The sequence below is a fragment of the Microcebus murinus genome, chromosome 12 (assembly GCF_040939455.1).
Source record: "Microcebus murinus isolate Inina chromosome 12, M.murinus_Inina_mat1.0, whole genome shotgun sequence".
In the NCBI taxonomy this organism is placed as follows: domain Eukaryota; kingdom Metazoa; phylum Chordata; class Mammalia; order Primates; family Cheirogaleidae; genus Microcebus; species Microcebus murinus.
In genome coordinates, this window is record NC_134115.1 from 40,204,974 (window position 1) to 40,277,062 (window position 72,089).

At 35.0% G+C, this 72,089-nt stretch overlaps 1 protein-coding gene across 1 annotated transcript; it reads left to right on the forward strand.

Annotated features, from left to right (window-relative positions):
- Positions 1-12,328: 12,328 nt before the first annotated feature.
- On the forward strand, positions 12,329-50,610 carry LURAP1L (leucine rich adaptor protein 1 like). The gene is made up of 2 exons (XM_012769615.3): positions 12,329-13,324; positions 49,873-50,610. The coding sequence occupies exons 1-2, from the start codon at positions 13,019-13,021 to the stop codon at positions 50,245-50,247; spliced, it is 681 nt and encodes a 226-aa protein (XP_012625069.1). The 5' UTR covers positions 12,329-13,018; the 3' UTR covers positions 50,248-50,610.
- Positions 50,611-72,089: the final 21,479 nt, after the last annotated feature.

A 72,089-nucleotide genomic window follows, 5' to 3' on the forward strand; every position in this document is an offset into this window, starting at 1 on the left:
AAGCCAGGTCTGGGGTGGCATGAGAAAAAGATCTCATATTAGAGATCAAATCCCCAAAGCCGCTAGTTCCATGCAGAGCATGGAGAAGGTACTTAAGATGTCGAATTATTACTTTCATTAAGTCAGTTGACATCTCTAAGTATTTATGCTTCTTAAAATATTAAAAGGGCACATTAATTCCTGCTATAATTGCCACATTATGAGAAGAAAATGAAATGATGATTATTAGAATTCTTGGAAATTGTCAAATCTTATATAAGTTATGCATTAGAAATCTAAAGGGGAGGTATATATTTTTTCCTGATCTGTAGAAGGTGGTTTGTCTGTTCTTTCTAGGATCTTACAGAGGAATGCTACTCTCCCATATCTACCTTTAAAGAGATGGGAGATAGCAAAACTGTAGAGAACACAGGATTTATTTTCTGAAAAAGAAATCCTAGGAATGGATTGAGCTTTCTTCTGCCAACCATGTACCTTTATTTCTCTAACTATAAAGTAAGAACTAGACATCCCCTACACATTTAAATTATTTGTTCTGCAAGTTCCAGCAAACATAAGAGCAGGAACCCTGAGTAGGTAGAAGAGGGAGGCAGTGGCGCTGGGTGACAAAGCTATAGGGCTCTCTGAGTGATAGCAGATCTACAAAGAGCTAAAACCAGGTAGAGAAAAGGACCTGATTACTGGAGATTTTGATTAAGGAAGGAGAGGAAGCATTTAATAATGATTAAGCCTATAGACTCTAGATACAGGCAAAGGGGTGTTTATCTTCAGATAAAACACACAGCTCCTAGCTGTGTAGCAATGGGAGGTTAGCTGAAGTTCTCTAAGCCACTAATTGTATCATGTGCACAATAAGAGAACTTACCTCCTAAGGTTGTTGTGAAGATCTGATGAGGTACAGAGTGAATGCTCAATATCCACTAGCTGACAATATTGTGAGGAAAGGGTTTTAAATATACTTTAACCAGCATGAGCATGCCACACTTTTCTAGTTGAAGTTATAAATATAAAGACAAAGAAAGAGAAAGGGGGAGGGGGAATAAAGAGAAAGAGAGAGAAAAGATTGCAGGAAAGGAAGAAAGAAGGAAAGAGAGACAGAGATAGAGAAAGTGAACAAGCTTGGATAAATGAAGGAGAAATGAGATAAAAATGAGAGAGAAAATGAGGAAGAAAATGACAGAAAAAAGTTGAAAAGTGCAATGGTAAAAGGAAACGGGAAGAATTCTTAAAATTAGTACTTAGAGTTTGGAATTTCTATTTATTTTTCCTTAGCCATCATAGCAGAAGTACAGCAAAATAAAATGAAATTTTGAATGAAAGTAAATAGAAAATTTTAATAGAATACTTACTGAAAGCTGAAGAAAAAGGGAGGAAAGAGCATTGGTATTGGACATATGGGAATAGATCGAAAATGTGAAATATGACTTCATCTAATTCTTTTCTATCACTGTATAAAAAGCTTATTTAAATGATATGCAATTCGAGCCTTCTTAGTTCAAATAGGGCTTGGCCTTTATACACTATTTTAAACAAAGTACACTTATATAATTAGAAATGGTGCTATAATACAAAACAAAGGTATTATATTACACCAGGAAACGTCAGTTCTACAAAACAGAGCCTACATTCCAACAAACTAGCAAAACTTTTTTCTAAATCCCTATTCATTCACAATTCAGGATGATGTAATGCCTGGTTATATATCAACTTGACCATTCTTTAATGAATCTCTGACCAAATGCCTATGGAATATGTCTGGAGTTGATAGCATGCTGAAGAAATGAATAAACTCTGTGCTTTGACTATCTATTGTAGATTACCACAGTTCTCACAAAAGAACTAAAAATAATTCACTTTAAGGTGCTCACTTTATGCTTAGAAAATGAATATTAATAAATGATTCAATCTCATTGAGTTAGGACTAATGCAATTTTCTTGTGAGTTGAGATATCCTTTATACAGACTGAGATTTACTAATTTAAGGACCAAGAAACTTTTGCAAACTTTTAATGGTTAAGATGTGTACATTCAGAGTTGGCCACAGTCAAAATTGTGTAGTGCCTACTGTTGTATTTGATGACCCATTACCTCGCAACTACCCCTCCTACCCACACATCCAGACACACATGCACACAGACTCTTCTATCTTCCCCTACACAGGGCACCCAATCAAGTTCCTACACTCTAGTTGTGGTTTTGACCCTTTCCATGACACTACCTTGTATTTCAATTCCCCCTGCCCGGTTATTTGCTACCCAAAATGGCATAACACAAACCAGGCAAAGGATTCCTGAACATGCATGGATTGAATTCTTTTCTAGTTAACGTATTTGCAATTGAAGAGGAAAGTTAAGAACAAACAAGGTGCAATGGAGCAGATAATAATGTTGGATCACTTATTAAAAACACAGAGCATGGATTATATGATAAAAGTCACATGTACTCTACTTTTCACTATTTTATTTCATACAGTTATGTTGTGCATTCCACAATAGCTTTGTACAATTTCTAGAGTTATCCTTGGCTCCCTACTTAAAACAGTTATTCCAGAATCAAATAACTTGCCAGAATAGGCAGCCCAATTAACTATGGGAGAGATATAAAAGCAAATTGGCCACAAAGTAGTCAGACAATGATATTATTGACACTTTATAGATTTAGGATTTTATATTTAGTATTAACAAAGGCTATTTAAAAATTGTCATAATTAAGATATAGAGTTATGGGTAATGATATTTTTACTCATTAAAACATTAGAGATTCCCCTTTTAAAGTATTCCACTTAGTTTTTTTCTCCAGGGTTAAAAAAAGCAAAACCAACATTTGTTATAAAAGTTACACATAAATATTAAAAATTAAATAAAAAATAGGTTTTTTTTCAGTTAACAGTATGTTGGCAATATTTCCCAAGTCATTAAGTATTCTTCTACCACCTCCCTTTTATTGGTTGCAAGGTTGTTCAAACTATGTCTATACATAATTTATTCAAGTATTTTCCTTTTGCCAAAACTTTATGGAGCAGTTTTTGCTTGGTTGTTTTTTTTCTCCCTTGGATTTTGTATTGAACATATTCATAAATAAATCTAAGTTCTGCAGATGGATAGTGGTAATGGTTGCACAATGTTGTGAAGGAACTTAATGGCACTGAACTGTATACTCAAAAATGGTTAAAAGGGTAAATTTATGTTATGCATATTTTACCACAATAAAAAAAGGCACATGTGAAAAAAAATCTTCTCACTGTTGCTGATTACCTTTTTAAAAATAAATTTCTAGAGGGTGAATTGCTGAGTCTAATGGTATGTCTGATTTTAAAACTTGATCCAAAACATTGACCAATTTACATATACTAACAGTATGTTTACTGTATATAGTATATATACTAACAGAATATTTAATTCACCCAAGATACAATCATAACTCATGTGTTTTGAAAGTTGAAGTAAGTTAGTGAATTAATTAATTAACTAAACTTTGCTTTACTTTTGCAAAGGAGTTATAACAACCTACTTACAAATAATAAAAATTTTTCTTTTCAAAATTCTATCATTTGCCTAAATCATCTCTAGCACCAAACCAAAACGGAGAGAGAAACAGGTGTATTTCTGCTCCGAATTTCTACACAGCTGTTAAATGAGATTAGTTACTATCGTGGCAGAGTGACCATTCTTGTCTGCATGAAAGTGAAATGTTTTCCTCTGTCAGGTCTCTCTCCTTCTCTCTCTCTCTCTCTCTCTCTCTCTCTCTCTCAGTCTATCTCTCCTCTCCCCACTTTTTTCTTCCCTCTTTTCCTACCTTCCTCTTTGTTTTTGAGACCATATCTTCTGCTATGGCACTTTAGATATTTATGATCATATCTTCTCAATTGACCCATTAAGAACCAGCATTGACTCAGAAACTCAAATCAAATATGAAATGCTTTCCAGTAGAGAGTGCATAATGAAATATAAATAGAACTTAGCATGTTCTTAAAACAAACTTTGAAGTGTTTGAACTACCAAAGCCAAAGGTTATCATGAAATTGAGGGTCAGCCACTGTAAAATCAGCTAAAGCACACAGGTTGAGCATAGGAAGATCACCAAAGGACAGAAGAGGATGAGCTATTGCACTTTCAGCTGCCTTTTATCTTCTGGAATGGCAGTGGGCCTTGGCCTCTTTCTCCCCACTGTGAATTTGCCATGCCCTTGGCATTTATCACATCAGACTGGCAAGGAACAGTCTCTCTAGTCAAAGGTCGTAAACCCTTCTGCCCAGCTCTGATTATTGCACAGACTTTCATACAACACCTTTTCCCTACCTCCGCAGTTTTAGAACCATCACTTTGTAAACCAAAGAATTAATGCCCGTATCTTTTCAGATCCAGTCTCCACCAAATGGCAGATTCAGTCTCAAATATTGGCTCCATGCTAGAGAAAGGTGTGAGAGTTCATATGAAATCAAAGGTAGAGAATGAGAACAGCCTTCTAGAATATTCTAAGGTCCCTTAATGATTCATTATAAATGAATCTTCCATGAATACATTTACCTCCCTTTTTTAACTTACCACCTTTTTTCTTTTTGCTTTTCTTCATGTATGTTTGAGCTCTACCTCACTTGAAATATGAATTTTCCAAAATCACCAGTAATAGTAACACATTTTGGCTTCTTAACAATACAGTTATGTACTGCACCACATATACGATGGTGATGCCATAAAATTATAATGGAGCTAAAAAATTCCTATCACCTAATAGCTTAGCTGTCCTAAAGTCCTAGCACAATGCATTACCTTTTTGATGTTTAGATATGCTTAAATACTCAAATATTTACCATTGTGTTACATTTGCCTACAATATTCAGTATAGTAATATACTATACAGGTTTGTAGCCCAGGAGAAATAGACTTTACTGTATAGCTTAGGTGTTTAATAGGCTATACCATCTAGGTTTGTGTAAGTACATTCAAAGTGTTCTCACAAGGACAAAATTGCCTAACACCACAATTCTCAGAATGTAGTCCCATCATTAAGAATGGCATGACTATACATTTTTAGCAGTAGAACTTCTTAATAGAACCAACCTCGTAATAGTTTCTTTGTTTGTTTATTTGTTTTAGTTTCAGAATATTACAGAGGTACAAACATTTTGGTTACATGAATTCCTTTTGTGCAGTTTGAGTCAAAGTTATGTCTGTTCATTACCCAGATAGTGTGCACTGTACCCATTAGATATGAATGTACCCATCCCCTCCTCCACCCTCCCACCTGCTTGATTTCTGTTGAGTTTTACTATCGTATGTGAAATGAGTGTTGATCAATTAGTTCCAATTTAATAGTAAGTACATGTGGTGTTTGTTTTTCCAATCTTGCAATACTTCACTTAGAAGAATGGTCTCCAGTTCCATTCAGGTTGTCAAAAAAGAAATTAGTTCACCATTTTTTATGGCTGAGTAGTGCTCCATGGTATACATATGACATTTTATTAATCCACTCATGTATTCATGGGCACTTGGGTTGATCCCACACCTTTCTGATTGTGAATTGTGCTGCTATAAACATTGGAGTATAAGTGTCTTTTTGATAAAATGATTTTTTTTCCCTTTGGGTAAATACCCAATAATGGGATTGCTTTGAAAAAAAGGCTAATGACTATTTGTAGGTAATAGAAAAAACATGGGTTTGGGAGTAAATAATGTAGGACAAATCTCAGCTTCCTCACTTGATGCCAGTGGAACACGGAGTGAGTGATTTCACCTCTTGGAATTCAAATAGATCATATCAAAAGAGGGTAAATAACTTTTGTTTCTCTAGCTCGTTATGAAGATTAAATGATACAAAACACATAAGAATCTGTCATAAAATAGTGCTCAATATATAGCAGTTTCCATTGTAGCCAACATTTTCAGTTTCTTCCACATTATCATCATAATTTGTGGTACTCTGATTTAAAAGTATTTTTCCACTTTAAAAAGGCTCTTGCTGATTCATCAAATGGATATAATGACCAGTAACTATTTGCCTCAGTATTTTGAGGAAATAATAACAGTATTTATCTTTTAAATAAAGTGTATATACTCAATATGTCTCATTATGGTCACAAAAATATTCTCATAACACCTACTTTTTTTAAAAAAATCACATTTACATACACACACGACACACAGCAAGTCTAGTTAATAGCTTAAGAAGGCTAAATTTCAACTATAGAATAATGCTCTTAAGTTGTAAGACTGGGATATGCAATTCTAACATGGAGAGTTCCTGAGTTTTAACTCTCAGATAATGCCACCTAACTCATGTTTGTCTTTGCACAGAATCTCTGTGTTCTTTTTAAAATAGAAAAATGCATAAAAATCTTTTATTCTTCACTGTCTTCCTCCTAGGATAGGGAAAAGCTAGAAGCCTAAAATATGGACAGGAATTGATATATTCATAAGATATTTCCAGAAATGGGCATTGATCATGAAGTCATAACATTCAAGTAGGAAATCTATGGCATGTGCCACATCTGCAGGTCAAAACCATAGCAGAATATCATAGTTCTTGCTAAACCTCTTGGATACCATCCTTTTGTGAGTGTGAACCATTGCATTTCTGTACCCTCAGTGGGGTTTTAGTTTCAATTGTTTAGCTTCTGTGTTACATTTATAAAATGTAACTTCAATTAAAAATTTCAATTAAAATCTGTCAAGTCTCTCTTTTTTTTTTTGAGACAAAGTCTCGCTTTGTTACCCAGGCTAGAGTGCTGTGGCGTCAGCCTAGCTCACAGCAACCTCAAACTCCTGGGCTCAAGCAATCCTGCTGCCTCAGCCTCCCAAGTAGCTGAGACTACAGGCATGTGTCACCATGCCCGGCTAATTTTTTCTATATATATTAGTTGGCTAATTAATTTCTTTCTATTTATAGTAGAGACGGGGTCTTACTCTTGCTCAGGCTGGTTTTGAACTCCTGACCTTGAGCAATCGGCCCGCCTCGGCCTCCCAGAGTGCTAAAATCTGTCAAATCTTTTGTAAATCAAATTGATACGATTATCTCCAAGTTAGGACACAGAAATAGGATGTTTCTTTAGGTTTTTAAATATTTATTTTAATGGTTATGCTATATACTATGAAAACCCACCTCAAATCCAATTTTATACATCTTCTATGTATTTGATAAAAGATATCAAAGGCAGATAATATTAATTTTGTCCATGAGTATGCCACTGGATTTCAAGATAAGGATGTCTCTGTGATCAGTTATCTAGCCTATAAAAGTACACTCAAAAAAAAAAGTAAAAAAAGAAGCTAATGGCTATTATTACCTAACTCATAAGTAATTATAAGTAATAGGTAAAGTAGCCTGTCATTTTTAATACATTTGTTGTAACTAGGAACAAGTTTGTTATCTAGCCAGGCATGGTGCCTCATGCCTGCAATTCGAGCACCCTGGGAAGCTGAGACAGAAGTTCAAGATCATCCTGGAAAACATAGGGAGATCTCATCTCTACAAAAACTTTAAAAATCAGCTGGGCTTGGTGGCATGCACCTGTAGTCCCAGCAACTAAGGAGGCTTAGGCAGAAGGATCACTAGAGCCCAGGAGTTTGAGGTTGCAGTGAGATATGATGATGCCACTGCACTCTAGCCTGGGCAACAGAACAAGACTCTGTTTCAAAAAAAGAAGTTTGTTATCTATTCTTCCCCATGGCTTTAAGCCTTTGGGGCTGCCTTTATACTGCTGCCAAATAAGAAAAGTATGAAACAAAAAGAAGATTCCAGTTTTTTCATATTATTCATAGCCTCATGTCTAAAGTATACTGCCAAGACCCAACACTATAGTGTTACAAGATGAATTGTGTCCTCCCCCTAAAGATATATTGAAGTCATAATCCTTTGGTACCTCAGAATGTAACCTTATTTGGGGAATGGAGCCATTGCAATTGTAACTTGCTAAATTAAGATATACTGGAGTAGTGTGGACCCTTAATCCAATGGGACTGGTGTCCTTATAAGAAGAGAGAAAGTTAAACACAGAGGGAAGACAGCCATTTAAAGGCAGAGGCAGGGATTGGAGATCTACTGCCCCAAGCCAAGGAATGCCTGGGCTTACCAGAAGCTGGAAGAGGGAAGGATCCTTCGCTAGAGGATTTGGAGGCAGCACGACCCTGCCCATACCTTGATTTTGGCCTTCTAGCATACAGACCTGTCAGATAATAAATTGATGTTATTTTAAGCAACTCAGTTTGTGATATTTTGTTATGGCAACCCTTGGACAGAAGCAGACACACAGTGTCACAAGTTCTCTAATCTTCCTGCCTTCTGACCTTGGGATACATTTCCCCAATTACGTCTTTGTCCAACCAACCCTTAGACTTAAAACTGCACTAATTTTTCTGGCTTTCGTTTTTTATTTTGTTTCATAACCATAATTAATGATATTCTTCCAATGAATTTATAGAACAGAGGTGTCCTAGCATCAGCCCATACAAGTTTGCAGGAGACAACTGTTAAATTTTCAAGAATTTTGCAAGCCAATTGCTAGACACAGCCATTATTTTAAAAATTGTATTGTATAAGGTTTAAATTAGGTAAACCAAAACAAAGGTAATAAATAACCCAAACTCACCACTTTCTAATTATTTGCATGCATTTTACTACTAACTGTGCTATTAAGGGTACTTACATTTGTTTTATCTGTATGGTGGAAACACTATGTAATGCTGCAGCCCATCTTTTCCTGACTCACACTGGTAGTTTGATGTGAGCCGTTGTGGGATTATTTACACCATGAAAATTGTCAAAAGATAGAAATAAGTTATCTTTATATTTTCAGAGAGCTAGTTGTAAACATTTACCAGCACAGCATCAAAAAAACCTATAAAGCCAATTTTATAAGCGAAACTGGGATGGCTACAGAGGAGCAGACCAAGGTTAGCTGAAGAGATCTCTTTTCTGGGCCCCACATTGCACCTTTCAGTAGGAATTCCGAGATCAGGAAAGTAAGAAAAAGCAAATAAAGGACTCTATTACAAATAATAAAGGCAGAGAGATTTGACAGGGATTGTGAAGAGGGGATAAGGAAGACTTAGATGCTGGTGACCTACTTTTAGTATTGTCTACTAAATCTCCCAGGGAAGTGTTTAGCTCTGATTATAAATATTACTTAGATTTAAATCATAGTACTATTTAAAGGGTCTGTGCTCCTTAGGGAGAGACAATTCAGATAGGTAAATAGATTGATAGATTGATATGGTGATATAGCAATACATATGGCATACACACGTACAAGTTGCTTAAGTTGGTAATAATTAGATGATTTCACATAGTAAAACAGACCCAAGCCAGTTACAAAATTACAGGTGAATTAACGACTCTGTAAACAGGCAAGATAAAGCCTTAGATGCTTTAGCAGATATATAATTCCACTATATATGGATAGGGTAAACATTCTTTAGCTTTGCTATGACATCGTCCTTGATATGCATATAAACTGAACAAAAATATTTATAGAAACAGCAGCTCTACACATTTAAAACAAAGATTCAAAGAATCTGATAGCCATTAAATGGTTACTTCCTAAAATTCTTAAGGGTAATTTGAGGCTGTTGGCTGCTTGATATTATTCTGCACCGTGGGGAGTGGAGTCTCAGGTTAGAGACTCTGCCCTAGTCCTTGAACTCTGTGCCAGCAAGAGCTGGGAATGCTGCAAACTCTCAATCAGTGCCAGAAAGAAGGTGGAAGGCCTTTTTTCTTTTAACCACAATGCCAGCAGCAGATTAAGGAGTGGCGTTACCCACACTACACGAAGTCTTGCTGAATCTACTTCGTGAGTCCTGTGTCTCATACCAGGAAGCATTCTAAGTGTGGAATGTGTGAAGTGTGCATCATATCAGACTGTTGTGACTGAGGCATTCTTTCAGAACTTGTCGTCTGAGTCCAACAATGCTCCTATTTAATTAGCCACCAGTTTTTTTTTTTTGTTTTTTTGTTTTGTTTTAATGATAAATAAGAGGCTCCCTTTCATTCTCTGTGAACACAATCCAACTGGGGAAGAAACTCAGTCTTTTCAAATTCTCTGTAGTTTAACACCCATTCTTAGCTTCCTTATGCATTTTAAATAGAAAGAGAAGGCAAATCTAGCTCATACATAAGGCACAAAAGGAAGCATATAATAAAGTATAAAAAATTATATCACAAACACAAACCATATAATAATTATTTTTACAATTTTACTTTTTAGTATATTAGGCATGGGAAAACCCCCGAGTTTCTGTTATTGTTGATAAATGCTTATTAATCAAAGAAACAGATGTGGTGGAGATGGACCAGAAAGGTAGGAACAGGGAGGGAGTGATGCTAAGGATGAGGGCTCAAGAGTTTTTCCTTCGATCCTCAGCTCTCCCTATGTTCTCTCTTCTACTTGTGGACCTCACCCCATCTTTCATCCTGGACCCATCACTGTAAAGCCTTGTCAACTAATCCCTCCCATCAATATATGTAATTCACATATCTGACTAATGGCAGTTTGTAAAACCTCTCACACCTTTTCTTTAAATCATAGATCAATCTTGAAAGCGAACAAATAAAAAATATGTTCAAGACCCAAAGGTAAAAAAAATACCTTTATTTTCAAATATTTTCAGTAAGAAATGTCCTCAGATCAGACCACATAAAGCATTAATGGTAGGGTAACACAGTCTATTGGATAATAAAAAGTTCTGTGATTCCAGTATGTTCTCAAGATTAGTGAAACTGGCATTCAAAGCATGTCTATTTTAAACTAAAATGTCAAAAGACATTAAACTGAAAAAATTTTTAAAAGCTTAACATACTAAGCTTTTCTTTAGTTTACATTTGTTTATATTTCACTGGAACAAAGTGTTACCTTACATATACACCACATTTTTACTATCAGAGAAGTCTTTTCTGCTAACTTCTTTAAAAAATAAAAAAGAAAATGTTTTTGAGTTACCTTCAGCCTCAAATACTAACTTTACTGTCTGTGACTCAGAGCAAAGGTGTTCCATTTTTCCATAGTTACACTATGATAATTTGACAATAAACTTTTTTACTGACCAAGTTCAAGCTAGATAACTGCATCTGTGCGCTGCTGTTCTTAGCTAGCCCTACTGAACTTTGTAAGTTTTATTATAAAAAACTGTTCTTGACTGAAACACAAGCCTTCCAAAATTACATGTCACAGTGCAATTCTTATGCAATGAGCTTGTGGTTTTCCAAATTTAGGACAAAGCATGTAGTTTTAACAGTGAGTTGAGATTTAGTCTTGTTCTCCTTTGATTCCATAAATGATGGTTCTAACTTTGAAATGGGCCACCTAACTTACAACTATTTTCTTCATTTCTTTTTAACAGGGAGAAATAACATACAAATTTCTGGCATGTTGACAAGAGAATTCAGCAACTTTCTCTCTCACATGAAATATTTCATTCAGAAGGCCTATGTTTCCTCTCTTTAGAAAACGCTAGATTAGGCTATGATAAAAAAAAACAAAAAAACTCTGGGATGTGTCTGCCTATATTCTTACAATTGTAAAATCTGAGTAAAGTCTCTGGGAATGGAGCCTGAGAGGGACCAAGAACAGAAATACCTATTTGTCACAGAAATAGAGGGGGCCATACTTTGAAATATTCCAACGGAAACCAAAAATTGTAGTTTACTGGATTGAAATTAGTAACCTCTACATGAAGATTATTGACACAAACTCAATGCTGATTCAAATCTGTAATCCATGTAGCCCATAGTAACTTACTTGGTAGAAGTATCTCAGATTAATAAATTACACAATTTATGTTTCTTCTAATAGTTGAAAAATTATAGATAAGTTATTAAAGACAATATTTTCACTATTAATGCTGAATATATTTTCCCATGGTTAAAATATCTCAGCAACTGCCCACTTATAAAATTCCACCTCTATCCCAGTAGTTCTATAAATTATTCTGGCTATTTAAATTCTTCACTTGGCTTGCAGTGACATACTATAACATTTGGTAAGATAATTAATTTGAGTTGTACGTATTCATTGAACTTTTGGAAAAATCATTTGATTCTTTCTGTTAGTATAAAATTATTAGGAAAGGCTCCTAAGCCTACGATTTTTCCTTTTACTAAGGTAGGGGGATGGGAAATGACACCAAAATTAAAGTCATTGTTCTGCCTCTAATTTTTCACAACCGTTTTAAAGGCGATTTTGTTGGGGAAACTGAAAATCTAATACCCTAACACTGGTACTCTTAACTAAGGCAGGGCATTGGAACTGTACTACTACCAGCAGGGTTGGGTAAATTCTGTTGCTCTTCATGTCTGTGATATACGGTACAGGGTTGGCCCTGGTTTGGTCCACCTGCCAGCGGAGTTTAAAGTTTCTGAGGCTCCAGGCTTCCAGGAACACAATGACTTGGATCAAACAGCCTAAATGCGAAGAAGGGCATTTCTGCTGCATCAAGGAAGCCGCTAAACTCCAGCTAAGCTAACTCTTTTTTTATGCGTCCCTGCACACGACCGAATTCCTCTTTCACTGACCAGAGATTATTTCTGACAATTCAGGATATCTCGAAAGCTGGAGACATATGGCTGGAAAATGAAACGACCCAGGACATCGTTTCTGACCACACCGTTGTTTTGTGTCGCGTACTACCAGATGGGCAGTCAGTGAACGGCGCAGGGATGGGAGCGGACAGTTTTATAATGTGAATTTTCCCCCCTCGACAAAGCTCAAACAGATTTCATTTCTCTTGTCTTTCGGTCTATAGTACTTGCTTCCCCCCCTTCTCTGCAATATCAATTAACTCAACTTTGCAGGGAGGTGGCCAGAAAGAAGGAGAATGGGGCGATCCTGATCATCTTAGGACGTGTCGGAGGAGTCGCAGCGCGGATTTCGGGGCTGACGCCGCGCGGGCGGGCATGGAGCGGACGGTCCCCCGGATCCTCCGAGGACAGAGGCCGGGAGGGGTCTGCTGATCTCGCGGCAGCCTCCTAGGCCGTGCCCGCCTCTCATCCGCTGCGTGTTATTACCATCGCCACCGTTCTCCAAAAAGTCATGGAAGACAACCCGCTGCCAGACCTCAGGGACATTGAGCTGAAGCTGGGACGCAAAGTGCCCGAGAGCCTAGTGCGCTCGCTGCGTGGGGAGGAGCCGGTTCCCCGGGAGAAGGACGGGGACCCCGGCGGGGGGAGCGGCGGCTGCGGCGGTGGCGGCTGCAGTAGCAGCAGCAGCAGCTGCAGTTTCCCTCCCTCCCTGTCGTCCTCCTCGTCGTCCTCCCCAACCTCTGGCTCTCCACGACGTAGCCACTCCAGCGCCCTGGAGAGGCTGGAAACCAAGCTTCACCTCCTCAAGCAAGAGATGGTGAGTGTGGGGCGCCAGCCGCCGGGGTGGGAGCCTGGGCCGGGGCCCAACGATGGGGCGACCGGAGAATGGGGCCGCAGAGAGGGCGGCAGGGACTGCAGAGTGTCGGGCGCGTGGGAAACGCGGACTGGAGGGACGCGCGTCCAGAGGCAGCTGCTGCGAGGCTTGTTTACCCGGGACTTTGCTCCGTCACGGTTTGCTACGACAGCGGAGTCTGCTGTGTTCTGTGTACTTTCGGGTGGCGGCGACTCACCGAGCCCCGCTGTGACTTTTTAGCTGCCAGCCTGCAGCCTGCCCAGCGCCCGCCCCCTGAGGGTTTGCTGTTACTGCACCCATCTGGGGCCTGCTGAGCGCCCGTTTACACTTTGGATAGGTTGGAAAGGTGGCTCAGTCCAATGAGCTTGCTGCAAAAATACTTCCTGGTTTGCCTGGAGGTGGCGCGGAGGGGTCCTTGCAGCCCTCCTGGCTGGCTCGCTCTTTCACCAGCGCCGCTCCACCCTCCCTGCGTCCCTCCCCACTTGGTGCAGCAGCTGCAGCTGTTCCAAGGCCAATGTTGAGCAGATTCTCCACAGCTGGTTCTGAAAACAATGGCCCACTCGTCCTTGATGTGCTTATGAATAGCCGGTTTCCCAGTTTTGATCCCAGCCAGCAGGTGATCCCCAGTTTAGGGATTTGCTAATGATCATCAACCCATCTCCTTCAGTCCTCAATTTGCAATTGTTTTCCCTGCTGTTTGCAAACGTTTCGGCCTAAGCTTGGAACAATAATACTTGTTATTCCGGATGTGCTTAGACTAAGACACTGATTTACTTGCCATGAGCTCTTGGGCAGGTCATTTCACTTCTGTAGATCTCAGTATATTTGTACAATGATGATCTGTTTGGGGAAGATGATTTCCTTCCTAAATCCTTTGAAGTAAATAACCACAAAGCAACAGCATTTTCTACCAGCTTGGAGATGAGGAAAGTTACAACAGCAGGCCTCAAAAGGGTAATGCCATTAAATTAACTTCACAGTTGCTTTGGACATGCTTCAAAGTAGGCTAGGAGGTTTCTATTACTCAGACAGAAATGATAGAAATCTTTTCTATCATTCTATTATTTAGTTATCATGAAGTTCTATCATTAAATTATTATTTGTTTTTAGGTTGGATAAAAATTTAAGGAAAACCCTTAGGCAGGTAATTGAGAAGCTGGAAAGTGGAAGGCATCTTCCTTGATGAGTTTATAAAATAGATGAAAAGATAAAGTGGGAATATAATTTGGTCAGGGAAAGATTACAAACCAACAACTCAGCAGGTGCCTGGTGCCATGTAACAGATCTCACGTAAGTGTTGAGACAAACAGATAAAGCTGGATCTATTTCTCACAGAAAATGTGCCTTGTCCAAAGAATAAAAAAAGAAAAATGCTGCTAACTGCAAATTCAGGGTGTACTATTAGGGAAAAAGACATCAAGGAGATGAGGCAATTTGATTCCTAACCATGACTTCTGTCATTTTACCCAGGGAATGTTAATATACTTACTTGCTCTAATAAATAAATGTTGTCAAAACACATTTCCTTCCTCAGTGGCTTCCAGATTGGCAGCAGAGCAAACAAAGTCAGTAATGTCACTTTGCTAGAACCTCATAGACACAATTTAGAGGATTTATAAATAGCTTGAAAACAGTGACATTTCAAAAACTGATGAGTCCCACTCTCCCCTAGGAATATACATTGGAATGATTGGTACACGAATGGAGAACATTTTTTGACAAAAAGAATTACCTTCTATTTAAGTTGTACAGCCACATTGTCCTGATCAAGAGAAACTACAAATTGTATGAGAATTTTTATACTGATGATCTTCATTCTCATTATAACATGACAATATACATTTTACCTTCCATTGGAGGGATGAGTCACAATTAAGACTTTTTCATATATTAAGACTTTAGTTTTTTGAGACCCTACTTCTGCAACTGGATTCATGGTGAGAGTCTCTAGGGTCTCTGAGAATTTGTTACTTTTGTTTTTCTGAAGAATATTTCTTTACCACTCAAATGTTGCCCCTCTGATTTGGTGGAAACTTCTGGCTGGGGAGCCAGATTCACTGCGGTTCAGGCAAGTCTAGATCCAAATCAACAGGGTCCTGCAGGCTGTCAGAGCTGCCAGCCTAGGGAAACTTTTAACCCATCTTTCCAGGTAGAAAGGCCTGTCCAGCTCTCAGGCCAGTCTTGGTTCTTTTACTCACTGTTTTGTGGCATTCAGCAAGTTATGTAACTACTCCGGGACTCAGCTTTCTTCTAAAGGTAAAGATAAAAGCATCTCTATTAAGGCATTGTAAGGATTCAATGAAATAACATAAGAAAGTCAGTTGTTCCATAGGCATTCAAAACAATAAGAATGGTGGCAGCAATGGGCTTTATGTCAATGACAGGGCTATTCTGTTCATTTTACACAGGCAGCCCTAGAAGGGCAATGCGGCTTTGGGACTAATGAAAGCCTAGGCACCTTCTCTACCAGATTGACTCTATCATGGTGCTTCCTCTGTCATCAAGTCTTTCGTAGAAACCATGTTTCTATGCAAAAGCAAAAAATGAAATATGCGTGACCTTACCCAGCTTCACTGCAGCTAGAAATCTTGATTTTTGTTTTAGACTTAGCTTTTATTAAACACATACTGTGTGCTAAGGATGCTGCTGATTGAAGTAGCATATATTAAGAAACTCTAGAACCTACTGTCAGGTATCCAGGAAGTCTGAGGAACTGAGGCTAGTACAGTAGTCCCCGCTTATCTGTGGGGGATACGTTCCAAGACCCCCAGTGGATGCCTGAAACTACAGATAGTATTGAAATCTATATATATGGTACTATGTATTTTCTTATACATAAACACCTATGATACGGTTTAATTTATTAATTAGGCACACTAAGGGATTAATAACAACAATAATAAAATAGAACAATTATAACAATATACTGTAATAAAAGTTATATGAATGTGGTCTCTCATTCTTTCTCAAAATACTGTAATATTTTTGGACTGCGGTTGACCACGGGTAACTGAAACTGCAGGTGAGGGTGGACTACTGTATTTGGTTACTTATAGGGAGACCTTTTTATACATAAGGCACTGTGCTAGTTAAACATTTTACTTGTATTATCCTATTGAAACCTTATACTCTTTTAAATAAGTGTAATTTTTACAACAATTTTATAAATAAAACATTGAGGTTTATTGAGGTCAATGCTCAAGATAGTGAGAGGATGACCCAGGTTGAGGTCAGAATCTGAGTTTTTTTACCACACTGTGCTATCACATCTCATGCTTTAGAATTCCTTGATGCTCGTATGGACACTCAGGATTAAATGTATATATCTGCTCTTCCAGAGTTTCAAAACATTAAACATGTCAAACTGTATTCTTATTTACCATAAGCCTTCCCAGAAGGAACAAGCACAAAAGACAGTCTCTGTCTTAGCAATGCTCAGGGTTTGAATGAACATATCCAGAAGCCCTCTGGTTCCCAGCAATGGCATCCTATCCTTCTTGCCACTGTCACCGAGATCTCCATTAGTACTTCCTCTTGCTCCACAAGAGCTACTAGCAAGGGGTCCTCTGTGCAGATCTCCATAGTGAAGCTCAGTAGTATTCATAAGTTAGGGGTTTCAAGAGCTTACCATGGGTAACATTTTAGTTTCCCAAGAGATTCTGTTCAGGGTAAAACTTGGACCTTAGATAACTCACTAGAAAAAAATAGAAATTGGAAATCCTGACACCATCTTGTTTGCATTCAAGCAGTACTTTCAAATTGCTGTGTTTCTAATAAGGAGCTCTATTATTCTGTTTTTGTTTTTTTTCTCGAATGATATCAGTTGTACAGCACTGTGTGTGACTTCCTAGATGTATGGTTGAAAACACGTCGATCCAAATTGTGCTCAATATAAACTGCATTTACAGAATTCACATGGAAAAACAAGGTTATATTTTCAAGTATACATTTTGAAAGTCTCAGTCTTGGACTTCAAAATAAAACCTGAATGAATAATTCATTTTTTTAAAAAAGAGGCTAAGCATTGTGCTAGATGTTTGTGTATAGATATGACAGTATTATGTTCATTCTACAGATAAGAAAATTATGGCTTACTAAGGTTAGGTAACTTGTCAAAGTCATTATAATTAGAGAACCTATGATTCCCAGCCATTCATTCGAGCAAGAACTATGGTACATCTGGCTATAAACTGGATCCAAGTTAATCCCAAACCATACTATATCCGTGCACAGTGAAATGTGCCCATTTATTGTGAACAATCATTTTTATAGTAGTTTCATCACACCTCTACCAATAGGTCTTTTGGTATTCCTTTAAAAATATTGTTTCCTTTTTAAAAATTAAATTCTCTGTAATTGAAAACTTCCAAAAATACACAACTATATTGTAAAAAGAAGAACAAGAGTCTACCTCACCCACCTAGTACTACAACTCTGCATTTTACTCTATACCCTAAAGGAAGTGCTGCTTATAATTTGATGTTCATCCTTTCAGGTCTTTTTCTATGTCTTTGCCTGTGTATATATATGCACATGTACACTGACACAATGTTGGTGTGTTTGTATTTCATTTTCCTTATTTTACATAATAATGTTTTATGATATTACCTGGCATTTATTGGATGATTATGATATCACAGTTAGCATTCTAAACAATTTTCATGTATTATGTCATTTTATTCTTACTCCTCACCCACTTACGAGGTAAGCGCTATGGGGTTTTAGGTAAATATAAACAGATTCCTGATAGAGCTCAGGAATTTTCTAGTCAAACTTTATCTTATTCTGTCATTTCCTCTGTACAACCCCCAAATAGTTACTAATTATAAAGAAAAGGTAATTGCATCACTTCTATAATAAGTGATTAACTGAATATTTAGCAGTTCTTCTCGAAAGTAGATTCTGTTCACAGAGATCTGACTTAATCAGAATACTTCATTCTTCAATAGAAAAATAATTAAAAGTCTTCAAACTGGACTGAACATCTCTTCAATCACATACTATTTTAATGTAATTTTGTTTAGTGTTTGGTTTTTTGGTAATAAAACTTCTAAAAATTGGACCAAAAGGCTAACGTGGCGCCAAATGATACATGTCACACGGAGAAGACAGAATGACCACCCAGGAATTTATTGTGACTTTAGTCTTCACGGTCAAAATCATCGTAAATTTGCTCAGACTTGGGATGCTCATGGTAACAAAACAGATTCTGATCTTAGAGATCAGACATCGTCAGAACATTTTATTCTTGAATTGAAGGAATAACTAATATCCCTCAAATTGACTGTTTTCAGAGAATAATGTATAAAACTAGAACTGACTAATAGGCTTCTTTCTGAAGGACCATGTCATGGAGGGCTAGGAGATTGGGGAAGAGTAGAATCAGGACAAGAGTGAGACAGGAATGTGCTTGTGTCCTGACACTATTGGACCCAAGGTTTCATTTGGCAGGTTCAGGGCAGCTCTTGCCCCTCTCTTGGTTGGGCCTGCTAGCATGTACATTGCGGTCATCCTGTATTCTAACTGACACATTGTTTTTCTTTAAAATGTAATCTTGTCCATCAGGAGTTGGTTATATTGAACTGTAGTTAAGGGATGAGTTCATTTTAATCTCTGACACTTTGTGATTGATTGTGATTGTGACTGATTGATTGTGTTTAGATCGTCAGAGGCTACTCATTTCCCTCATTTCTAAGTTCTGGGATACACATCATACTCACCTATATCCCTTTACTATCAGCTGCACATTGCTTTTTTAGAATAATTTTTAATTTAAAATCCCACTTCCTAGATAATATGGCTTGTTTTTATGTAAACTAAAATTGATCAGAATCATCTCTTTGTAATTCAAATTGTGGGTTTTTTTCCTGTATATTCTAAATTGGGACACCAAAAGGGAACTTGAATTAAGGCTTCTGGTTTTCTGTATTTTGGTGATTGGAATAAAATTATTGTTATGTTAATACTCATCTCAGTAAAGTCATAAAAATGTTTTGACACCAGCATCCCCAACAGTGAGCTATACCTGTTACACCTCAGTATTTGCAAGTACAGGCTATTATTCTAACAGTTTTCCCAATATCCTTGCAAAGGACATTTAACTGAACATTGATTTGTTGTTTTAGTACCAACCAAGCAAAGCTTAAGACTGAGAGGAAGATTCCATACTCAAGGTGATAGAGTTCAACTTTCAAGATTGCTCACTTCAGAGAACTGAGTTCCTTTGCTGAGAATTTAGTCATAAATAGCTACTATTGGCTTCTAACAGATAGGAAGTTAATTGTGTTTCTAGATTTTCTCTTAATTTCATAAAGTTTTCAAATTATTATTATTAAAATGATACTATTACTAAAACATGCAAAGGATCTAAAGTGAAAAATAAAAGTTCTCCACGTTCCTATTCCCAATTTTCATTCTCTAGAGATGACTGTTATAAATAATATTTTATGTGTCTTTCTAGAAATTTTCTAAACATATGCAAGCATACCTAGTTTCTTCTATACCTTTAGTTACAATTGTAGCCATATATTTGTGTGTATAGAGAGAGAGTTTTAAAATTGAAACTCTTAGCTCATGATACAGACATTTTTTATAGGTTCAGCAAATATTCTGCTATTGATTTTATTTTTAATATATATATGCACTTTGCTTCAAAGCACAACTTATATTGCTGTGACTTTGAATAGCTTACGCAAAGGATGGCATTCAGGGAGAGTCACTCTATTTGTCTAAAAAAAAATCACAATTTATGAGGCAAAGAGATAGAGTCAGTAATTTCCAGAAATAGAAGAAACAATCATGGAACCATAGCGTGCAAAGAAACTTTAGAGGTCATCTAGGCCTATTCTCTGCTGGCATCCTAACTGGTTGATCATCAACATTTGCTTGAACTTATTCGGTGATGGAGACTTCACTGGCGCCTAAGGCAGATCATTCCATTTTCAGACACTTCTGTGCAGTGTATTTGTTAATTGGCATTCCAGTTGTTCATCAAAAGATAAATTCCATAATCATTCACTATGGGACAAAAAAATGCTTCAACGTGTGTGCCTGCAAGCCATAGATTCATAATTTAAGATGGAAGCTTTGTCAAATATGAAATCCAAAGAAAGCTCAGTATGTTTCTCATAGTTTTATATGTATATGACTAAAATAAAAGACTTTCATGCCCTTGTTGCAAAATGAGAAGAGAATGGCAGTGCTTTGCAGTGGTGAGGCTGCAGGGAAATGGGCACTCGCCTGCACTGCTGCTGGAAGTGAAACCTGAAAAGCACCTTTCCAGACAGACTTGGCACTGTATTTTTTTAAAGATATATACTGATTGACCTGGCAATTCTGGTGCCAGTATTACTGTAGAACTCTATTCTAAGGGAATAAATAATAAATTGGTACAAAAATGTAATCTGTGTGCACATTTGGTATTTTATGTATGATCAAGAAAATTGGAATAATCTAAATGACCAATAATGATAGATAGGTTCCTTATGTGCACATGATAGAAACTGATGTAGCTATTAAAGTTATGTTCTTATAATTATTCATGGACCAGAGAGAATGGTTATGGATATATACATGTATAGAACAAAAAGCTAGAATGAGATGCTCTATAATGTTAACAGAGGTATCATTGGATGGTGGAACTCTGGGTGACTTTCTTTTCTTCAGCTCTTTTATTTTGCTTGGTTTCTCTACACTAAGTATATATTACATTTGGATAAGAAAAATTATTGATAGATAAATAGAATTTTAAAAAATTAAAATAAATGCATATAGGATATGGAATACAGTAGAATTGAATTCAAGGAACCACAGCCCTAGCTACATGCCTTTAAGCACATAATTTAAATAATGAGATGAATATATGTAAAGTTGCTAAGATTCTGCCTGCTAAATAGTAAGCACTCATTAAGCATAAGTGTTTTTCCTTTTCTCTTTGATTAGTGGTTTAGCACTCTGACTTGTATAGGAAAAGATGAGACTAGAATTTTTCCTATCCTTTACCTATCATTTTCTTTTTACTTTATTTCATGGAAGCGGGTATGGAAATAGAAAGAAAATAGCTTGTTTTCCTGCACATACTACATCTGAGTCACTGAGTTTGGTATCTAGCACCCTGCACAGGAGCAGCACCTGCAGGGAGTAGTGCCCAAGTAAGAATTGGCCATTGCAACTCTGTAGAGTAAAGTGAGTTAATACCCAACTGACCCCTCAGGAGTTTAGTCACAGTGGCCAATCCTAATCATGGATAGGTCTATCATAAGGAGGTAATGGAGTTGACAACTACTTTCAGAAATATTTACAAAGCATTCTACATTCTCTTCATAGGAGCAAATGGAAGCCTTATGCTTCTTGCCAGAAATAAGTGAATAGAAAATATTAAGACTAAGATAGATGTTCATATAGGTTTTTAAAGAAAAAAAAAATTAGCCATTGCCCAGAGAGCAGAAAAAATTAGAAATAATTAAGACTACAGATAAAGCCCTTTTAAGGATTACATAGAAACCATGGGCAAGGATCTGAAAGCATACCCTAGTCATCTATCATTTTAAAATATCATGATAAAATTGTTTTGAAAAGAAATAATGCACAGGGAGTCACTAAGTGTAATTTAATTTTATCACTTAGATCAGTGATTTTAGTCACACTGTAAAACTTAATGACTTATTGATAAACATTATGCATTGACAAAAATCTTTCTGCAAATAAAGTACATTATTGCTTTAAAAATATTTATAAGTCTCTGGGGCTAAAGCTTTCCACACAGTGAAAGTCTGTGGATGAAATTCTATATACATGACTTCATTTGTCACTTTCCTATTGTGCCAGATTTTAGGCTCTGTTCTCTCACTTGGTTAATAAGATTGCTCACTATCTTCCTCTCCTGTACTCCAATCACCCTGAGGATAGAGGTGCGACATGGCATTTCCTTAATGCTTGGCCAATTATGTAGGGCCAAGCATTTATTTAATGTGTGAATTAAAGTATACCTGAATCCTGCTTCTAATTCTTGTGTTTGGAGTGCACTAGCAACATTTCCTTTTTTGGAGTGGATCATAGAAATCCCAGTGCCTCTTTTGTCTTCCCCCAGCCAAGCCCAGTCCTTGCAACTTAAGTTCTTGGTTAAAGAAAAACTAAAACATATTTCTACTGTGTGTTACTATAATAGATGACTTGGGGGTGGGGGGGAACAAGTTAAAGAAAACTTTCCTGCGTGCTTTGAAATGGTGCAGCAGAATTTCTTCTTGATTGCAGGACCTGCTGTATCCTCAGATACTGTCTATCTCAGCAGCCATTGTTCTCAGGGTGTTGGCCGAGCATAGAAATGAAAGGTGGTAGTTTTTCTTCATTCATAAGTACACAAAAATATGCACACATTAGTTTTTGCTGGCCTGTTTTCCTACTGTGAATGAGGTTTTGAGGTTTCAGGATACGAAAAAATAATTTGTAAGAAAAAAATAATGTTATTTATAGTATTATATATGATACATATTGGTATATGGTATAGTCTTTGTGGTTTTAGCTGAAAATAAATAGTCATTTAATTTGGCAGCCTAATTAATGACCTGAGTTGCATTCATCATTAGGGCATTAATTCTCTGACTATCCAGGGCACAGCCCTCAGTGTAGACTTGGGAATTTATGAGTAGGATGTGACTTGGCAACATTGTATCTGAGGTGTTTGAAGCAGTTGGCAAATTTGTAGAGTCTCCATGCAGGTAATCTGGATGAATAGACAGAATGAGGAAGTCTAGGTTTCTTGAATGTTCATTTTAAGATTCTAGAATTGGAATGAGTTTCAAAAAACCAACCCATTTTTCTGCTTGTCATTTGTAAATAGAATTGAAAGATGAAAAATGGCTGTTGAATATTTTAGTGTTGCAACTAGACCATCAGCCATGAGGATTTCCTTCTGGATTTTTTTTTTTTTTTTTTTTGTCTCTGAACTTTTTAAATACTCACTTTCCCAAAGACATCACCACCTTCCTAGAAGCTATGCTACATGGGATTTTGCTGCTTTTACTCTCAAATTCTACTTTCACAAAGTCATTTTCAGCCAGAGCTTCTGATCCATGTGAAAATATATAATTACTATTTCTATTAATTGATAGGTTTTGGACCACGTGTGTAGGTAGTAAATATATTTTGAATATTGGATGAAGTAATGACAATATTGCTTTGGAATATTTAAGCTATATGGGAGCAAGATTTCTGAGATGCAGTTTTGTTAGGTGAGGAAAACGAAAAAGAAGGACCCAGGAACAAGAAATAATTTGTTAGTACTTTTGTCTAAAAGAAATATTTCTCCTATGAGACATTAGTTTTCATTGTAGATATTTTGTATACTTTACAAGGCACTTTTATGTGCGTGATCTTCTTTCCTCAGTTCTGAAATTATGGGGCTTCAATGATTAGATGATGAATATAACATTTGCAGTATATATTTCAATATAATATTTGCAGCATATATTTTCTAGACTAAAGTATTTGCTCAATAAATGTGGCTATCAATAACTTTCTTCCTGATATTATAGTTGCTTGTCCAAGAAAGTAATGAATTTAGCTATACTATCACTATAACCATGAACTAAATTAAGTTTAGTTTTTAAAACTCAGACAAATTGCTTTAAGGGATTATATTTAATAGTAAAGTTCATATATTAAATTACCTCTTGAAAAATAGCCACTTGCTTTTCTCTTAATCTGGCAATGATTAGTTTTTAAGGAACTGTGATCCTGACAACTCTGAGAAGTGAAACAGAATTTTGACTTTTATATTTATGCCTGTTAACTTTGAGTTTATTACTTTAATTTTTATTTTCTTTTGTGTTTGCTTTGTAATTTTGTACAAGTTTCAATTATTCCTTATTTGGAAGTTTCTACAAATTAGTTTGGAAATACCAGAATAAATATGTGAGAAGCAAGTCAGGATAGCTACGAGATTTATGGTCTTTTCTGTATGTGTTTTTTTGGTCAGTGGAGAAAAACGAACTAGAATATGACAAGGACTATTTTGGTAGACACTGGACTCATGACAGTTAACCCAGATTACAAATTGTCTTAATAGGGATCCAATTTAAATGAGGATTTAGAAGGGGATCTGGAAATTTCCCCTTCTCTGGCTTGTCTCCCTCCCTCCAATTATCATCTTGTATTAGCCTAGGAAATAATAAAATACAATCATTCCTATGTCTTCCAAACAATATTCTGTTTTAGGGTAAACTCATATCATAGGGAAATGAAATCTAAATTCTCCACACCAGTGTGCTTATTATAAAACAGAACTATTTTCTTAGATGTCTGTATTGATACGATTTGGCTTATCACTTAATCAAGTTGATTCTGATCAGTATATGTTGTCCATGACCTTGACCTTGTAGCATTAGACTGAGGCACATCCACTATTTCCTGCTAAGCATTGTCGGGACTGGTTTGATTACTCAATGGCAGTGCTTTTTTATTGCCCTCCTTTCCAACAACATTAAAATTTACAAGTGGGAATTTCATAGACAAATGTCATAGAAGGTGGGAAATTTACTCAATGAAACAATTGACTATTTCCACTCTGTTGCAGTTGAAATCTTATATGGATTCATACATGATAAGTTAAGGAATTTTGAGATCTTAATGACAATTTTGCATTATGTTAAAGACACAGGGAAAAGCTGCTTCAAACAGTATTCCTGCGAGTCATGGTGTAAAGAAATCTCTTTAGTGAATGATAGCTTGACTTAATACCAGCAGTGGAAAACCAACATGCTTTGGAGGGTGGTACCAGAACAAAATGGAACTGCCCAAACATTTTGATTTAATTAACAAATAAAATGAGTTCATAATATGGTCATTGGCAGCGAATAAATAAATAACAAGGCTGAACTCACAAATGGATGCTACTTTCTGTGTTGGAGGCATTTAAATAATCATAGTATAACTATCTTACCTTATTGGCATTAATAAACAAGTGGGTTGAAATAATTGTTAGAGGCTGTAACAGTTTTATTCAAAACCATTAACCATTAATTAAGTCTCCCAAGAGTAATGTCAAATGCTCACATTAGTGAGTTGGAAATGGAGATGCGATGACTGAGTAATTCGCGGTAGATAAAGACTTAGGCCAGCTTTTCCACTTTGCAAACTGTTCTGAGTGCTGTGGAGCAGCCAATATAAATAGAGGAAATGCATTTCCACTTTTACTTTAATTCCAAAAGTCCAAGCATCATTACTAGGAATGCTCAGTAATTTCATCACATTAAGTGTTGGGTCATTTTTGTTTGCTTTCAGTCTTAAGACAAATTGATTCTATTTGGATTTCACCCATTTCTTTAAGGAAAAATGTACTGTTATTTTTTTTAAACAAATTGAGTTGATTGTGTGTCAATAAGATCAAATAACTCAAAAAAACTTATCCTTTATGTGAAAATTCCCCAACGCCCTTTTGTAAACAGAATTTGGAGCTACTCAAGTGTGCTAACTCTTCTGAGAACAAACAAAATGAGTTAAATATATGCTTAGAATGTTGGATTGTTTCATACACTTGGAATTGAGTGTAACAAGAATCTCTTTGCTATCTCTATGAACTTACACATGAAATTAATTTTGCCCCAGCCAAAAATCTTGTTTGCTCCAATTAAACACTGGTGATGAAAATCTATAGTAAATATAAATATTTCCAAATCCCCACTCCTCGTTGGGCCATAGAGACAGATGGAAACTCTCAGCTACACACCATTTAACTATGTAAATATCCACCCTGAGCATTGTTCCCCATCTCTGCTTCTAGAAATGTTTCTGTGTTAGAGATCATGTGACTACAACATATATTTTTAAGCATCAACTATATTCCACTCCTATGATAAGCCCCAGAAGGATACAGATGAAGTTGAAGACATGGATTTCAGGTTACTTACAAATCAATCAGGTTAAGTTAAAGCATGAGGTTACTACAGTTTCCATGGTATAAAAACTTCTGGTCTAATCTCACAGGTCCCAGATTTGTAATAAAATATAATCTTGATAAGAAGGAAATTACATCACAGTCATTTAATGCTGTAACAAGAAACTGGTCATTTGCTTCTCAATTTACAACCTAAGCCCCACCTCAGTTTCTCAGACTTGCCCTGTGGACTCTTGCCCCTTAAGATCTGTGAGTGCTGTTCCTTTCATTGTGGGGCTTTCTTCCTCTTCCACCCCTACCTCCCACACTTCATGTAGTGAACTTGAACTTGTTATCCTTCAGATCATACCACTGATTAAATTTGACTTTTTTTATATCTATTCCTTAGTAGACTATTAGTTCTCTCATAGCTAGAACCATGTCCAATTTATTTCAATTTAGCAGATTGTTAAGGGCTCAATATTGGAGGAACAAATTAATTATGAATAAATAATAAATTATCTAGAAAATGCTCTTCCAGAAAATGATTAGAGAACAGCGTAGCAATAGGTGGTAATAGTAACTTGAGTAAATTTGAGGGTAGAGATAAGCAGGGATTGCCTGGGAAACTGTAATGAAAATGATAAAGAAACTTAGGATGATTATGTTGGCATTAATTAAAACAAGACTGAAAAGGTGAAATAATCCTGATGAATAGAGAATACTGAATGCCAAGCTCAGAAGTTTGAATATGGTTTCATACGGGATAGGACCAATAGTTGTTACTTTAGGCATTTATATAGTGAAAGTTGTGTTGTGTTTTTGCATACTTCTGTTTTTTTCTTGAGAACCAGTTTCCATGTGTTTTATATTATGGGGTCTTTAAAAGATGTTGCACTTTTGGAATAGTCATAAACAAGAAAGCACATTGTTGATTACTGAGGAATGAAAATATGCAGTAAAATAAAAGATGGCAAAAATATTTTTGGAACAAGAATAGAAAGAAAGTGAGAAGATTGTATTTGTAAAAGATATAAATATTTCAAAAAAAGTTTGTTTTCTTCCTATCAAATATAATTCCACAATGACACAGAAATTATGATTTCACAATGTACTCTCAATGAATTACTTATGACTGTCCATTGCCTTTATTACTGTGTTGAAGTTTACTAAACAAAAATATTAAATGTTTTAATCATTCAAATTATATTTATACATCACTTCATATATATAATCCCCTATTTATGATTGTTTTATTTTGTGATTAAAAATGTTTTCTGATTAAAATGTAACATACACTGCTGATAAATATTTTAGAAAGCACATAAAATATTAGGAATAAGGAAGACAAAAAATATGATATTATCCAGATGTCATTCTTGTTACCATCTGATTCTATTTTATGCAAGTTTTTGTCTTCTGTAATTTTTTTGCGTTGTTGAAATTCTAATTTACAACCTATATCTTACTTTTTGTAGAGACTACTCCTTTGCTTGTCATTGCATTATAAACTTTCTCCCATGTGATTTTCCTAAACCTCATTTGTATTGCCTGAAAAATATTCTGTTTTATGTACATTTCCCTAATTTTGGGTATTTAACTTTTTTTATATTTTTATTGGGATGTACTTTTCCACATTTCAGGTTATTTCCTTAATAATTCCTAGGCTTGAGAAATAAATATTATTCTTTTTATGACATGATTTTCCAATTTTTGATTTATTTTTGTTTTGTCAGACTGAATATTTCTAGTATAATTACTATTTTTTTCAAAAAGAATGCATTAATGCTGTGTTTTTTGAGCTCTTAATGAAGAACAAGGAAGCAAGTTAAGCATGTAGGCCTCACAGGCAGACAGAGCTAGGTCTGAATCCTGGCCCTCTCACTTTCTAATTGTGTGACTTTGGCAAGTTACTGATCCTCACTGAATTGCAATTTGAAGACAGTAATTTTTGGTTTTTAAAGTTTTTATTATAAGATTAGGTTAAAAAAAAGTATTTAAAGTTTTGTCATTGTGCCTGGCACTAATGCTTTATCAAAGGTTAGCAATTATTGTTTATGCTATTATGATGCTATTATGCTATTATATGATGATAATCATCAGAAATTTTTGTTGTCACAATGAAAGTCAACATGGTTAAAACTTTTTGTGTGGGATTACAGAACAAAAACAACAAGAAAAATATCAAAACAGCATACACATTATCAACAACCAAGACATCCACTACCTCTGAAATGTGTTGGTAACAGGATACTCTTCCTATTTCTGCTATCAGGCAGAGGGCTTTACTTAAAGGAACTATACTTAATTCCCAAAATTAAACATATCACCACCGGTTGCTCCTTCCTTACCCTACTTTCTGAGCAGTGAACTCTGATGATTGCAAATCCAGCCTAGTAAGATGCTACTGCTATCACTGAAGAGTAGCAATGGGAATCACATTGTGATTACTTTATAAAAACACCACAAACCAAATATTAGGAGGAGCCAATGCCAAGTTTCAGTTGGTTACAAAAATTATATTTCTGAATCAGGGGATAGACACTGGAGAAGGAAAAACAGACTATTTTATAACTTTCAGAGGTAGCTAGGTACAATATGCCTATACAGGTTATATTTTTCAAGTTTTATCCATCAGACTTTTAATTAGTAGAGAATCATCTCAAATTCTAGTGATAGCTTGACTGAAAGTTTAGGCTTTTATTGTTGTAACTTTGTCTTTTTTTCTCTCTCTATTATAACTGAGGACAAGGTTTTGGGTTTTGTTTTAACTTTAGAAAATTCTCTAAGGATTTTATTTAAGAATTATATATTTGCTTTAATAAAGAGATATCCAGCCAACCCAAAAGAGCCTTGTTTAAATAATTCACACCCAAGGGAAAGCATATAATTTAGCATCAATTTTGCTAATTATATGGCAAACAGTTATGCCCAATAAAATCCAGCTATTATATAGTTCTACATGTGTGAACATGTTCTTTTTGTTTTTTTTTATCTTCTGAGTTTATGAATTATATTTGTAGAGCTAACTCCAAATGGATAATGGAATATTTCTTAAAAATGAATAGTAATTTAGATGCTAGTTCATTGAACAAACATCCCATCCTAAGTTATAGCTGCAGTTTTTTAGGGGTGTTGAGTCAAAATTTTTAACATAAACATCATTCTTATTTCCAATTTATAATAAAAGCCATGTGTAATAATAATATAAAATTGTAAGTGCTTCATAGGTGAAATTTTCAGTGTAATGCTAAGATAGGGCATCATCTGAGCAAGGATAGTAAAACTTGGTATTATGAAGCCCAGTGTCTGGACATGTCCTGATGAGTCTATCACGTGTCATATGCTCCAATAATTCTTGCCACGAGCAGCCACATTTTGCTAGTGGGTATTTGTAGAATCTTACCTATACTTTGACACTTTCCTTTCTGGATTTTTCTACCTGGCTATGGGCAACACAATAATATGAAACATACTAGCAAACTCCAAGTTCTATATTTTAATAGGACATTTAAAAACTGTAGGAAAATTAGGATCCAATTAGGTCTGCATTGCCTAGATTGTTTCCATCTACATCCTTTTCACCTTTTGTGATAAGAATCGAGAAAAGTGAACCATGCTATTCCCAGTAGCTCTTCTTAAATATGGTGACCCATCTGCTGCCATATGCTAGGCATCTGTTTTTATCACCCTCATTTGTGGTCCTTCAAAGCTAGAAGTGATAACTTAACGTTGAATTTATGCTAATTTGTATTTCAAGAGAACAGATACTTGCAAACTATTTAATCTGGCAGCAGTAATTTTCAGATGGAAGGAATATAAAAGGATAAGAATAGATATTAGAAATTTATTTCTGAATCAGTGTATGACTTTTAGGTAATTATAACATCTCCAAGGTTGTATTTCTTTATCAGAAAAATGTGAGGAATGACCCTTGCTTGTAAAATAGTTGTTGAATATACATCAAAGTGAATATGATGTCAAATATGATAGTTTAGAATCACTCATGAATGCTTGTGAAAGCCTTTGCCTGTTTAACTTAAGTTATAGAATTGTTTATTTCTTGAGAAAGATGATTGATTATTTTTTATCCAATCCTAAACAGTCATCAGAAAGCATTGAAGGAATATTTAGGGCTAATACCACACTGATCAGACCATAATAAAAATATTTTTCTCAATTTTTTTAGTATTGTGGGAATATCAGTGAATTAGATTCAGAAGAACAAGCTGTTAGTCCCCTTTCTAGTACTAAGTGGTGATAGAGTTTTGGGCAAGTCATCAGTCTTGTGTCTTCTTAAGACTCATCGAATGTGGTAGTCTGAATCTGTCATTTACTATGGTTTCATTTAGTGCTAAGAATCTGCAATTTTCTGTCTTTTGGGTATATTTTCATTGTTGCATGGAAATAATCATTTCTGTATTTATCAACCCAGTTTTTCAATGCATACATGTAATTCTTCAGAGCAACAGATATGATATCAATGACATCAGATATTTAGATTGGTATAGCATTGTCTTTTAAAATGAAAAGTAAAATTACTTGAATAATGTGTATTAGGCAGTTTTTCTATGCTGAAACTAATATAAATACTATTTTGAGCAAGAGAACAACCAGATTTTTATTGGAAACAAATTCAGTAAGCTTAATTGACCTGCTTAATTGCATTAAATTTCACCATCCTCAAATATGATAAGCATTTAAAAAATGTATGCCATTTATACTTTTATTGCATGTATTTAAAGGGAACATCATGCTATTTTGATATACATGATATATGGTATATCATGCTGAAATGGTTACTGCAGTCAAACAAATTAACATATCCATTATCTCATATAGTTACCATTTTAAATTTATTTATGATAAGAGACCCTAAAATCTACTCTTTTAGCAAAAAATAATTCCAATATATAATGCAATATTATTAACTACAGGCCTCATGTTGTACATTAGATCTCTAGACTTATCCTACAGAACTGCAACTTTGTGCCCTTTGACCGATCTACATTATGCTATTTTAAAGCAAAGGGGATAACTAAATTTTATTGAGCACTGCTGGGCCAGGCTGTATGCCACATGCTTACATTATCTTATGCAGTTCTCCCAACCACATTGTCAAGGATGTAATATATACCACCTCATAAATTAGAAAATTGGTATAGAGAAAGTGTTAAGTAACATGTTTAACTAGCAAAACATCCCAGAGCTAATCAGTGGGAAAATGGCATTTTAAACCCTGTCATTTGAGATCCAAACTATGTTTTTTTCAAAGGGTACCAAACTGCCTGGAATACCATTTTACTACACTGTCTACATTTGACACTTCATAAAGGTTTAGCAAAAGAAAAAAAAAAAATGCCCAAACACACTGAATTAAAAAGAATATAAAATCTGTTACTCCTTAGTTGAATTTAGATTTAGAGAAACTCTTTAGGTAAATTCTTTCTATAAAGTGGTATAATCAATGTCTGCACCAGAATTGTCAAGATCATCTTAATATTTGGTATTTTAGTAATTGCTACAATGGAAAAGAAATAATGTCTATATACTAGTCTCTCTTGACAAGCTCAAACAGAAACTAAGACCTATTATTGTAATTTTGACTCTCCATAAAGTTAATTGTGATATCTAAAGGTGTAAAAGCAACTGAAAATATTTAGGGCTTTTACATACTGATAAAGATCAAAATTCTTATCTTTGGTACAAAAATATTGTCTCAGTGAGTTGCATAAGCAGAGAATATGGTCCCTTAATTATAATAATTATACTGCAATTTCACATGGCAACCTTCATCTAAGAACATCTAACCACTCCACAAACTCTTAATTAATCAAGTCTAGCTGCATCTCTCTGAGGTACCCTACCATCAGGATATTGTTTTAAATGTGGCTAAGTATATTAAAGATGGCTAAAGCTATAAAGAAACTTGTTCATGATGAAGTTGTGAATTAGGAGTTACTGAAAGTATATTTTAGGATTTTCCTTATAATGGAGCACCAGGCCACACATACGTGTGTATATAAATATATATTTTTTTTCTCTCTTTAAAGAGAAACGTGATTCTCAAATAACCTATTACTTGAATAAGTTTTTATAAGATCAGTTTCATTAAACTGCTATAAGGCTTCAATTTAAAAGAAGTTATGTGCTTTAGGAACATTTTTAAATGGATAAATGGATTAATTTAAAACAGTCTGTTTAGGAATTACAATTGGGAACAATGAGTTTGATTGCATTGAAAAGTCATGTGACAAATTCCTTTTGAGTACATTTTTTTTTAAAGGCATAAACACAGACTTCAGAAAAACTTAAGAATGTCCCAAAAAGGGAGAACTAGTCAAAACCCAAGAGGAGGGCTGGGTGCAGTGGTGGCTCATGCCTGTAATCCTAACACTCTGGGAGGCAGAGGCAGGAGGATTGCTTGAGGACAGGAGTTTGAGACCAGCCTGAGCAAGAGCAAGACCCTGTCTCTACAAAAGAGGCAGGAAGATTGCTTAAGCCCAGGAGTTTGAGGTTGCAGTGAGCTATGATGACACCATTGCACACTTGGTGAGAAGACAGAACTGAGACCCTGTCTCAAACAACAACAACAAAAAAAATCAAAAAGAAGAACATATTTATCATGAGAATTTTAGGAACAGTCAGACTGGGTTTATAGGGAGGAAATGGGAGATCAGAATAAGAATTTGGAGTCAAGCCCTCTGGGCCTTTGTGTGTCCTATACTTGAAAAGCATTTCATTGCCTCTGATTGAAAAATGGAAAACAACAATAATTCGCATACACAAATTAACTCTTTTTGAATTCCCAGACCAGTTCCTCCTAAGAGTGAAGCTGCCTGGATTCAGGAGAATGAAATAGTGGTTTATTTACAGCTTAGCAAATGAGCACTGGAAGAGTTAGCATCCATTTCAGAAAGAGATTTACATGATAAAATTGGCCTGGTGTCAATCTAAGCTATAGTCGTTGCCTAACTTCTCTACCCAGCTGTACTACTTTTACTTTAACATCCTTTGTTGTCCTTATTCATACATTTTTGCCCACACTAAAGAATGGGTCCTAAGATTTTTGGAGGGCAGCTCAAAGTCAGTAACCCACAGCATGGCAGTGAGGTAAAGCTCTGATGAAGTGCTTCTGTTTGAGATAACATGGCGAGCTTTTCTATGGCATGAACTGTCACAGCATTTCTCAGGCTCATCCTTGTTCAACTACTCCAGACCCTCCAACTTACCTTTTTTCTTTCGCTTTCCACCACATTCTCAATCCCCATCCCCTCTGCTTGGTTTGCCATTTTATGAGCACAAAATGACCTTTTCTATCTCGGGGCCTTTGCTAATCTCCCTCACTCCAGACTCAAATTATAATGTCCTTCTTACATGGACTACCCATACCCATCTCATTGACATATTTCTTTTTTTTTCCAAACAAAAATGAATCTGTACTTACTCTCTGCTGAATTACCACATATTATATGTACCTGTTCTGACTCTCTTATCTAGGTGTGTATTTAGCATGAGTTTATTGTTCTTCCATATACCATGTTAGAAACTAGGATCGTTGGGTAGGATAGAACCACTGCACTGGAGGAGTTCACGCTTTGCACCTCTTTGTCACTTATCTTTGTATTTGATTGTCACCAATGTGTTTGTGTTTCCTGCATCTTGAAAAATTTCCTATCTTGAAAAATTCTTGTTCTTGGATAAATCCTTTATACCAATGCAGCTATCTTCCCAAATCAGACTCTGAGATCATTCCAACAGTGTCCTTTTGGGCACATGTACTTCTAACATGTTATATCAGAGAACCAAGGCATTTTAGAGGTGGGAGGAAACTTAAAGGTGATCTCCAATATTCTCATCTCACATATAGGAAAATGGAGATGTGGGAAGATTAGATGACTTGTTATGTCACAGGTTAAGTTACTAATGGAACAAAACCTAAAACCAAAGTTTTAGGTTTCCTCGTTATTCCCATTAAACCGTACCATCCATGGGTAGGTGGATCACAGGGAATCATAGGTGTAAATAAATAACAAAGCACATATTACCTCTGTTTTAAATTTCTATGTATGTTATTTCTGCTGGACATAGATTAGTGTAGAATATAAACTTGACAAATTGCATCACATTTAAAGGAGAGCAAATTCTTATATGTCCAGGTAAAATTGTCTACATTAATTAGAGTGAAATTCTAGGAAAATACTAAATTGGAAAAAAATATGATATTTTAGGCAATATTATTTCAATAAATGTAACTTCATTTAAAACAAATCAAGCACAATAATTTTTCAAAACAGTAGTATGCAAAAGAACAGTTTAAACACTTTAATATCTAAAAGACAAGTGATAGAAGCATATAAATTTAGTCATTGATATCCTTTCATGCCAGAGATATCACTAAACTATTTGTGGAAAATAAAATGTAAAGAGCTAACTAAGATTATTAATACTGAAGCATCATGATACTCAATACTTGGTATATGCTGAATCATAGACAATCAGAAACATCCATTAGAAACAAAGAAAAAATATCATCCTTTCTCATAGAATTCATTGTGATTCACACTGAAAAGAGGTTATTTACTCATATTTTAAATTATATATTTTAAGTATTAAATTCAATGTATAAACACCTTATGAAATAAGGATGACATTTTTCTGATAAATGAAAGAAAATATTTAGGTAAATAGTGGCTAAAGAGGAGTTGAAGGCCTAGGAAAAGATATTTAAACATTTTAGTATGGTGCTCACTGGCAGGGAAACCTTGCCCACAGCCGGCACTCATAGTCCGCACAATAGTCTGTGCTGTGCATTGGACGAAATCCGTTTTGCTCTTGTGTGATGAGGAAAGCTTTAAAGCACTGAAAGCTTGTTTTACTTTACAGGCAGCTTTACTTGTAATGTAAATCAGAATAGATAACATATACATATATGTTTTTATTATGTTATTTTTAAATGTTCACAGTTTTATTTTGATAAATGAAAAATTAGAAAAGTCAAGTTTTGTTATTAATGCTAAAGTCGATGCTCGGCTGTGCGCCTTCATATCACAGCTGTCGGCTAAAGTCGCTGTGTGCATTCATCTGTGGCTATCGACTACAGTTGACACTGGTCCAGAAGTGGTTAATGGTACCTTTTTGTCACAACAGAGTCATATTTCTAAGTTCCTTTGTATTATCTGCATTGTCTATACTGTACTGGGCCCATTTGCATTTGTGTCAGTTCCAATAAGATTTAAATCTGTGGCTCTGTTAATAGATCATAAAAAAGCATATCTTTCTAAATAAGTAAAAAACATGACTCATAAAAGTTTAAAACAAGCATATGCTAAAGATTTATTTAACTTAATGAGGGAAACCGTCAGAATGGAAAAGGTGGTTAAATAAATTGAGGAACAGAGGTCAAATAGTCTAGTAGGTAAGGTATACTGAATTAAATTCACCAGGAAGTGTCTTTTTATTTTATTACATGTGGGTCTGGGATCCCGGAAATTCACTACCTAAATCCAGCCCACTTGTTTTTGTAAATAATTTTTTTAATTATTATTTCAGAGTGTTATGGGGTACAAAGCCTTTGGTTACATAAATTCCCTTTGTACCACCCTACTCAGAGTCAGAGCTATAAGCATACCCATCCCCTAGACAGCATACCACATACGTTAGGTGTGTATTTACCCATTCCCTCCTCATAAGCATTCTTATGATAAGAACACTTAACAAAATAGGTATAAACGGGACTAACCTCAAAATCATAAAAGCCATATACAACAAACCCATAGCCAACATCATACTGAATGGGGAAAAACTGAAAGCATTCCTGCTTAGAACTGGAACCAGACAAGGTTGCCCTTTATCACCACTTCTGTTGAACATACTGCTGGAAGTCTTAGCCAGATCATTCAGACAAGAGGAGGAAATCAAGGACATCCAAATGGGAGCAGAGAGGCCAAACTATTGCTCTTTGCTGACAATGAGTTTATATCTAGAAAACCGCAGTGATTCTGCCAAGAAACTTCTATAATTGATAAATAAATTCAACAAAGTCTCAGTTTACAAAATCAATGTACACAAATCAGTAGCATTCATATACACCAACAACAGTAAACTGAGAACTAAATCAAAGACTCAATACCTTTTACCATAGCAACAAAGAAAATAAAATACCTAGGAGTATATGTTTTTGTAAATGCTTGTGTTCTAATACACAAGTGTGCCCTTTCATTTACTGTGATCACCTATATAAGCCATAATTTTTAATCAAACTTACTTATCTTTTGGAGAGAAACTGGAACATATACAAGCATTTTAGCAGACCAGCAAATCTTACACAACTATAAGATCTCTACAGTCCAAAATATCCCTTTCACATCTTTGTAGATGATAAAATAAACATGTTCATTAAAATGACCTCAAAAAAGCAAAGCCACTTCATTATCTCTTAAAATAAAAGGCAAAAGTATTTATAACTATTGGTAACCAGTGTTTCAATATTCTTAGAAATTATATAAATATTCATAGATTTTTATTTATTAATTTGTTTTAATATTAGTCCAGGACCTAAAATGAAAAAATATTTTACAAATTCTGTTTTAACTGACATAGTATAGAAGGTAAGTACAGTTGAATTATTATTACTATCATTATCATCACTTAGAGTGGAATCATGTTCTGTTGCCCAGGTTGGAGTGCAATGTTGTGATCATAGCTCATGAATTAAAAAGACCCAGATTAATAATTCAGTAGAGTTGAGTACCTAATTATATATTTTATCAATCTTAAATGTTAGATGAAAGAGACATTAGCTTATCTTATCAGTAACCAATAAAGAATTTTTTAGGCCGGGCGCGGTGGCTCACGCCTGTAATCCTAGCTCTCTGGGAGGCCGAGGCGGGCGGATTGCTCAAGGTCAGGAGTTCAAAACCAGCCTGAGCAAGAGTGAGACCCCGTCTCTACTATAAATAGAAAGAAATTAATTGGCCAACTGATATATATATATAAAAAATTAGCCGGGCATGGTGGCGCATGCCTGTAGTCCCAGCTACTCGGGAGGCTGAGGCAGTAGGATTGCTTGAGCCCAGGAGTTTGAGGTTGCTGTGAGCTAGGCTGACGCCACGGCACTCACTCTAGCCTGGACAACAAAGCGAGACTCTGTCTCAAAAAAAAAAAAAAAAAAAAAAAAGAATTTTTTAGAAGTTAAGATTAATTGGTCTCTTCATTAGAAAATAAATCTAAATTATAAAAATTAAGTTTAAGTATATGTTTATTTTTCCTACTGACAAAAGCAAGGAAAAGACATTCAGCTATTTATAAGCTAAAATTACCAAACCAATACATGTCTAAAGATTCCACTTTGATTCTTATGTAATAATCCTTTTGAGCTAGCATTTTTGGTGAGAATTTTTTCTTTAAAAAGCCAGAATATTTAGTGTATTAGAGTTCAATTTTTTTAGTTTCTCAGAATGTAGGGAATATTAAATTTTTATAAGTGTTTAATAACCTCTAAAATTAGAAAAAGTCTACTTTTACTTAAAAGACATAATTTAATTTATTGGTACACTGCAGAAGTAATAAAATTTTTTCTGTTTTTGTCAATGAGAGGTAAAAGGTTTTTCTCAATTAAATACACATCCACCTGCAGGATTGGAAATTCAGTTCTACAACCTCAGGCACAGGGAACTAGAAAGCATAGATGCATAATCTCAAAGGGTAATTTTTCTATTCAGTGGAAATTGATTATTTTTTTTCATGGATTTAAGCAGGCAAGTAGACACACAAACAAACAATACAGATCAACTAACTATATTTTCTGTCACCACTCAACAAATAGTAAATTTCCATCTTTCTAATAGAGGTCACCAAGTGATCAATCACATGGTGAAACCAGATTGCTAATTATTTTTACCCAAAGGGGGAATAATTTATAGATTATGTGACCTTCACTGGCCTAGTTGTACAGTACCAGTTAGCCCCCTGGAATTGGCTGTTTTACACACATGGTTTACACCTGGGGTTCTCTTAACCACATAATTGAGACTATGATCCATTATCTAGTTATGAAAATGGACATGACAAGCAGTTAATCCAAACATGGAATTTCCTGGCCCAGATATGAAACAACAAAACAAACAAACCAGAAACACACACACAGAATCAGAAGAGCAAAGTTCTATTGCTGTTTGTGATTCATTCCAGGATCTTCTTAGGCAACTCTATTTAACTAGAACTAGCAAGTGAGCACACTGTGCATCTTTAGGGCAAGCTACATATCTGCCAAAGTATACTTTTTTAACAGTTGAAAATGTGACTCTTATACTGACATATAGGAGTTGTGTCAAAGATTGATTTAGCTCATTTAATGAAAGCATCATCAAGATGTACAACTGGTTCTAAAGAGAATCAGAGAAACAAGTTATATGTTTCCTCAAGAAAAGTCATATGAAGTGAGTTTTCTAATTTAGAAACAAAATAATTAGATATCCAGTAGGACAATAAAACTGTAGCCTTTGAAATCATTATTATTATTATTTAACTGGAAAGAAATCATTTTCATTTCTTTAAGACATAAATCTACAAGTCAATTTATAACTTCATAAGTCTGGCCCAATTCAGTAGTAAACAGCAGGTCAGAGAAAAGTATATCTCCATAGATAATGAAATAATGCATTCTTGGGCCTTTTAGGCTATGCTCCAGTATATCATTGAAGAGATATTCAAACTTTGCTTTATTTCAAAACATTGGATAAATTTTTCAAACAATTTTATGTTATTTTTTTAGAAGTCTATAGATATTCTCAAGGAAATTTGGAAATTTTTGATTAAAGTAGATTGTAATAATTTACTTTGTTTTTCTGGTTGATCTGGAGGAAAAACAAATAAGATGTTGAGATTTCCATTTCTAGATTATAAAATTCTTCAGTTAGGGTGACAGTGAATGCCATCTTTATGTTCCAGTAGGGTCTAGCAGAATGTCATATATATACAGTCTGTCAATAAATGTTAAATAGACCTTTTTGCCCCTCTATAAGTCCTTTTGCATGATACTCAACCATATCATGCTACTCTTCTGAACAACTACAGTCTTTTGAAAATGAGATAGTAAGGGACAATTGGCAATTAGTAAGCTGACATATTACCAGTAAGTTCTGGAAAAGATTGGCTGTTTCTCACAGAATGAGAATATAATAGCACTTTCTAGGCTGTGCAGTTTGAGAGGAAGACAAGAAACTAAACCTCAGTGGGATTCTGCCTCTGCCACTCAAAATCTGCAAGAACTTGGACAGGATGCCTTGCTTCTCTGAGTATCATTTTCCTTTACCTGTATAATAAAATTAATCTATCCATGTCTTTATATTTAAAGTGGGTTTATTGTAGACAACCTATAGCTGAGTCTTGTTTGTTTATCCACTCTGTCTGTCATTTAATTGATGTATTTGGACTATTCATATTTAAAGTGATTATTGATACAGTTGGATTTATATCTATCATATTTTTGCTGTTTTCTATTTATTACCTATGTTCATTCATTGATTCTTACTTTTTTCTTTTGCCCTTTCTTTTCTTTCCTTTTTTTTTTTTGTCTTTATTTTTCTGCTTATGATTGGGCATTTTATATGATTTCATTTTCTTTTCTCTTGGCATATTAATTGTACTTCCTTTTAAAACAACTTTTTGGTGGTTACCTTGGAGTTTTTAGAATACATTTACAACTCATCTAAGTCCACTTTTAAATAATATTATGCTGCATCACAGTAGTGCAAGTACTATATAATAAAGTATTCCCAATTCTTTCCTCTTGTCCCTTATAAAGTAGCTTAATTCATTTCACTGATACATAAGCTATAATCAGTGAATACATTGTTATTATTTTGAACAAAATGTTACTCTTTAGATCAATTAAAAATAAGAAAAATGAAATATTTTGCTTTACCTCTATATATCCCTTCCCTAATGTTCTTCCATTCTTTAGGTAGATCTGAGTTTCTGGCTTATATTATTTCCTTCTTTCTGAAGAACTTCTTTAACATTTCTTATAAGGCAAGTCTACTGGCAACAAATTGCTCCAATTTTTATTTGAGAAAATCTTTAGTCTTTGTCCTTCACTTTTTAAATTTGTGGAGATATATATATATATATATATATATATATATATATAGTAAAATTTACTATTTTAACCACTTTTAAGTGTATAGTTCAGTGACATTAAGTATATTCACATTTTTTGCGCAATAGTTTTCACCATCAACTATTTCCAGAAATTTTTCTTATCATCCCTAACTTCTCCTTCACTTTTGAAGGATAATTTTGTTGCTCACAGGATTCTAAGTTGGTAGCCTTTTTCTTTCAAGATTTTAAATATTTTACTCCATACTCTTCTTGCTTACATGGTTGCTGAAGAGAAGGCCAGTATAATTTTTAATCCTTGTTCTTCTGTAGGTAAGGTGTTTTTCTCCTCTGGCTTCTTTAAAGATCTTCTCATTGCCTTTGATTTTCTGCAATTGGAATATAATAGGCCTAGATGTGGGGTTTTGGGTATTTGTCCTGCTAGGTATTCTCTCAACTTTGTGGATCTGTGCCTGTCATTAATTTGGAAGCATTATCAGTCATCATTGCTTCAAATGTTGCTTCTGTTCCTTTCTCTCTTCTTCTCATATTCTCATTACACTTATGTTATACTTTTTGTAATTGTCCCACAATTCTAAGATATTCTACACTGTCTTTTTCATTCTTTTTTCTTTTTGCATTTCGATTTTGGAAGTTTCTGTTGCCATATCTGCAAGCTCGCTGATTCCTTCCTTGGCTATGTCCCATCTACTTATGGATCCATCTAAAGGAATCTTCATTTATGTTACAGTATTTGGATTTCTTGCATTTCCTTTTGATTCTTTCCTTGAGTTCTTACCTTTCTGTTTATATTACTCACCTCCTCTTACCTGTGTCCACTCTTTCCATTAGAACACTTAGCATATTAATCATAGTTATTTTAAATTTCCAGTCATATAGTCCTAAAATTTGTGCCATATTTGGTTCTGATACTTCCTTTTTCTCTTTGGGCTTTGTTTTTGCTTTTTAGAATGACCTGTAATTCTTTGTTGAAGACTGGATATGATGTAAAAGGAACCGAGATAGATAAGCCGTTAGCATGAAGTTTTATGTTTATGTGACTAGGAATTAGATTCTGTGTACAGTTTGCTGTCGCTATAAGTGGCAGAGACTAAAATTTTCTCTAGTCTCCTGTTTTTGTCTACTCTATTGTCATTGGGTTTTCTTAGACACACTCTTTAAATAGGGTCAGAGGCTTAAAGTTCTTTTAGCTATAATTCCCTATTATTACACAGTAGCCTTATTGATATGGTGGTAAGATGTGGGGTAAGGGGAAGTGGTCTACAGTCCATAACTATGTTTCAGTCTTTTAGTGAGTCTGAGTTAGGTACTTTTTTTGCTCAGGTTGGTTAGGCTTTGGTAAAACCCCAGTCTGTTAGGCTCTGGTAAAACAAAAATGGCAGGCCTTGTTAAGGAGAACAAGGAGATCTGGGTGCATTTCAGAGCTTCCCTCCCCCTGCCATGAATACAGGGGATATTGAAGAACTAGTAGGGCTCTTAGAGATAAAACTCATGAAAGTGCAGTGGCGGCCCTGAGACTGGGCCCCTTTGGATTTTTAAACTTCATAAGCTAATCCTCACTGAACCTCCAGCAATTCATCAGTTACAGTTAAAGTGTTCCTACAGAAAGCTGAGGCCTTCTGCTTCTGGGCAGGCATGCTTTTGATTCTATGTATTCACCTGTTTGTCTCCTAGGACTACAATTTTCTGAGTGACCTCAATTTTCTGATGAACCTAAGAATGGTTGTTGATTCCCAGTTTGTTCAGCTTTTTTCTTGTGAGGATGTGAGTAATGACTTGCTAAGGTCTTTATACATCAGAATGGAACTATACTGAGAATAATAATCAACTTTGTCACAGATTTGTTGTGACAGTGGCATTACATTTATTAGCTAAATTAATATTGAAGGCATCGAGATAAGTACAGGGCATATAAGAAGCATTTGATAAATGGCAGATAATTTTATTAGTATATATAAATCCATTTTAAAAATCTGAAACTGAATAAATCACTAGACAAGAAAGTTAATGTAGTATGAGTGAATGTTGGAATATATCAGATTTTTCTTATTGGCTGCTCTTCATATCACTGCTCCCAGCTATTGAGATTTGCCCATATAGAGGGTCCCACCAAAATTTTCCCAAATATTTAGTCTGTGTTTAGGCATCATATGAAAAACAAAACAAAACTGATCTTCAGCATCATAAAGTAAAGCATCTCAAATATTACCAAATTATCAACATTAGGTAAAAAATTAATAATTATCATAAAATGCCAGTGCCCCAATTATATTTCCTATGCAAAAGCACCTTTCTACAGAGGGCCCTTTCTAATAGAAATAATTTAACATCTGAAAAAAAAAAATCTGACTCATAGGAGGCAACTCAATAAACATAACTCCTATCCCTACCCTAATTTCCTCCCCTTTTCCCACTACTGAGGCCAAGTTAAAGTACATTTTCAAATTAATTGAGAAATATTGAAAGGCAAAATTGCAATTTGATAACATTGTCAATATTGAAAATTCAGTAATATCTATATAGTTAATCTTAGTATGTTCTAAACTCTTCAAATTATATCTGAATGTTATTATCTAAGTTAACTTTTTCTCATCAATGTATATTTTACTTTTATGACCTTCAAATTATAGTGTATATGACTTATAAGTGAAATCTATTGGAAGCATTGTCTGTGTCATTAATTAAGAAACATATCACCTGTCATTTCTCCTTTAGAGTAAGAAACCACCTTTCCTTAGGGGGGAGAAAAATTGTCCTGTGTGAGATGCTGATGCCCCTTCAATGATGACCTTGATCTGCCTTGAACACTTCTTGTTTTTATTAAGAACTATTTAAGTAGTTATTACTTTTTTTCAAACTATAAAGCAATGTATCAATAGAGTAGCATTCCATAGATACAATGATCCAGCATCCCTCACCCCCAATTTTTTCTATTTCAGCATATTACAGGGTACAAATGTGTAGGTTACATATATTGCCTTTGCCCTGCCCGAGTCAGAGTTTCAAGCATGTCCATCCCCTAGATGGTGTGCACCGCAACCATTAGGTGTGAATATACCCATCCCCTTCTCCCCCCCTCCCACTTGCCCAAAATCCAATAATGTTACAACTATATGTGCACATAAGTGTTGATCAATTAATACCAATGTGATGGTGAGTACATGTGGTGCTTGTTTTTCCATTCTTGTGATACTTCACTTAGTAGATTGGGCTCCAGCTCTATCCAGGATAATACAAGAGGTGCTAGATCACCATTGTTTTTTGTGGCTGAGTAGTACTCCATGGTGTATATATATATATATATATATCTATATATATATATATACACCATATCTTATAAATCCACTCATGTACTGGTGGGCCCTTGGGTTGTTTTCACATCTTTGCAATTGTGAATTGTGCTGCTATAAACATTCTAGTACAGATGTCTTTTTTATAGAATGGCCACTATAGATCGCAGAGGAGCACATTACCATGCCCTGGTCTTCCATTGTGAAAATATAATGTTAAGTTCTAAATTCAAAAATCGTATATGCAGAACATTTATTATAAATTAGAGGAAACACTTCTCTGGTATGTGTTCTATGTGTATGTATAAGCTTCTCTGCTATGAATGTTGAGAGTTCATATTTTTGCTAAACCATTCGAAGTGAATCTTGACTTGGGTGATTTACAGTCTGTTGCATTAGCCAAAATTATACTTTGCATATGCATATTGAAAACACTCAGGGAAACAATTTCATTGGATTAGAATATGGAAAAGGAATTGATATCATAGGCATCTAAGTATCAGTTTGACCTAGACCCTGATGGACTCATACTGAACAGCTGCATGTCTTACTTTGGTAATCAGAAAACTCAGCAGCAGAAACTTATACAGGTCTCACGAGCAAGCCTCGTGGCACGAATTTGTGTTTAAGATTCAGGGGAGTCACATGAGCCTCCTGTTTCAAATAAACCAGATGCAGCTTTCGACTTTATCAAAACAACATCAATCAGTCAGCTGTGCTGAGGACAGTGTTTTTATGAATGTAATTTAGTCTTTGGGGAAATTATTCTTCTATAACTTTCTGGGAAAAGAGTGAACTTTTAGTTATTGTTCAATTCCACATATAAACAACACAAATGGAGGAAGACAAAGATGACTGATATAAAAATGGAATCCTCTGCTGCCCGATTAGAAACAAATTTTGTTGTAAATTTTGAGCTGACTGAGAAAGCAAAGTAAAGCTTTGGTGGAAGGGACAGCACTGATTTGTATTAGGCTACAGGCTTTTCTCCAGAAGCATCCCAAACCAAAAGCCGTGAGTAGAGATGCTGTACAATGTCTTCTCAGACTGCAAAGAGACAATAAAATTCTTATGGACCCTCTGAGAAAACAGTTATAACAGAGGACAGCTTTATTAATATAGATAGTAATAAAGGAATTTAAAGGATGGGTAGGCAGAAAATCTGTGATCATCAAATTGAGGATGTGATGAATCTGGAAAGGGAGCACATATATGGACATGAGGAGGTTATGTAAAGGGAACATGTAAAAACTGGAATAAACTGCTGGGAAAAACAAAATTCTAAGCAGCTTCACAACAGTTTTTCAGTTGATATAGATACTTTAAAATTATATATATGTATATATAAACACACATATATAAAATGTGTGTGTATGTGTGTGTGTGTGTATTTGGAAATTAATATGGCCAGAAAAGAGGCCTTGCCAAAATTAATCCTTCTTCCACCAACTATGAATCTGAGAAAAATGCTGATTGGTTTCTCCTAATTAGAAACTAGGGTTAGATCATCACATTCAAAGGCAAGTCTAATGTTTTTTCTTTCTTCAGGTCTGTGATTATGGACTTGCAAAGAAGTCTTTCTGCCTTCTAATTCATATTACAGCTTGCAGAAAACTTGGGATTTCTATCATGAATAGTGTGGATTTTACAGCAGGAATGCATAACTACAACATGGCCTGCTTTTTTCTGTTTAGTCAATGCTCATAAATAAAAGGACAAAAATAGTAGGGAGGCCTTTTTGAGAGATATGAGTACACTGTGCCATCCAAGCCTCCAGTATGATGAGAAAGAGTGAAAAATATCCCTATTTGGAAGATACATTCAGCAGTTCACATGCACATTTCAGTTAATATATAGATGTATGAAAGATGATATGCATGTTTGTCTTGGAGCAGAGCACAAGTATAATTTTTAAACCCATTGGCAAGAGCCAAAATGATTACTACCACACGGTTTCTGAAAAATTAATTAAAATTCACATGGAGCTCAATCTTCTGACCTTAGCCACGAGTCTTTCCTGGTGACATCTTTTGCTGGAGCTATTGAGCAGCAAAATTGATTGTTCTATCTCCTCTGTAGCCTGCATGATTGTCTCATGAAGAAACAATTTGGTAATCCAATGGCCACAGCAATGACAAAGAATCATAGAATATATCATAATAGAGGGAAATCCTGAGAGTATCTGATTTGTAGAATCTCCTTATCAAATAAATAACATCTACAATGAAACCTCAAAATGAAAAGCAGAAAGAGGTGTTAGGTGGGTTCCTCAATTGTATTTAATCTTCACAGTTGGGCAAAATTGATCTTTATTCATAGGACTTTATTCATAGAACATCCCCATCTCTTTGGATCAATCAGTCCCAACCTCATTTTTTTTTCCTTTTGTGTTTTGGTGCATGTCCTGTTTGTTTCCTTTGTTCAATTTATTTCAGCGAGTGTTTACAGAACACCTGCACTGTGCTAGTACCAGTTATCACCTCTGAGCAAACAGAATGATGTTTGGAGTGTGACTCACACCTTGAAGTCTACTTCCTTTTCAAGATACTATCTCATACTCTGTAGAATTAAGCTGGGAATAACCTTACACCAGTTCTGCAGTGTTTAAATTCTGTGAATGAATAGAAAATGAGATTATGCGTGCTGGGAATGTTTCAATACTGAAATGTTCCTTCCTGCAGCTCCCTTTGTTTTTCCTCTCAAGTCACATCACTGACCCACAGCAAAACCCCAGATTCCTGACAGATGGTCCAATCTGAAGAAAAGTTGGTAAAGCAGGCATTGGACAGATACTAATTGAGTGCTGACTATGTGCCAGGCACTCTTCTAAGTCTTGGCACAGTCATGGACAGGACAAACAAAGTGCCCTGCACTCTGTGGCACTTCCATGATCATGGGGGAGACAGAAAATAAAAAGTAAACACATAATAAGCAGGATGATTTCAACTAATCATAAATATTATGAAGGAAACAATAGACATGAGAATATTATATAAAACGGCATGAGGATGGGATGCCTTGATTGTCAAAGTATCCAAAAAGATGACATTTAAACTCAGACCCTGAGGAGGAGTCCCGACTCTCAATGTCCTTAGAGTAAAGTTACAGGACCTTCTAAGACCCCAAGTGAAGGAACCATGTGGTTTCGTGCTGCCAGGGCAAGGCTGCTGAGTTCTTAATTGATGGCTAGACTTCATAAAGACTGAAATGAATAACAGTGAGGAAAGGCGGGGCAGCTATTGGAGACAGAAGCCACATTGTGATTTAGTTCCTTGGTAGATTGCTCATACTTTCAAGGGTCATCAGTAGCACAACTGTACCTTAGTGTTTGGAGAAAGCGGTTGCACCAGCTGGGCCGGCCAGGGCTCCCTGCGCCAGGAGCTCCTGGTAATGGACCCGCTGCCGTGTGAACCGCCTCACCCGGCGCTCCCACAGTGGGAAGCTGTTTACTCTCTCACTGGAGGACACAGGGTTAAACACAGTTAAATCTATAATCATTATCAGCCAGATCAACACGTTCTAACCGACTGACTTTCGTCATTTTTTTTTCCCCCAACAGTGGTTCAATGGCCTGTGAATGTTTGGCCTTCAGAAGATTTTCTTATTTAAATAAATCATTTCATGGTCAAAGGAAGCTTTTGTTACTTTATCATCAACTTCCCTTTTAGTCTTAATGTTCAATAAAATTGAAAAATTTGTATCTGATGCAGCCACTGGGTAAGTCAGACAAAAATTACTGACGAAAGATTTATTCTGTTTAACCCCTGAGTAACACAATTTGCTGGGCACAGGTATTATTCAATGCCTTAAGAGCTGAACTTTCACAGTTCTTAAAATGATGGCTATTTCTAAAAATCATTCAATTCCTAGGAAAGACTTTAAGATTATTGAAGAAATGGTAGACATGGCTTCTTTCTTTTAAGGAGTTTACAGCTTAGCTGAAGAAAAGACTAAACGACAGTACTACAGTACTCAGCAGCAGTATACAACAGTACAAAGTGGAGCCACATTGTGAGGGACAAACTAGAAGGACTGTGGAGGTTAAATGGGCCAGCAGAGGAGGCTGGAGCCAGCAAATAGTGCTTGACGAAAGAAGTAGGACTTGAAGATTGGGGAGAATTTGGAGAGGAAGACAGTGAAGTATTTCAAGTGAGAGGAATGATGGGAGCATGCCCAGAGCTGGGCTTGGGCTGGAGCATTTTCAAGGGACAGGGTGGAGATGTGAGTATTTGCAGCTGTGGTTCATTCATGGGGCACTGTTAGGAAATGGTCAGATTGATATTGCACCATGCCTTTTAAGGGACACTGAAAGTATTATCAGCTACAGATGCCTGGTGAAGAATTTTGTAAGAGTTTGACTCATATTGATTTTCTGGGCTGCTCTGTGGACCTAGGCGAATAGCTGGTGATTTTGTAAATATTTGTTGTATTATTTGTAACTTGACCAGTGTCTTGATGGCTCATGGGGCGTGGGGGTGAATTTGAACATATACAGACTGCCAGAAAGCCCCATTCCCCACATGAAATCATTACGAGGTTATTGACACATGACCACAAATAAAGAAGCACCTCAAGACTCGCTAAGTCCACCTCCTTCTGGTCACAAAAACCTCAGAGAGACACAATTTTCAGCATTACCCTTTATGCAATTTATGTTTGGTCTTTTCTCAAAGAAGATGAGAAAGTTACTCAAATCACTTTAATAGACCAGCAAAATTAAGGGATTTAAAATTGTACTTTATGCTTTTTCTGTTTATACATATATATATATATATATATATATATATATATATATATTTAAATCCATAATCTTGCATCTATTGAAGTCATTAGTGGAAGTTTCATCCCTTCTAATGTTCGTTCATTGTGTTCACTCAATCCAAAATTCCCCTTCAGTTATGGATTAACTCTTTACCAGGAAATATTTTTGCAATATGAATGCATACTTTTGAAAACAATGGCTCCTTTCTCCTTTATGGCTTGAGTCATTCAAGAATGAGTGTCTCTGAAATTTTTAGAAACTGACATAAATCTGAATTAGCCTGTATCTTAAAGAAAGAATTAGCATGTTGCAGCCTTTTGGTTAATACTCCAACTGGAGGAAGAGAAATCCATTTTCACAACATGAAGAATGTGATTAGGACCTCTAGTGGCCAAACACATCCCTACCTCCCAGTCCAGGCACTGGAATCTTTGGAGGATGCACATCTCCTTCAATTCCAGCAAGAACAGGGACAATCATAGGAGTTCTTACAGCACCTGCCCCCAAACCACGACACCCTTGATGTTAGCAAATGTTCCCTTTAAACTGTGGGACCTACAAAGACACTCTGCTTTGTGACTGCAGAGACAGATGCCTCTGAAGTAATTTAGAACTTTCAGAAGGACCAGAAACCTAGAAGGCACTTCGGGGAGTTCTGGGACCTTCCCAGAGTCTCATATCCCAGTTTGATTGGGGTGCCCCTGACATATCTGAAACAAATAATCAGATCTACATAAATATTTGTACACTCAATCTTGTAAATTGAATCAGCCTAGTGTATCAGTACCCTTTTCGATTCAGGAAATATTAGAGCAATTTGGTTCTTCTTAAAAGCAAAAGGATTTTTCAGTACTGTGTCAATATAGTCATAAAGAGTAGAGTGCAGGCCTTTCCTGTACTCTTGACTTTTTTCTGTAAATTTATCTTTCTTCGTTTGTAAAATGAGGATAAATATAATAATACCTGGAATACAATGTTATTAGATTTTGCTAATGAATGTTGAGTTTTTATAGTGATGCCTGGCACATTAGCTTCTATGATGCCGATGACGACTCCTTAATTTCTACACCTCCCTCTTCTCCCCACCTCTCAGGATCCACACACATATTCCCATGTAAATGTGGATAAACTAATTACCTAGCCAGGGAGAGAATAAATTTCTTAGCAGAAGACCTGCTGTTCAATATGCTACATTCAGGCAGCTTGGTTAGTTAGGGTCAGGGACGAAATGGGAATTTTGTTGTCCCTTTTGGAGCCTGAAGCATCTGGCAGGAAGTGGATTCTTCAGTTCTGATTCCAAATCAAATCATCAGTCAGCAATTTTCAAAAAAGATCCTGAGATCAAGCATGCTTATGTTTTATTCTGTGAATTTAAAATTCTGGACTGCAGCAGACAGAATCCACAAGAATTTGGAGTCCTTCAAGAATAAAGAATAACATATGTCTTTCTTCTCTATGTTCTCCATAGGTTAACCTCAGAGCCACGGATGTCAGGCTCATGCGCCAGTTGCTCGTCATCAATGAGAGCATCGAGTCCATCAAGTGGATGATTGAGGAGAAAGCCACCATCACCAGCAGAGGCAGCAGCCTCAGTGGCAGCCTGTGCAGCTTACTGGAGAGTCAGAGCACCTCCTTACGTGGCAGCTACAACAGCCTTCACGATGGCAGCGATGGGCTGGATGGCATCTCTGTGGGAAGCTATCTGGACACTTTGGCAGACGATGTCCCAGGCCATCAGACCCCTTCAGACTTGGACCAATTCAGTGACAGCTCTATAATAGAGGACTCACAAGCACTGCACAAGCATCCCAAATTGGATTCTGAGTACTACTGCTTTGGCTAATTACCCAGTTTTTTTTGCATGGGACTGGTGTGCAATTAACTTGTATTTATCCTTCTCCGCTGCTATATTTTTGGTGTGATTTTTTAAAATAAGATAACCTTTTTAAAAGAAGCTTATTTTGAAATCGCTTAATGGTATTTCTGTTGCTCCTAATACTTCTCATCTGAACTGATTTATTTTCTCTGTTACATCTTTATTTTTATTTATTACAATGATTTTCTCCCTCCTTTTACAGTGGCACAAACAGAGTAGGGAGAAAAGAATAAGCAATAATTATGTTTTTGCTTTTGTTTTCAGAGCAAGGGGTCAGGGATTACAAGAAAATCTTTGCTAAATTTTACAATAAACCAAAGTCTGATAACAGTTAATTTTGTTGCTTGTGTTCTTAAATGGCTTAAGGTTTTATCTTGCAGAAGATATTAAGATATATTAATATGACTGTTTGTATATTAGGTTGAACGAAATGCTCGGGACAAAATTAAGCATTATTTCTAGGCCACAACATCTTAGTGTATAATCAACAGTACTTTCATTTGGAAGACCTGCAACTATGTGCAATCTGTTCTACTCACCCTTGTTGTTGATACTGTACATTAGCATTTTGTCATTAGTGATTCTAACTCAAACTATAGACTTATATATGTGATAATATGTATTATTCTCCCAATTTAAAATAATACTTGAAATTAGATATAAAGGTGATTAAAGGCAAAGGTGTCCTAAATTTAATTCTATTTTGAGATTCTGTTGACATTTACTTATATGCACTTTACAATTCTGATAATATATATAAACACATAGATGCATACATACAGATGGATGAATAGATAGATATCTTTATCATGGGGAAGCAGAATCATTATTCATTTAAGAACTCTAACATATTCTTTTATCTTGGGATGGATAAATAATCTCTTAGTTTTCTGAGATGACACTTGGAAATATTATAATTCATGTGGTAAGTGAACATTAGCTTTGATGTGATATTATAAATCCTCTGCATTTCTATTATCTTGATAATTCCTAGAGAGGGAATATACTTAAGATTTCAAGCTGTTCTTTGTAATGTTATATGTTTCTGCACTAAACTCTTTACAATATGAATCAAAAAGTCTTCGTATTTATAACTGAGACATGCCCATACTCAAGAAATATTTTCTCCCAAATTTCCTTTGTTATTATATACTTATGACACACTTGTCAATTTATTATATGTTTCCAAGACAGATATTATTATTCACTTTCTAATTAAAAGCTATTAGGATCTATACTTTGCACTGATTTTTTTCCCATAAATTGCTTAATATAAGCCTCATCACAAAAATCTCATTAGGTGGGGATTCTCGCCATTCCATGTTTAAGGAAACTGAAGGACATGGAAGGCAGGTAACTGAGTCTAATCTCCTATTAAGTGTCAAAGCTAGGATTTAAACTTGGGTCTATTTTATTCTTATCAATAACACTCAATAACCTGTTGATATTTATTGACATTAAATAATAAAATGTGGATGAGAAAGCAAATTTAATTCTGTGATAAAAAAGATATAAACGACCATTTTTCCTCCTATCGGTGGGATCTATGTGTTCCAATACTGTGCTCACTGAGCCCTTTCTTGAAGTTATATGTCCAGAGTCAGTTTTATGTTTATAGATGAATCAGGGAGTTGGCCACACATCAACAATTCCTAATATATTCCTCCCTTTCTATATACTTTTACTTTCAATTTAGTAAAGGCTGGTTGGTTGATTATTTTGCTTGGTTTTAATCTGGAATCAAACCAAACAATTTTTGGCACATAGTTTTTACCAGAGGAAAATTCAAGGATACACATTATGACCTAGCAGAGAAAACATTCTTAAAATCAAGACCGATGAATTTCAAACAGAAGGTAATGAAATATGTAACCATATGTCTACAGCATTGCAAGGAGAATATCCTCAACAGGGGGGAGCAGGCAGGCAGCAAGAGAAGGAGACATCAAGAGCAATTCTAGCCGGGCGCGGTGGCTCACGCCTGTAATCCTAGCTCTCTGGGAGGCCGAGGCGGGCGGATTGCTCAAGGTCAGGAGTTCAAAACCAGCCTGAGCAAGAGCGAGACCCCGTCTCTACTATAAATAGAAAGAAAGTAATTGGCCAACTGATATGTATATAAAAAATTAGCCGGGCATGGTGGCGCATGCCTGTAGTCCCAGCTACTCGGGAGGCTGAGGCAGAAGGATCGCTCGAGCCCAGGAGTGTGAGGTTGCTGTGAGCTAGGCTGACGCCACGGCACTCACTCTAGCCTGGACAACAAAGCGAGACTCTGTCTCAAAAAAAAAAAAAAAAAAAAAAAAAAGAGCAATTCTAACTCCTTTAAAGCCAAACACTTGCCTTGAACAAGCCATGCACATGAAAGACAATTTCTGTTCTCAGATCACAGTTTCAGATTGTGAATTCAATATGGCAAATTTCTTTTACACCCTCCTTGTCCAACCAGCTTCCCCTGCTGTATGTCTACTCCATGCCCCCTATAAATGTCCCTTCTGTGGAAAGGAAATGAAAAAAGCACAAGAGTATGATGTAGGAGAAGTGTGTAGAATCATTTTCTTTCATACATTATATTTTAAGGAAACCATAATGAACATTGGCAGAATACTTGAAAATTTTTTTTGGCTCTATGAGTTTCAATATTTTATATGCTATATATATTTTTACAAAAGATGGGAAACGTAGATCCTATGATTTAGGTGTATGAAATCACATATAAGCTGACAATGTTTTAACCATTCATTTTACTAAGTGGAGGGGAATAGGCGGTTAAACAACACTAATTGTAAATATATTCACTGGTCTCAAGTAAGTGAATGCATACAAGTGCCTCATTTTCAACTAAAAAATCCCCATAACTAATCTCTGACCTGGAGCATTTGATATTTGATCTCTGTCAGCACTAGAGGAAATGGGGTAAAAAGTTAAAGCAAAGTGTCTTTTAAACTATTCTGCCTGCGCTGAGTTATGTTTTCCCAGAGAAAATGGAATTTTCCTGAATTACATTAATCTCTTTATTTTTATGGACTTAGTCTTCTAAGGGAAGGGAAATAATTAGATGTAAGGAATTTAGACAAGTTAAAGCTAGTACATTTTTGGCGTTTTGCAAGTAAAGGAGCTCTAAATGACAAACCTAGAAGTCTTAACTAAACTTCAAGAAAACCCCAAAGTTTATATTACCAGTCAGGCTCAAATTGCATAGCATAAAGTTTTAAGTATTTGTTAATGTTTGGAAATGCAACAGAGATTCTTTACTATTGAGTGGATCATAAAGGCACTTGCCAGCAGATTACTTGAGCCCAGGAGTTTGAGTCCAGCTCAAGCAACGTAGGGTGACCCCATCTCAAAATAATAAATTAATTAAATTAAATTAAAATAGTTATTTTGAGCTCCTCATTGTACTGCTATCTCAGCCGCAATTCACACATTTGATCACTCTTTGTTTAAAGAATGTCTTCACCTGGCTTCTAGGACATCACTTTCCCCTCATTCCCTACTGCCCACTTGCTTGCAGATTCCGTTGCTGGTTCATCCTCATTGTTCTCACTTCCAAATGCAAGTGTCCCTGGGGTCAATTATCTTCTAAAATGGCTCCCCTGAGGAATTTACCCAGTTTTAGTTTTAAATGCAATCTATGTGCTTAGATTCCTAAATATATATCTCTATCCCTAATGTTTCCCCTGAACACCAGTCTCCCACATCTACCTGTCCCCATCGCCTCTCTACTTGATGTCTGATCTCAATCTGAACATCTCCAAAACTGAAATTTTGCTTATTTTGCAATCTTCCACGGTTTGTAAATGGTGCCTCCACTCATCAAATTCTCAGCCCAAATCCTTGAAGTCATCTTTAATTACTCTCTTTCCCTCACACAACAAAATCATGTGAGTTCCACCTTAGAAATATATCCAGGATGCTACAAATTCTCACCACCACCACTGCTACCAGTTTAATCCAAGTCACCATCACTTTTCCCTGGGATGATTGCAATAGCCCTGTTTTGTTTCCTTGCTTCCAACCCTACCTTCCCCACAGTCAGTGCTCGCTACAGCAGAGTAATCTCTTAAGATACAAGTCAGAATTTTCCACCCTCTATTCCAACCCTGAAAGAGATTTCCATATTTCTGAGAGTCTAGTCCAAATCTTTAACATGGACTCAAAAGTCCTGTGCAATCTGTCATCCTTCTGCCTATCTGATCCCATCTTGTACCACCATCCCTCTCCCTGTCCTGTGAAGCCTGATTTGCATCCTTGTTATTTCCTAAACATTTCAAAATCCAAGCATATTCCTACTATAGAGTCTTTGCACTTTTCATCTCCTCTTTTTGAAACATTCTTCTCCTATATATCCATAAGCCTTGATTCCTCAATTGTTTTTGGTCTCCAATCAAGTGGCACCTTGTATGAAAGGACTTCTCACATAGCACCCTGGCACTTTTTTTTCTTATTTTTTTTTCATAACCCTTAGCAGCACAGCACCTAACACACATTTTTGTGTGTACTCTCTGCTTACTCACATTAAAATGTATGCTCTATGAGAGCAAGAACTTTGTATAGTTCACTGCCATATCCTCCAGGACTTAGAAGAGGTACCTGTCACATAGTAGATACCAAATAAATATTTCTGATTAAAACAATTAGTAAAGATTTTCTGAATGCCTTTGAGATACCAAGCAATGACTGTGGTAGGTTCTGGTGGCACAAAGATAAGGAAGATATGAATGCTGCCCTCAAAGGGTTCATCTGTGTAGTATGTTTCTCTAATAGACAGAATAATGCCCCCCACCCCTACTTCCAAAAATGTCTATGTGTAAAACACTGGAGCCTGTGAACATGTTACCTTACATGGAAAAAGGACTTTAAAACTGTGATTAAGCTAAAGATCTTGAGATGGGAAGATGTGTGATTAAGCTAAGGATCTTGAGATGGGAAGATGACCCTGGATTATCTGCGTGGATCTTATCAGAGCGAGGGAGGAGTGTCAGAAAAAGAGACTGAAAGAGAGAGAGCTGAAGACGTGGGAAATGTTATATTCCTGACTGTGAGGGTAGAAGAAGATGTCATGTGCCAAGGAATGCAAGCAGGGTACAGTTTCCATTTCTCAGCATTGACTGATGCATGAATCTCACATTATTTCTATGTAATCACAGTTATCACTGTTTAAATGTTTAGTAAAGCCTTCCCATTAAATGTTAACACTTAAATATTCTCATCTATCATTATGGCTTACTTTTGTGTTGCACATTTAACCCATGGCCTGGATGAGCCAAACCAGAGACAGTACTGGGATTGTATCTCATCTACCTGTATTTGAGTGCTAGTTACATTCCAAACCTTGCCCAAAGTTGGCATTCCTTCAAGTTGTTAACACTGTGCACAGGGCCTGCTTGTCCATTGTGGGAGGAAGAATTGTCAGAGGCTGCATGATTTCATTTTTTCCTAATGAGGGATCTTGTACCAATAGGGAAATGTATGCATTCTTGACATATTTAGATTATTCTCAGAGTAATTTACTACAATCATTTTTACACCAGCTAAATCCACCTATACATCAAATATATTATGGTTCTATCAACTCTGCATTTTTTTCATTCTCGTGCAAAGGAGTATTTGCAAGGTGTCAGAAGATCTTTACTCCTTTATTGCTGATGCATTCCAGCTTCTTGGCACTTGGCCTTCTGCTCAAAGCATTTCCTTTGTGATTTTTATTAAATATTTTGTGTAAAATTATTAATGATGCCCAATAATATCATAATATAGCTAATAGACATGGGGATTTTCTTTAAAAGCAAAACAAGGTTTCATCTCTACAGTCCATGCTTTAGAAAACTAGGTCTTCAGAATGATAAGAAGATGCTAAATTCAAATGCTGTTTTCCCAAGGTTAGTTTCTGGAAACCAACCAAGGTGCAGAGAGAATTCTTTAGATATTAAGCAATCACTAAAAATTTTCTTCATCATAAAAAATAGACTGAAATGATTATGTATAGTCTGCTAGACCCTCAAAAATCAGAGTTTTTTTTTAATATTCAGAGATTATACGGTGTTAGGTGTAGAACAGCTGCTAGAGGACATGTGGAATAACACAAATAAGGAAATGAGGCATTCTTAGGTAACGTGTACCATATGACAGACAGTGTAGCCATGTGTTTCTAAATGATGCTTCAGAGAAGGAGCTGCTCTACACTTGCAGCATAGAACGAAGTGTTTTAATGCAAGGTGGTTTAATGTAAAACAAACAAAAATAACTACTTACATTTAAAATATAAGTAGTGTAATACAAGTAGGTCAAAAAAAGATATTTAAGGAGTGAAATGACGTAGTCATTAACTTGAAGTTAGGGGGTGGTATGAAATGTCAAGGCTGTGGTTTCAGAGGGTCTCAGTTCTGGCACTTACTAGATGGCAAACTTGGAATAAGTATCTTTACTTCTTTGTGCCTGTTTTCTCATTTGCAAATGAGAATAATGAAACTTGCCTCATAAAATTGTTGGAGAATTAATTAATATTTAGAAAGTGCTTGGAATACTGTCTAGCACACAGAAATGCTTAATAAATGAATGCTATTATCATCATAATAAATAATCAAATAATGAAATCCGTTTTACATCTAAGAAGGGAGAAATTAAGACTGGCTCATCAGAATGCATATAATTTAAGTGTATCTACTGTTATATGACCAATCTGATAATCGTTTCAAACCAACTTCTCTCTTGACTACCTTCTCTATAGAGGCTGCAGAAGTAAAATAGGTTTGTAGCCAGCCTTGTGACTAGCCTTGGCCACGGGACAAAGGTTTGACCAATATGCTATAAGCAGAAATCTGAGGCTTCTGGAAAAACTTTTGCTAACTTTGAACTGTTTATATAAACCAATATTGAACCCAGAATATTTTGAGATTCTCATATCCTTATTTCCTATGAAAGTTGTAAAACCCTTGCAGGAAAAGTATTAAATGTGCAACTTGCATTTTAAGACTGTTAACCCACAGTGCCTGCAGTGAATTAAATAAACTGAATACACTTGCTTTTATTCTGTCCTCGGGGTTACCATAGTAAGCTAATAGATATGGGGATTTTTTTGTTTTAAAAACAAAACAAGTTTCTTTGCCTTCACAGTCCATGCTTTAGAAGAATAGGCCTTCAGAATGACGAAAGGTGCTAACTTCAGACTCTGTTTCCTCAAATTTAGTTTCTGGAAACCAACCAAAGTACATAGAAAATTCTTTCGACATCAAGAATTTCTAAAGCATTTTTAATTTTCTGTCTCAAATTTCACTTGGAGCTCTATTTAAAAAAATATAAAACAAATATTTATATCATGTGCCACTTTGTTCTTTTTGATCTCTTATAGTAGTAACACCAGATAAATGATGATGACTTAGTTTGCTGGATTTATTACAGATTGAAAAACAAAACCAATGGTAATAAGAGTTAAAAATGTAGCTCTACCTGACCTACTTTTTCCTGCCAGGTTTGTTGAATCAATCTATGAGAAAATAATGGGTGACAAAATGATGTCTAGTGATACTACTTATAGTCACATATACCAATTCTCACAGAGATCATTTTAATTCAATAGAAGTACACCAAATGATTTACCAAAAATTTATCATGACTCTACCTTCTTCCAAATTTTTACTACTTGTGGAACTTTGGAATACTAAAATCCTTGAGGATTTCTTTAGCATGATTCTAAGCCTAAATATTTGCCAGGATTTAGGGTGAAGGTACTCATGAAATTTATGACTCAAAATTCCCACTTGAGATAAAAAGAGTACATCTAAATTCTGAGACCAGTAGATCTATGAAAATGGCTGAAATCTCATGTAGCATATTCCAAGATGGTTGACTAATTAAAGTGTGTTAAAACCCTGAGCCTCTCTGAAAATCTGCAGAATTAGACAAGTTGTGTTTATTAAATGCTATTTTGAAAAAAAAGAAAATATACAGTCAAATATAATTATTTTTTATTTGAGGTTTGTATTTTGATGAAAAACATATAAACTCACAAGTCTTGAAGGTCTTAAGAATTCAATTTTGAAGTGTCACTCTGAAATTGAGAACAGAAAAGCAAATGACATGAGTTTTCACTACAAGATTATATCTTGAGTGTGCTTACAAAAAAATGAAAATTACTAATTGTTGGAGTCGCCATGATTTGGTAACTGGGAATTACTTGATTTTAAGTTGAACAATTCAATAAATGCTATTATCCATTTTTTCTTTTGGTAATACAAAATTTTCACATTCTTATATTCTAGGCTTGTGTTTTTGATTATGAAAATCTACCCAATTTCATATTTCACATAGGTTCATTTTGAAGAAGAAACTATAAAACATTTTTTATGTAAAATATTTCTTTAGTCACAGTTATTCTGTAGTCCTGTACTCTAACATATCCCTTTTAAGAGTTTTCTATTGCAGAACCATCTCCTCACCTTGGCCTACAACTTTATCTGCCCAATATCAGCTTTACAATGTAAGAGCACTCTTCCTTCTCAATGAGAGGGGCAAAAATAACTAGAATTGTCATAAAAATCTAAAAGATAAACCAGATAGTAAAGTCTTTACTAAAGACTTTATTGGGGCCAGGCACAGTGGCTCACACCTATAATCCTAGCACTCTGGGAGGCGGAGATGGGAGGATCGCTTGAGGTCAGGAATTCAAGACCAGCCTGAGCAAGAGTGATACCCCACCTCTACTAAAAATAGAAAAAATTAGCTGGGCATGGTGGCATGAGTCTGTAGTCTCAGCTACTCAGGAGGCTGAGGCAGGAGAATCGCTTGAGCCCAGGAGTATGAGGTTGCTGTGAGCTAGGCTGAAGCCATGGCACTCCAGCCTGGGCAACAGAGCAAGACTCTGTCTCAAAAAACCAAAAAAAAACCCACAAAAATTTATTGGTAATAAACATCAATAGTAAACCAATGATAAAAAGTTATGCAAATCTACAAATCATGTTTAATAGCCATGGACCAGAGGCCAGGAGCATCCTCAGAAAAAGGCTATGTTAGTGAGGAAGTCAAGATGCAAAGCTAAGAGTGTGTAACCTTCATAAAGGAACCCAGGGAAAAAGGTTTGGGTTCTAATGGAGAAAAGGGGTAAACTCTCATCCATTACCCAAAATGTCAGGCAATCCTGAAGAACAGCAGAAAGCCATGGCTCACGAGCAGGTTAAGCTAGACTAATGAGCCAGAGGAAAGTGAATACCTACGGTTCCCACCAGGAATATTAATCTCCCTCTTCTCTGAAGATGCCTGAAAATACTAAATCAATGTCTCCACTTTTTCTTCTATGTGCTCAAGAATGTCTTTCTCTCTGCTCCCTCTCCATCCAAATCCATTCATCTTTGAAGATCTATCTTCTCCAGATAGCAGTCAGCTTTTCTTAGAAACCTATGATATGCATTGATTGCATTAAATACTTTGGTACTTAAGAATTTGCTATAATATGATGTGAGTATGTGTGTGTGAGTTTATCTAGAGAGAAATAATTTGAGGGTAGGACAATAATTTTACTTCTCATTGACTAGAATATTATAGATTTCATTATATTCATTCTCAGTACATGTTGAATATGTATTTCTAGAATTAAATTAGTTAAATTTATTTTTTAAAACCTACCAAATAAATAAAGTTAACTTCTCTGGCATTAAAATCAATAAAAAATGTATTCATACGATATTACTACTGTTACTATTATTTATTTATTACTAATATTTAATTTGTATCATTTTGCACATATTATTATTCAAAATGATTAAATTACCAGAAAAACTACTATTCAAATTATTTTTACTATATGGTAAAAAAAAATATGAGAACAAAAATAAAATATATCAAAGAAAGAAACCTTAAGAAGTTATGTAATATTTTGGCTAGCAAAACCAAATACTAGATAAAAATTTTAAATTAATAAAATGAGTGAATTGATCAATATTTTAAAATCCAAAATTTTGTTATATGTCATAGTCATTTCATGTATATGACAGGAGATCCCATTCACAATAATAAAAAATATATAAAATATTTAAGAATAATTTTAACAAGAAATGAACTTAACCTACCTGAAAAAAACCTATAAATGTTTCAGAAAGATATAATAAAAAACTTGGAAAAATAGAAAGTTATTGTAAATATGTAAATTTTCTTATTAATTTATATTTAATGAAACTAAATAAGAAGATAACATCAACTGCTGTAGAAGAATAAAACAACCCAAAAAGAATCAGTTTTGAATTTCATACAGCTGGAAGACTGAGAAAAAATATGAAGGAATCTATACAGCAAAGAAAGAATAAGGATAATTTTCCTATGTGATAATAAACCCTTTTAGAGTTACAATAATTAAAACAATGTATTGCTGCTACAAAAAGAGATCTCCTTGAATGGAAGAAATAAAATTATATATAAAAATATAGTATTTAAAAATAAGCACTTGAAAACAATAGAGAAAATATTTATTCAACAATATTAAGATAATATGTTAGAAATTTGAAGACAAAGGTCTGATTTAGACCTACAGTTCACACTATAAACCAATTTAAATCCCACATGTATTAGAGCGTTTGTTTTTAAAATAACCAAAAGAAAATTGGAAAAGAAGATATTTAATTTTAAACATTCTGATCTAAACACCAGATAGTAAAACAATGACATTTTTATGTAAAAGTTAAAACTCTGAAAATTAGAGAAAAGAAAAGCATGTTAGGGAAAATAATGGCAGCATAAAGAATGTAATTGGAAAGAAAATCAAGACACAAGACACTAGTAAATCAATGAAGAAAAGACATGAAAAATTCAAAACAGAGGAACTTCATTAGTAAAACAACATATAAAAGTAATCTTGGCATAAATTAAATAATGACTAAAAGTAAAATTCTATATTTGCTTATTAAATTCCCCCAAATCTTTGAAAACATATTGGTATGCATAAATTACTGATACCCAAATAAATATGTATTATTCTTTTTAATTTGAAAGTATATAAATTTTAAAGTTTGAGAACAAAAGTTACAGGAAATAAGCCAAGGAAAGAGAAAGTCACAAGTAAAAAGACATTTATCATAACATTAAACCAGTGAGGTAGAAATAACCTAAATATCTGGCAACAGGAAAAATGTTAATTAAACTACAGTTTATGTACTGGAATAATTTTGTTATCACAACCAATAATAATGATAATTATAAAGTTTACATAGTAAAATAAAAATATTTTGGTAAAATATAAAGTGACAAATATTCATGCTTTTTATGTAGAATGATTGCAATTATTAAGCGAAATATGAGCATATGTGAAACTCGTTGCCATATGCATACTGTGGTGTTTTTCCCATTTGTATTACAAAACACTATAACACCACACTTAACATTTTGAACTAAAAATTACTTTAAAACACATTGCCAAATTGTCCTCTAACAAGGTTGTTCTAATTAATCAATATTCATTAATGAGCCTATTTTCAGCGTTTTCACTATCTCTAGGTATTATATTTCTTTATAAACTCTACTAGTTCAGTTAAAATTTTTCCTATTGTCATTTTTTAATTTTGTTTCCTTACTATTTAGTGAGTTTGAGCATCTGTTCATCCTAATTGGCCCTTTACTTTTATCTATGAATAGATTGTTTATTTTTTGCCTGTTTTATTAATATAGTTATATTGATTATTTTTCATATCATAGGCTTAAATAGCATGTATTATATATTTAAAAGGCTATTTTAAGTGTAAAGAATCTTTTATCATTTTAGTGTCATATATTGAAGTTGATCATTGGTTCATGTGCAGAAATGTATGTCTCTATTGTTTCATAGCCATTTCAAATACAGATGAGCCTCAACTTATGATGGAGTTACCTCCCAATAAACTCACCATAAATCAAAAATATCATAAGTTGAAAAGGCATTTACTACACCAAGCCTACCAAACATGACAGTTTAGCCTAGCCTACCTCAAATGAACTCAGAATACTTACATTAGCCTACAGTTGGGCAAAATCATTTAATACAAAGCCTATTTTTAAATAAAGTTTTGAATATCTCATGTAATTCATTGAATACTATTCTGAAAGTTAAAAAAAGAATGGTCGTGTGGGTACTCAAAGTATGGTTTCTACTGAATGTATATTTCCTTTACACTACCATAAAGACAAAAAATCATAAATCAAACCATTTTATAAATTGGAGACAATTTATACATTGCTTAATTTTATTTTCTGAGTTGATTTTGATGAATTAAGTTTTAGATTATTTATTATTGGAAATGTCAAATTTACCTTACTATAAGTGTGAGGTTTGTATGCTTTAGTGATAATTTCTTTAGACTTACAGTACTGGGTTTAAATCTGAAGAGTCCAATTATGAGCTATATGATCATTGTTCATGTAATGAAAATTTATCTTTCAAGGCCATGTAAGGAGTAAATCAGATAGCATTACTGTAAAATCCCCCACAAACGTTAGGGGACACAACACCTGCTTTATTCATGAAATGATTCTGCACTCCTCCACAGAAGGCAGCTCTGTAGGGAAGCTCCTATCAATCATTTACTATCATTTGATGATTATGATGTTTATTCATGATTCATCTGAAAAACCTTGAAATAAAATATTCTATAAAGCAAGACTACCCTGAAAATGCCAGAGTTCCAGAAAAGTTAGATAAGATAATCAGCTATTATTGAAACTAAGCTTGATGTCTTTTGGTTTCATACTCTGAGCTTATCACTAAAGAATATCTCATCTCTGCCCATGAAAAGACTTTTTAAAACCTACTCAAAAGCTATCCTCACTGAAAATGATTAATTTTTTTTAACCTAGTGATGATTACATTGTAGATACTCAATAAGTATGTATGACTACCAGAAAAATGTCCCACTAACTAGTCATTTTCCAGAAAACCTTTCAATGTTGTTTGGTTAGTTTTAAATGAAGTTTATACTTTTATCGTGTATAACTTGATTTTGGAATAATGATTTTTACTTCTCAGACTTGCCTAATTGCTTTTTGATTTGTGCATTATTCATGTGTGGCTCTGCTTGGTTTCATAATTAAACTCTGAGCAAAAGGGCTCTCCCTGAAATTGCACTCATTTGAGAATGTCTATGTCTAATTGTTTATGGATGCTTTCCTTCTTTTCTTGGCTTAACTTACCAAGTTAACTGCCACCTAAATTTGTTATTTAAGTTTGGATTTAATCTGAATCAAATTCTCACAAAAGAAATTAAAACTTGATCTTAACATGAAGAATCCAGTAGAATCCCAGAAGAGAAAAATATGTTTATATAAAGATAAAGGAGGCTGTAGGAAGCTGCCCTATGTGTAGTTTTATGAATCAAAATGTTACACTATTTTAATATTTCTGACAAAAATAACATTTGTACTTACATGTTGAGAGGAATAGCAAACGACATGTGAAGAAGAGAAATAGTTTATGACAACAAATCTCAGCTTTCCAGTGGTCATTCACTTAACAAACATATTTCAGATGTGCATTTAACAGAGGCACGTGCTTTGTTGAAAAGTAAGTTTAGAAAAAGAGTTGAATCTGATTTTAAATAGTTCACAGTTACATAAACAAGCACAATGACAAAGAATAAGAGCTATAATGATTATGTCAGAAATCACAATAATTTCAAAAAAAACTCCAGATATTTGTCTTTCTACCTTTTAAGGACTATCCTTTGAAAGCAAAGCCTGATTACATGGCTACAGTTTTTCTAAGAAGAGTTAGTCATAGTTGGACCATCAGAGACACTGACTAGCTTTGAGGTTAAGATACCTGGGAAAAATCTTTAAGAATTAATGAGAAGGTTGGAGGACTGGGGGCAATGACAGAAGGGAAGGGTTTGAAAAAAATAGGCAAATTGCAATGCAATAGAGAAATGTGAAGGAAAACTGAGAAATAAAGAAGCTGTTATAAAAAGTAGATCATTAGTTGGTAAAGAAAGAGGAAATCTAACACAGACTATTAGGAAGTATTGTTGGATTATATAGGGTACAATGCCGCCTGTGTCATATCAAGAATCTTTCAGTAAAGATGCAAGTTGCTGTTCAGTGCTTTTTCTTAGATGGATTTTTATGTTTTTCCAGATGCATCTACATTTGAGATTGGACTTAAGGTAAGTTGAGTGGTTCAAGATGGCCCACAACATTTGGTTGAAAGTTATGTTGAAGTGTTATAGAAAAAGAGAAGAAAGAGTTGCTTTTTCTGTAAATAAATGAGTGAAATGAGGGAAAGACTTCACAAATGTAGCCTTTCATTAAATTCATGTATGAGTTACAGTAGCATTACATAGCTTTTGTAAGATTTTCTGATATTAAATTTTGTTTTTAGTAACTAAAGACAGTTTCACATCTTCTATTTCAATATGTATCTGTTTCTTTTTTTGCTTTACTACAATAACTAGGATCTTTAGTACCATGTTAAATAGAAATGGTAAGAGCTAAAATTCCTGCTCTTTCATAAAAAGAGCATTCAGTCTTTCACCACTGATTATATGATGTTAGCCTGGGCTGTTCATGAATTCTCTTTAACTAGATTGAAGAAGTTCTCTTCTGGAGTAGAAGCCATTAAAGCATGTATTCTGTTTCCAAGGTAATGCTTCCAGGAGAAAGAAAAGAAGGAAGATAAGATGATTCTATCTAATCATTCTGGCAACATGATAACAGGACCTCTGGGTAGAGAGTCTGATATTTTCTAGGAGAAGTGTACTTATATAAAAAATATCCTTAACAGATTATCTCTGGTTAATAAGTGCTTAAGTAAATAAATCCAGAATCTGTACATTTATAGGTATATTTACCCAGAGAATGTCACACAAGCTATAACTCCCTGAGATATACAATGGAAATGTCTTGTAATATAAATGCTCCCCATTACATAAGGCAGTAATCTGTGCACTTTATTTAGAAACATTCTCTGCCTTAGGTCAGAAAGCATGTGAGAAGCCAAGCTTAATGTCCCAGATCACTCTCTGCCACGTGTGAGCCTTTTGATTGCCTGGATTCTTAAAACTGGCTATTAGTGGCCGGGAACAGTGGCTCATGCCTGTAATCCTAGCACTCTGGGAAGCCGAGGCGGGCAGAATGCTCTAGGTCAGGAGTTCGAAACCAGCCTAAGCAAGAGTGAGACCCCGTCTCTACTAAAAATAGAAAGAAATTAATTGGCCAACTAAAAATATATATATATAATTAGCCAGGCATGGTGGTGCATGCCTGTAGTCCCAGCTACTCGGTTGGCTGAGGCAGCAGGATTGCCTGAGCCCAGGAGTTTGAGGTTGCTGTCAGCTAGGCTGACGCCATGGCACTCACACTAGCCTGGGCAACAAAGCAAGACTCTGTCTAAAAAAAAAAAAAAAAAACTGGCTATTGGTAATAAGAGCCATGATTTGAATACATCTGATTTTAAAATGTGATCCTTTGGATTACTTGCTTATTTTTAGCTTTCTGAGAGAATGATGAATTTTGTCAAATTATTTTCTTCATTTGTGGAAATGATCATATGGATTTTCTTATATATTTTCTTAATATATCAAAATGCATTGATATTTAAATGTTAAACTTACATTAGTAGGAAGAATCCATTGGCAGTGATATATTATCTTTTCAATATATTGTTGGCTAAAATTCACTGTGATTTTATTAAGTATTTTTGGTTTGAGTTCATAAGGGTTATTGATTTTTAGTTTGCTTTCCTTGAAATGTCTTAGACTGATTTGGGTACATCAAAAATGAGTTAAGAAGTATCCTCTCTCCAAACAAGTTTATGTTTTTGATGTTTTGGTGTTTTCTTGTTGGAAGAATTTGTACATTTTCTCTAAGTTGTCAAGCTTAATTTCAAAATAATTTTTATAATTTTCCTTTATTATTCTTATAATGTTTGTGAGATCTATAATGGTACCACTTCTTTTTTTGCTGATGTTGGTAATTTGTGCCCTAATTTTCTATTGATAAGTTTACTTAGAGGATTATCAATGTAATTTATTCCTTTAAAGAACCAATTTTTGATTTTATTGATTTCCTCTATTGTCATATATCTTCTATTATATTGTTATATATCTTGTCATATATTGTTGTTATATACTGTTATATATTGTTATATCTTGTTAAAAATATATAACAATACATATATTGTTATATATCTTCTGATTTCTCTCTTATCTTTATTATTGAATTTTTTCTACTTACTTTTTATTTAATTTGTTCTTTTTATGGTTTCCTAACCTGAAAGTTTAGACCAGTAATTTAGCCATTTCTTCTTCAGTTTTAGCTGGATTGTACACATTTTAATATATTGGAGTTTTGTTATGAGACAGTTAAATATATTTTGCAATTTCTCTTATGATTTCTTTTTGACCCATAGGTTATTTAGAGATACACTTTATTTAATTTCCAAATATTTACGGATTTTTTTTCTGTTTGTCTTAGTACTGTCAATTTCTAATTTAATTCAACTATTATCAGAGAACTATTAAGACTTCTTTTATGGCCCAGATTTGGTTTACCTTTGTGAATTTTCCATGTTTTTTTTAAAAGAATGTGCATTCTGCAGTGCTTGGATACAGTGTTCTATAAATAAAAATTGGGTTATGGCTTGATAGTGTTATTTAGCTCTTCTCTCTGTTCTTGATTTTTTAATCTAGATTTTATATTGATTATTCATAGAGATGGAATTAAATCTCCAACTAGGGTTGTGGAGATGTCTATATCCTCCTTTAGTTCTATTAGCTTTTGCTTCATGTAATTTGAAGGATTCTTATAAGGTGCCTGTATATTTATAACTGTCTAATGTTTCTGAAATATTAACCCTTTACTATTGCAAAATGTAATTGTTTGTCTTGATTAATATTCCTTTTTTCCTACAACTCTTTTTTTCTGGTATTAGTACAGCCCTTCAGCTTTATTTTGGATACTGCTTGTACGATAAATCTCCCTTACATTTTTAGCTTCTCAGCCAGCCTTGCCTCTGTGCTTTGACATTTCAAATTAGTGTGGCTTCAGCTTCCTGCCACTTGACTTGCATGCGATCTGAGGAATGAACTCAGTGAAATGAATAGAAAATCAAACAAACAAAAATCTGATTTGGTGCAGAAATCTCTTTCAGAATTAAGTTCCCATCTGGCTTTGGCCTTTTTTTTTTCCTGGGTCCTCTTGATTATCCTACACCATATATGTGAGCAGTCAGATAGAGGTTTGTGCAGAAAGTATACTCCAATTTGGGATCTTACCACCTATTGCTTCTCTTGCTTTCAAGATTCCTACTAGCTTCCTACCTGATCTTTCAATAGTGAGCTCTGTTCTTTACTACCATGGGCCAAGTCAGTAATGCTGAAGTGTTCGCTCTTCCATTGTAGCCAGGTGATACAAACTGAATGTTTATGTCCTCCCAAAATTCATATGTTGAAACCTAATCCCAATGTGATGGTATTTGGAGGTGAGGCCTTTGGGAGGTGACTAGGTCATAAGGGTAGAGCCCTCATGGACAGGTTAGTGCCATTATAAAAGAAGCCCCAGAGGGCTCCTTTGCTTCCTTCAACTGTGTGAGGTTACAGTAAAAGATGGCCGCCTATGAACCAGGAAGTTGTCCCTCACCAGATACTTAATCTGTAGGCATGTTGATCTTGAAATTCTCAGCCTCTAGAACTATGAGAAATAAATTTCTGTCATTTATAAGCCACCCAGTCTCTGGTGGTTGTTATAGCAGCCCAGATGGAATAAGGCACCATGAGAGTAGGAGACTGCTTTTAGGCAAGAAAGTCACACACTCACAATTCTTACTTCTTCGAATTTTAGATTTTTAAAGGTACATTCTCTTCCAGTTTTGTATGATTTTAGACTCTTTCCAATGCCTTTAAATAGTTGTTCAATATTTTGTCCATATTTTATAATAATTTTATATGGGAGGGTTTTCATAACCAAATCTCTTTACCACCATTTCCAGAAGTTGTCCAAACCACAGAGTCTTACTATAAGACATAAAGAGGGTTTGTGTGTTGGCTTAAAGGAGGGTATACTCATAAATATGTGTAATTGATACAAAATTTTGTGTGACTATGTATATAAGCATTATTGTTAGGAGGGAAATCATTGCTTTTTTGAGATTCTCAATGATGTATGAAACACACAGAGAAATTAAAAATGACTGTCTTAGCAAGACTTAGACTCTGGCTATGCTTTTAAATTTTATTATAATTTTTTTATTAAAGTAACTTTCATCTTAGTTATTCCTTTATAGATAATGCAAGTTGATTCAAAACTATTTTTAAATGACCAATTTCATGAAAAGTTTAAATTAAAAAAAAAAAAAGTATAATTGCTCCTAAGGGAGAAATCACTCCTTGTTCCTGATGATCTGAATTCCAGAACATGTATGGTTTTATTCATCTCTGTTTCTAGTAAGAGTATGGGCGGAAAAAACACAGAATTTTGGATTCTGCATCCCAGTCTCCTACTGTGTTCCAGGAAATGGACAGGGTTCTGCATAATAAGTTGTGTGAACTTCCCTTATGTACATCATGACATAATGGTAATGAAATCTAAATGGTGCTAGCTGACTTCTTGCCTTGAATGCAAGAAGTCTTGCTTAATTTGATTCAGCAGTATAGAATGGGGAGCAGATTCAGTGTTACTCTCAAAGATTATAGATAAAGATTATTTTAATCTCCTTAAACAAGACTGTTTCATTCATTTTAAGACTGGATAGAACGAGCCCAGGTTTAGAACTGGCTATCCAGACAGCTCAAATTGAATCCATATTATTGGATTTTAAGAGCTTACTTAATTAAAAACAGGCAAACAAATGTGTTGGTTCTTTATTTTCAAAGTCTCTGGAACTATACCATAAATTGTGAGGTTAGAGCTCTATTTTCCATTATGTTGTGTCTGGTGACTTTTATTCATTTATTTATTTTACAATTTCGAATGCCTACACTGTAATACCACATACTCTTCAATCAAGTGCAGTGTTTGAGAATTAAAAGGACAGATGACCAAAAATGCTGTGATAACTATATCATGTTGCTGTATGAGCAGCAAATACAAGGGTTTATGGGATCACATGAAAAAGATAATTAAGAACATTAGGGATGATATCTAGTGAAGATATGATCCCTGAGATGATGCTCATATGATTAGAAATTGATTCTTGTATTATTAGGAATTGGTGGTAGGGCTTATTAGAATCAATTTGAAGAAGATAATATGTCAGTTTTGGTGAAATGGGAGGCATTCAATATGGTTAAAGCCTGAGATACAAGTGTTAGAAAATGAGGTTGAAGAGTTTGGCTAGGAAAAGATTATGAAAAGCCTTATGGCCTAATTGGATATACATGATCATTAAACTTTTCAGATATGGAAATGATAAATAGTAAAACAATTTGAGTCTCTTCTTCCACATAATTTCAACATTGGCTTCTATATTGAAAAGGTTCGTAAAATCTATACCTGAAAATTACACTGCTAACAAATTTAGGAGCAGTATTAAAAAGAGCACTTGAGTAATCAAAGAGTTCATTTATATTTCACATATGACTCAGGTAGATTTTCTCACGTTAGCCAGGTAGCTCCAATATTATGATATTCTTACATCTATCACCCCAGTTTCTTTCATTCTTATTCTTAGGTGAGCTTTATTTCATGGAAGAGAACTGATAATAGCCAGAAGAGATGTTCCTTGGAGAAGAAGAGAGAAGATTATATAAACCATTTAGAGGCTCCACTGGGATGAAATTAGTGTCATTAGGATAATGACATTAGGATAATGTCTCCTACTTTAATACCAAGCTAGAAACCTTACGTGCAACCTTCTGTGTTTTTACTTTCCAAGAACTCCAGGGGACCCTACTGAAATAACAAGCTACATGTACCGCAGAAAAAAAGTGATGCCAGTTGTCTGGAGAAGTGAAGATCTCTAGATATAAGATTGGATATGCCATTTATTAGAAGAAAGCTAAAGCTAAAAATATATAACTTGTGTTAACAATGACTAATGAGTCTTCAAGAAGGTGGTGTGCATGTTGTTGTGGTCAAAATATAGAAAAGCACATTCCCATTTTTAACAAGTAGAATCTACACTTGAATTACTAAAAATTTTGTTTTCTAATTATATATAAATACATATGTGCTTCATTTTTGACCCTTTGCTATAACAAGCAAAAGACAGAGGAAGAGACTGGTACAGAAAGTAGGGCATGTTTTAATTGGGAGGCACAAACATAAGATGAATGAACTCTTCCTCTGTGAATTCTAACAGAACACTTAGAGTCAGTTCTGCTGAACTCTCCCAGTTTGCCTTATTAAGACTGGACTTGGCAGTTCATTTTATAATCATTGTCTCATTTCTCCTTTCCACAAATATCACAATTGCACAGACTCATGATGCCACAATTGTTTAATTTCGAGGAACAAGCAGGGCCATTTATCATCTTCTATTGTCACATTTTTCTAACCATTGGTTACAATCACTAAAGAAAGGAACAAAAAATACAGTTACAGTCAGCCTAAGAAGCCTGGTGTATGATGCAATAAACAGACACATGGATTTAGGCAGAGTGCAACCACTTGGTAAAAAGGACAAAATAGACTCTATCTTGACATTAATTTATAAGCATTTGTTCTTTTCTCTTTCTTTATGTATTATTTTTGCATGGTCTCTGTGTATGTGTGTGCGTGTGCATGTGTGTACCAACCCTTAGCAAAAATTTTGCTTCAGGGATGTTACTTATGTAAAGTTTGTTTCATTGTTTAACAAACAATTGCCATACATATTTCTCATAATGTATTTCTTTCTCACCATAGTGATTAAATTATTGGATGGCTATTATTTATAAGCAACCTAATGTCTTTATCTTCCACCAAAAAGCTTATTATAATAAAATACTGAGGACAGATTGCCAAAGTTTTGGTCAGACGTATAGAACTAGGCAACCTCTAACAACCAAGCAAAAGGAAGGGTCATCCCCTTCCTGAATTATATAAGAGAGAACACATGAATAAATGGTTGCAATGTGAAGATCATTTGATCCTAAAGTCAACTAATATCCCTTCCAAAAACGTTTTCTAGTAAAACCAAACAATAGTCAATACACATGTGCACAACAACCTTGGCAGTTATCAGACTCTCTTAAATCAAAATCTTTAAATATTTGTACACTTTGACCAGAGAATTCCAGTAAGTTAATGGTTCTGAATAAATAACTTCATATAGGAAAAAAATATATTCCCAGAAGTATACTAAAGTTATAATTATTTTATGATAATATTTTAAAATATGGTACAAATATTAGCTCATAAAGTTAAATAAAAGGTTAAATTTAGTTTAAAAAAACCTCACCCACATTTGCACCAGATAACAGCACAAGAATGTTCAAAATAGTCCCAAACTGGAAAGAGCCCAACTTTCCATGAACAGTAGGATGAATACATAAATTCTGGAATGTATAGACAAGGTAATCCTATACAAAATGTAAATTAACATTGTAAATATGAACAAAATAGATGAAGCCTATTGATATTAGGTTGAGCAAAAGAAGCCACAAGATACACGTAGTGATATTGAAGGATATAGAGTTAAGCGACAAACACTATTACGTAGAGAGGCATGCATAGGCAGTAAAAGTCCAGAATAATAAATAAAAGGAAAGACATGATTATTACTAAGTCAACTCAGTGAACCTCCAAATAAGAACAAAAGGGATATTATCAGGAAGGTACAGATCACATACAGGGCTTCTAGAATTCTGATAGTATCCTATTTCTTGACCCAGATGATGGGTACAGCGATGATTCTTTTTAAGTTAATTGTTACTTGAACCGAGACTTGA

What these genes read in the sequence shown, in the direction of transcription:
- LURAP1L (XM_012769615.3), top strand. Translation starts at nt 13,019, where the DNA reads ATGGAAGACAACCCGCTGCCAGACCTCAGGGACATTGAGCTGAAGCTG. An exon ending in ACCTCCTCAAGCAAGAGATG is followed by an intron (nt 13,325 to 49,872) that starts GTGAGTGTGGGG and finishes TGTTCTCCATAG; the next exon opens with GTTAACCTCAGAGCCACGGA.